Source organism: Balaenoptera borealis (genome assembly GCF_965194805.1).
Source record: "Balaenoptera borealis genome assembly, chromosome: 4".
Taxonomy (NCBI): Eukaryota; Metazoa; Chordata; class Mammalia; order Artiodactyla; family Balaenopteridae; genus Balaenoptera; species Balaenoptera borealis.
Genome location: NC_138861.1, coordinates 95,775,095 through 95,847,183, shown reverse-complemented (window position 1 = coordinate 95,847,183; position 72,089 = coordinate 95,775,095). Strand labels below are relative to the sequence as shown.

The window sequence follows — 72,089 nt, the reverse complement described above, 5'->3', positions numbered from 1 at the left end:
CCACTGAGATCCCAAACCTTAACGGTGTAAATAATCAGCTATCAAGTAGTGTCCTAAAAGCTCTTTTTTCTTAATCCCTACTTCCTTCCAGAAGGTTTTAAGGGTCACAAAACCACCCTTCTACCTTCTTTTTCAAGTCCTTGGCAGATGTCTTGCAACTTAATGTGGTGTCTATTCCCAATGGGCTTCAAGCAGCACTTGTATTTCAACTTCCTTTTGTATTCATAAAGCACTTTGAAATAGTTAAAACAATATCCTATTTACTTATTTATATGATCTTACAACAATATCTATAGAATAACTTAGATTCATCCTAAAGAAGCAACTATTGAAAATATGTTTGGGAAATTATTTGCCCCCAAGATTTCTTGAATATGCCAATTACACTTTCTCAAAAGCACTCTAAAATGACTTTCATGCATTTATATTATTTAAGGAGAAAAGAAGAGGCCCAAAGTCTTTAAAACAATGAGAGTAACATTTTTTTTTTCTGCTTTCAGCAAATGGCAAGTGTGCTAGAAAAGTGGTGAGGAATGAAATAGAGGAAAAAAAAGTGAGAGGAGAAAAGAACCCAATATCACATAACACAATGATATTTAAAAGGTACTCATTAAATTTCATAGCATGCTATCCAATATATTGTTTTTTAATTTATCCTGCATGTAGTGTCTTTTCATTTGTTGTTAGGAGGTGAAAGGAACTCTCCTTAATTTGTGCCCTGTAATTGATTTCTAAGTAGTGCAGGGTGAAGAGAGAGGTCAACAATAAAAACAAGGGGACAAAATGCCAGCACTGAGTGTGGGAATCCTGCCAGGAGAAGATAGAGACTTTCTTAATTATATTGAAGTTTAATCCTCAAGGCATCATCAACTAACCTGGCAAATCAAAATCCCCAGTATTAAGTTCAAGTACAAACAGCAATGAGTTACAGAATGCCAGGATCCTGGTAATCCAGGCAATGGTCTCTTCTAACCCCTCTGCATCCTCTCATTTAGTTTGGTTTCTAAATGAGGACACAAACACCTGTTCCAGCAGCAGATGGCATTTGTTTATTTTAGCTTTACCGGCTGGGTTTTAATCAGTCTGCAACTGTAGGAACCCACTTAACAGTTTATAGGACCATGTTTTTACAGAATGGTATTTTCCATGAAGAAGCGAAGTTTCATACAACACTTTCATCACACACAAAATACCATATAAACGGCTTTTATTTCTCCATTTCTCTTCCCCTAACATTTAGGACTACTAATTAGTGAATCATTTCCCATGCAGAGTTGGAAAGCTAAGCTCTTCTTCTGCACTCAGGGAGATTCTGTTATGTGCTCTCATTACAAAATTCCTGTTTCTTAGGAAGAGAACAACCAACCTCTCTCTGCTTGTGCTGGTTCTCTTTTGTAAGCCTCAGAAGGATTGTTAAGGCAACTTCCATCTTAGAGGGGAAGAAAATAATTTTAAAAATCAATAAGAAAAAAATCTCACTACATCTAGATAAGAATGAATCTCTGTACTCAAACTCCATAACAACTCTTTAAAAAGCACACAATAAGAATTTGAAAATGACTCAGATACTATGAGGTAAAATAGAAAACGTTATAAGAAGTGAATTCCTTCTTGGTGATATTGAGATTTTTAATAAATGCAGTTCTTTCTCGAATTTTTTGTAGAAATTATGTGCTTTTTTATACTCCTTTTGGAAGATGATTTTCATTCAATTAATACTGGTAGAACATTTATGTAATTGATGACTAAAACAATGAAAATATATTAGTTATTCTGAATCTCTTTGGGAGAGTAACACTTTCACTCATATTTTAAGCACTCATATTTCAGTGCTTAGCAGAGATGTGACAAAAATTAGAACTGTTTAAAATCTTTGATAGGTAAGTGAATGAGTGAGTGTATACTCAGGCCTCTCTCTCTTGTCCCATTAATGTCTTTACTCAGATGCCGTATTTCTAAAGAGAGATTGTATATTAACCCATTATCAGATATATGGTTTGTGAATATTTTTGTTCTATTTCATAGGTTGTCTTTTCACTTTGTTTATTGTTTCCTTTGCTGTCCAGAGCTTTTTATGTTGATGTAGTCCCACTTGTGTAGTTTTGATTTGTTGCTGTGCTTTAGGTGTCATATCCAAAATTACTTCTAGGACTCATACCAAGAAACATTTTTCCTATGCTTTCTTCTAGGAGTTTCATGGTTTCAGGTCTTACATTAAAGTCTAGTCTATTTAGTTTTAATTCTTTTGTGAGTGGATAAGATAGGGTCTAGTTTTATAATAATCTACCATTTCAAAGCAACTGAATAGGTCTTCCCTGGTGGCTCAGTGGTGGAGAATCTGCCTGCTAATGCAGAGGAGACGGGTTCGAGCCCTTGTCTGGGAAGATCCCACATGCTGCAGAGCAACTGGGCCCGTGAGCCACAACTACTGAGCCTGCGCGTCTGGAGCTTGTGCTCCGCAACGAGAGAGGCCGCGATAGTGAGAGGCCCGCGCACCATGATGAAGAGTGGCCCCCACTTGCCACAACTAGAGAAAGCCCTTGCACAGAAATGAAGACCCAACACAGCCAAAAATAAATAAATAAATTAATTAATTTAAAAAAATGTTCAAAGCAACTAAATTATATATTTTTAGAAAGTTGTACAAGATCTGAAAAACCACATAGATCAGAAATATTCAAAAATGAAATAAATAATGAAAAAATAAAAGAAAAATAATTTGTTATGAAGAGTAATATAAAAAAATCCAGTAATGAAAAATCATAAGAGATAATGCCTTGAAAGGAATAGAAAGTGATGGAGAATAAACTTTTAAAATTTAAAAAGAGTGAAGAAAGAGATAAAAGTCTTGAGAGAAAGTAGCAAATACTTAATAAAGGCAAGGAATAAATTACATATGGACAATAGGAGGCCTCAAAGAAGAAAACCAAAATAATACAACAATACAGAGCAAAGCTAAAATGCAATGTAACCATCAAGAAAATTTTAAAAGCTGCTTGAAACAATATATTGAAAGGGCACACACACAAAAGAAAGGGCACATTGTGTGTCTAAAAATATTTACTCAGAAAAAACTAAAATCAAGATATATTCTTTACAATTATTGATACATTTAGAAAAATAAAAACTTGCATTTAGGCAAAATGAGCAAGAATTTGCAAGAAAAAGAAAATTAGATTTTCCTCATATTTTTTAAAATTAATTTTTATTGAAGTATAGTTGATTTACAATGTTATGTTGGTTTCTGCTGTACAGCAAAGTGAATCAGTTATACATATACATATATCCACTCTTTTTTAGGTTCTTTTCCCACATAGGTCATTACAGAGTATTGAGTAGAGTTCCCTGTGCTATACACTAGGTTCTTATTAGCTATCTATTTTATATATAGTAGTATGTATATGTCAATCCCAATCTCCCAAGGTATCCTTCCCTCCCTCTTCCCCTCCTGGTAACCATAAGTTTGTTTTCTACATCTGTGACTCTACTTCTGCTTTGTAAATAGGTTCCACATATAACTGATATAATATTTGTCTTTCTCTGTCTGACTTACTTCACTCAGTATGATAATTTCTAGGTCTATCCATGTCACTGCAAATGGGATTATTTTGTTCTTTTTTATGGCTTATCCTCATATGTTTTTTAAGAACAATGCATTTGCTTCAAGAAAACAGAGAACAATATTTAAGATGTTTAAAGGTAGAAGGTGTCCAGGGAGCTTACACTGAGTAAAAGGTAAAAGTAACTCTCAATGATAAAGGGTGGAGACAAGTTATTATCAACATGCAAGCACTTGGGAAATATTTTTCTAGTGTACCATTCCTGAAGAATGTACTAGAGAAAGGGCATCAGACCACAAAATGAATAGACCCATTGACATAAGGACTGATAATGAGAATTAGATATATGGTTACTGCTAAAACTAAGACTATATAATAGCAAAAGAAAGAGAGTATAATGAATAATAGCTATATCCCATGACAATATATGTGTCACTGCATAAATGTGGAGGTGGAGATTAGGGAGAGCAAATGCAGAAAAAGTTACTATTTTATCAATTATATTGCTTATTTTAAGAATATTTGTACTATGGATGTTTGTATAATATTATTCTGAGACCACTGTGTTTATGATTTCTGATTAAAAATAAATAATTAAAAATAAATATATTTATCATCCCCTGTGTCTTGGAAAACGAGGATGATTCTCTGTGTGGAAGAAAGGAAAAGAAGAACAAAGGCTCTAAGACAGAAGGCTTTAAGTACAACTTCATAGTCCTGAATTTGAATTAAAAGTACTACAGCTGAGCATTTCTTTTTTTAAATTTTATTATATAAAACATTTCCAAAGGATTCAGGTATCAACTTGAAGAAGCTCACAATGGCCAAAGGTGAGAAATTTGAGCTTTGAAAAGTATAAGGTTTGCTGTGGATTGAAACTTATCAAATGTATTTAAATTCATGAATATGTCTATATACACACACACGCATGCATGTTCATATATACAATCATCTTGAAATATGGCAAATTAAGGAAAATAATCAAATGTTTATTCTCTGTTTCTTGTATTAATTAAAAACTGTGTAAGCAAATAGTTGATGATTTCTTTTTACAAAAGTATTCAGCAAAAAAATGAAAATGAAGTATATAGAATTTGAATATAAGCTCTTTCCTGCCTCTGATGGATCTCAGCATTGAATGACAAGCAGATACTAGTAAAGACAAAAGAGAAATTCCAGACATTATGTGCCTCCTGATAAAAACAAACCAACAAACCAAAAAGCAGCAGCAACAATGAAAATTTCTGGTCTTGTCAATTAATTATACTTTGAAAATGGGTCTGGACAAGCCTCTGGTCCCCCATTCCCTGTAAAAAGTGTCACAATCTACCCACTTGTTCAAACAAAAGTTCTAAGAATCACCCTGTATTTCCTTTTTTCCTTATTCCCTTCATCTTGCATTTAATCCATCAGCCAGCTTCATGAGGAAAAAGACATATCTATTTATCACTGATGGATCCCCAGGCTATACACTGCCTGTCACAGACTAGGTTCTGAGGGGAAAGTATGAATATATGATGAATGAATAAAAATATATCGGTCATAATAAGTAATAATTTTCTTCCAAAAATAATTCACATTTCTAGATTGGAATTATAATTTTATAGTTAAGAGTCTAGTCTCCACTGAATTCCAATCTATCCTCTACCACTTACAACTTCCTAGATCAAGTTCTTTGTGCATTATTATTCTTAACTGCAAATGGGTATAATATTGGCACTTATCTCATGGATAGTTTGGAAAATCAAATGGGCTAATATGTGTAAAGTACTCAAAATGGTGTTTTGACACATAGTGAGGGCAAACTAAATGTAGCTTAAAAATACGCTGCTTATACTCACATTGCAAATGTGAGTGTACTTATTCACATGATTTTTGTCTAAGTCTTTGTTAACACATGATCTTCGTATAGATATGATAGGCTCCTTCTTCTAGTTTTTTCTTCTATTAGAGTTTCACATTATTTGAAAATGCTTTCCTCTAAGAAACAACACGATCAATGTTGAATTTACTGAATGGTTTCTGTCTGACTGCTGATGATATTGAAGGTGCAGGATTATTCTGATTCTTTCATCCACAAATTTAAAAGAGAGAAGTGTCTGATGTCTGGATTATGGAGGTGATAATAGTATAAATAGAAAAAAAGAGACTTGAATGAGATAGGGAATGTAGTGTGGGTGAGAATCCACATCACATAGCAACTAATTACATATGGATAAGATAAAAAGGAAGAAGGGAGTTAGGGAGGGTAGAAAGGAGGGAGGGAGGGAAAGTGATTTAAAAAATCAAGGATTCGAAAAGTGATAGTTATACTATTCACTTATTCATTGATATAGGAGAGATGAAAAAAAGATACTTCATTGGGACTTGATCTGGAGATTTGCCTGAAACTTTGTCACAATTCTGTCTGGACATATCTATGGTTAGGATGAAAACCATACTCTTGAGAGGACAGACAGCAGAAGCAAGAAGAACTACAATCCTGCAGCCTGTGGAACAAAAACAACATCACAGAAAGATAGACAAGATGAAAAGGCAGAAGGGTATGAACCAGATGAAGGAACAAGATAAAACCCCAGAAAAACAACTAAATGAAGTGGAGTTAGGCAACCATCCAGAAAAAGAATTCAGAATAATGATAGTGAAGATGATCCAGGACCTCGGAAAAAGAATGGAGGCAAAGATCGAGAAGATGCAAGAAATGTTTAACAAAGACCTAGAAGAATTAAAGAACAAACAAACAGAGATGAACAATACAATAACTGAAATGAAAACTACACTAGAAGGAATCAATAGCAGAATAACTGAGGCAGAAGAACGGATAAGTGACCTGGAAGACAGAATGGTGGAATTCACTGCTGCGGAACAGACTAAAGAAAAAAGAATGAAAAGAAATGAAGACAGCCTAAGAGACCTCTGGGACAACATTAAATGCAACAACATTCGCATTATAGGGGTCCCAGAAGGAGAAGAGAGAGAGAAAGGACCAGAGAAAATATTTGAAGAGATTATAGTCGAAAACTTCCCTAACATGGGAAAGGAAATAACCACCCAAGTCCAGGAAGCACAGCGAGTCCCATACAGGATAAACCCAAGGAGAAACATGCCGAGACACATAGTAATCAAACTGGCAAAAATTAAAGGCAAAGAAAAATTATTGAAAGCAGCAAGGGAAAAATGACAAATAACATACAAGGGAACTCCCATAAGGTTAACAGCTGATTTCTCAGCAGAAACTCTACAAGCCAGAAGGGAGTGGCATGCTATACTTAAAGTCATGAAAGGGAAGAACATACAACCAAGATTACTCTACCCGGCAAGGATCTCATTCAGATTCGATGGAGAAATCAAAAGCTTTACAGACAAGCAAAAGCTAAGAGAATTCAGCACCACCAAACCAGCTCTACAACAAATGCTAAAGGAACTTCTCTAAGTGGGAAACACAAGAGAAGAAAAGGACCTACAAAAACAAACCCCAAATAATTAAGAAAATGGTCATAGGAACATACGTACAGATAATTACCTTAAACATGAATGGATTAAACGCTCCAACCAAAAGACACAGGCTTGATGAATGGATACAAAAACAAGACCCATATATATGCTGTCAACAAGAGACCCACTTCAGACCTAGGGACACATTCAGACTGAAAGTGAGGGGATGGAAAAAGATATTTCATGCAAATGGAAATCAAAAGAAAACTGGAGTAGCAATACTCATATCAGATAAAATAGACTTTAAAATAAAGACTGTTACAAGAGACAAGGAAGGACACTACATAATGATCAGGGGATCAATCCAAGAAGAAGATATAAAAATTATAAATATATATGCACCCAATATAGTAGCACATCAATACATAAAGCAACTGCTAACAGCTATAAAAGAGGAAATTGAGAGTAACACAATAATAGTGGGGGACTTTAACACCTCACTTACACCAATGGACAGATCATCCAAAATGAAAATAAATACGGAAACAGAAGCTTTAAATGACACAATAGACCAAATAGATTTAATTGATATTTATAGGACATTCCATCCACAAACAGCAGATTACACTTTCTTCTCAAGTGCACATGGAACAGTCTACAGGATAGATCACATCTTGGGTCACAGATCAAGCCTCAGTAAATTTAAGAAAATTGAAGACATATCAAGCATCTTTTCTGACTACAATGCTATGAGATTAGAAATGAATTACCGAGCAAAAAACGTAAAAAACACAAGCACATGGAAGCTAAACACTACGTTACTAAGTAACCAAGAGATCACTGAAGAAATCAAAGAGGAAATCGAAAAATACCTAGAGACAAATGACAATGAAAACACGACGATCCAAAACCTATGGGATGCAGCAAAAGCAGTTCTAAAAGGGAAGTTTTTAGCTATACAAGCCTACTTCAAGAAACAAGAAAAATCTCAAATAATCATTCTAACCTTACCCCTAAAGGAACTAGAGAAAGAAGAACAAACAAAACCCAAAATTAGCAGAAGGAAAGAAATCATAAAGATCAGAGCAGAAATAAATGAAATAGAAACAAAGAAAACAATAGCAAAGATCAATAAAACTAAAAGCTGGTTCTTTGAGAAGATAAACAAAATTGATAAACAATGGTTTAGCCAGACTCATCAAGAAAAAGAGGGAGAGGACTCAAATCAATAAAATTAGAAATGAAAAAGGAGAAGTTACAGTGGGCGCCACAGAAATACAAAGCATCCTAAGAGACTACTACAAGCAACTCTATGCCAATAAAATGGACAACCTGGAAGAAATGGACAAATTCTTAGAAAGGTATAACCTTCCAAGACTGAACCAGGAAGAAATAGAAAATATGAACAGAGAAATCAGAAGCAAGGAAATTGAAACTGTGATTAAAGATCTTCCAACAAACAAAAGTCCAGGACCAGATGGCTTCACAGGTGAATTCTATCAAGCATTTAGAGAAGAGCTAACACCCGTCCTTCTCAAACTCTTCCAAAAAATTGAGGAGGAAGGAACACTCCCAAACTCATTCTATGAGGCCACCATCACCCTGATACCAAAACCAGACAAAGATACTACAAAAAAAGAAAATTACAGACCAATATCACTGATGAATGTAGATGCAAAAATCCTCAACAAAATACTAGCAAACAGAATCCAACAACACATTAAAAGGATCATACACAATGATCAAGTGGGATTTATCCCAGGGATGCAAGGATTCTTCAATATATGCAAATCTATCAATGTGATACACCATACTAACAAATTGAAGAATAAAAACCATATGATCATCTCAATAGATGCAGAAAAAGCTTTTGACAAAATTCAACACCATTTATGATAAAAACTCTCCAGAAAGTGGACATAGAGGGAACCTATCTCAACATAATAAAGGCCATATACGACAAACCCACAGCAAACATCATTCTCAAAGGTGAAAAACTGAAAGCATTTCCTCTAAGATCAGGAAAAAGACAAGGATGTCCACTCTCACCACTATTATTCAACATAGTTTTGGAAGTCCTAGCCATGGCACTCAGAGAAGAAAAAGAAATAAAAGGAATACAAATTGGAAAAGAAGAAGTAAAGCTGTCACTGTTTGCAGATGACATGATGCTATACATAGAGAATCCTGAAGATGCCACCAGGAAACTACTAGAGCTAATCAATGAATTTGGTAAAGTTGCAGGATACAAAATTAATGCACAGAAATCTCTTGCATTCCTATACACTAATCATGAAAAATCTGAAAGAGAAATTAAGGAAACACTCCCATTTACCACTGCAACAAAAAGAATAAAATACCTAGGAATAAACCTACCTAGGGAGACAAAAGACGTGTATGCAGAAAACTATAAGACACTGATGAAAGAAATTAAAGATGACACCAACAGATGGAGAGATATACCATGTTCTTGGATTGGAAGAATCAATATTGTGAAAATGACTATACTACCCAAAGCAATCTACAGATTCAATGCAATCCTTATCAAATTACCAATGGCATTTTTTATGGAACTAGAACAAAAAATCTTAAAATTTGTATGGAGAAAAAAAAGACCCCAAATAGCCAAAGCAGTCTTGAGGGAAGAAAAACGGAGCTGGAGGAATCAGACTCCCTGACTTCAGACTATACTATAAAGCTACAGTAATCAAGACAATATGGTACTGGCACAAAAACAGAAACATAGATCAATGGAACAAGATAGAAAGCCCAGAGGTAAACCCATGCACCTATGGTCAACTAATCTATGACAAAGGAGGCAAGGATACACAATGGAGAAAAGACAGTGTCTTCAATAAGTGGTGCTGGGAAAACTGGACAGCTACATGTAAAAGAATGAAATTAGAACACTCCCTAACACCATACACAAAAATAAACTCAAAATGGATTAGAGACCTAAATGTAAGACCAGACACTATAAAACTCTTAGAGGAAAACATAGGAAGAACACTCTTTGACATAAATCACAGCAAGATCTTTTTTGACCCACCTCCTAGAGTAACGGAAATAAAAACAAAAATAAACAAATGGGACCTCATGTAACTTCAAAGCTTTTGCAGAGCAAAGGAAACCATAAACAAGATGAAAAGAAAACCCTCAGAATGGGAGAAAATATTTGCAAACGAATCAACGGACAAAGGATTAATCTCCAAAATATATAAACAGCTCATGCAGTTCAATATTAAAAAAACAAACAACCGAATCCAAAAATGCGCAGAAGACGTAAATAGACATTTCTCTGTAGAAGACATACAGATGGCCAAGAAGCACATGAAAAGCTGCTCAACATCACTAACTATTAGAGAAATGCCAATCAAAACTACAATGTGGTATCTCCTCGCACCAGTTAGAATGGGCATCATCAGAACATCTACAAACAACAAATGCTGGAAAGGGTGTGGAGAAAAGGGAACCCTCTTGCACTGTTGGTGGGAATGTAAATTGATACAGCCACTATGGAGAACAGTATGGAGGTTCCTTAAAAAACTAAAAATAGAATTACCATATGATGCAGCAATCCCACTACTGGGCATATACCCAGAGAAAACCATAATTCAAAAAGACACATGCACCACAATGTTCATTGCAGCACTATTTACAATAGCCAGGTCATGGAAGCAACCTAAATGCCCATAGACAGACGAATGGATAAAGAAGATGTGGTACATATATACAATGGAATATTACTCAGCCATAAAAAGGAACGAAATTGGGTCATTTGTTGAGACATGGATGGATCTAGAGACTGTCATACAGAGTGAAGTAAGTCAGAAAGAGAAAAACAAATATCGTATATTAGCGCACATATGTGGAGCCTAGAAAAATGGTACAGATGAACCGGTTTGCAGGGCAGAAATTGAGACACAGATGTAGAGAACAAACATTTGGACACCAAGGGGGGAAAGCAACGTGGGGTGGGGTGGTGGTGGGATGAATTGGGAGATTGGGATTGACATGTATACACTGATGCATATAAAATTGATGACTAATAAGAACCTGCAGTATAAAAAAATAAATAAAATAAAATTCAAAAATTAAAAAAAAAGAAAAGAAAAGCCATACTCTTGGATGTAATATAAATAAAGAGTTGTCTAAATCCTGAAAACAGGTAAAATTTGAGACACATGAAATAATAATAAAAAAGAAGAGATGGCAGAGAAGACAACATCAGAAAGTGGAAGAAGAGAGGTTGGAAAAACAGGAAGAGAGTCACAAGAAAACGTCTTCAGAGGGATAAGGTATGGTAAAAACATGAAAAAGAAGGGAGACTACAGGGAGACAGCTGCCATTGGGAAGAAGAGCTAGAAGAGAGCCACAAGGAGATAACAGGGTAGGTGGATTGCTAGGCGTTGGTGATAAAACAGAGAATCATGTCAGAAGGTGTGTGGCCATGGAAAATGCATAAGAGCATGAGCGGTAGAAGGAAAAAATAAAGAAGGAGCAATTTGTGTGCACGACTGTTTCCTAAATTATAATGGTGACATTCTAAACTTGGTGGGGAAATACAGTGGATGATTTTTTCTGTAGAAATGGCTTATTTAAGCTGGGGTTGAGGAGATAGAGATAGAAGCTGAAAATGCGAAAAAAGAAAGATAATATATTAATAGAAATATTGGGATTAGAACAGAGGTAGGCCAGATTGGAGTGGAGCGTGTTGTCTCTAAGGGATCAGTGAAGCCGGAGCCCAGACGCTGGATTCTCCTCTCAGCTCTGGCTGCTCAGCACTGAGGGCTAGTTCATGTCATCTCTCTGACCCTCTGCTTTTTCCTTCTAAAATGAATGTTTTGAACTAAATAATGAATAATTAATGTTGCTTTCAGCAGTAGAAGCGACACTTTTTCATCGAGATATTAGTTGCCGTTCGGGAGAGCAGTTATGAAGAAAGGGGGCGATTATAAATGGAAATCGAGGGAGGATTGTTAAGAGAGTATAAAAATGGTTGGCCTTAGTCAAGATGCTTTTACAATTTACTGAGCTTTTATATTTTCTAAGGGTACAGGTATTACTCATATTGTGGAAAAAGTCCAGCAAAGTGAACCAAAACATATATATTCCATTTCCATCTATATTACTGAGTGGGAAAAATCTTTGAAGGTGAATATATTCAATAAAACTAGTCTCAGAGCAAGTTGAATATACCAGTGCTAGGAATATGTATACATTTGGGAGTTTTCTTTTTGTTTTTTACAACCTTGGAAATTGTCTAGAATTTTTGCTAACCTCTCCTTCCTCTTTTTCAAGTTGTGTCCTCAGCTTTTTCTGTAAAGGTGGAAACAGTAAAGATTCTAGGCTTGGGGGCCATATGGTTTCCATGCAACTACACAGCTCTGCCACTGAAACATGAAAGCAGCCACAGAAAGTATAGAAATAAATGGGCATGCCTGCCTTCCAATTAATTTTGTGTACAAAATCATGTGAGGACTGAATTTGGTCTATAGGCTGGAGATGACCAATCTCTATATTGCTGGAATCTGTTAATTAAGAAGGCAGTAAGTGTGCCATTGTCTCTGGTTCATTTCAGAGCTTTTTATATGTCACAAATATTCGATGTTTTAATATGCAGTAAGGAAAAGCCCTAAAATGTGTTGCGTTCTATATTTATCCGGATATTTAAACTTTACAGCATCCTTCTGAAGTACAGATTTTATTTTATTTTTTGGAAGGTTTTTAATCTGCAAAGCATTCTTTTTTTAAATTCTTATTGGAGTACGTTTACAATGTTGTGTTAGTTTCTGCTGTACAGCAAAGTGACTTAGTTATCCATATACATATATCCACCCTATTTTAGATTCTTTTCCCATATAGGTCATTACAGAGTATTGAATAGAGTTCCCTGTGCTACACAGTAGGTCCTTATTAGTTATCTATTTTATATATAGTAGTGTGTATACGCCAATCCCAATCTCCCAGTTTATCCCTCCCTCCTCCCCTCCCCTCCACCACCTGTAACCGTAAGTTTGTTTTCTACATCTGAAGTACTGATTTTAAAAAACTTTATATCTGAAGAAATTACAGTTCAGTAAGGCTAAATAATCTGGGCAAGGCTACACAACCAACGATCACAATCAGAATTTGAAAAAAAAGCAAACAAAATAAAACACTTAATTTTTTCACTATATCATGCTTCATGCTGTAGACAATCCCTTTGTTGCTTCTTTTCTGGAATATTTAAAAGAATGAGTTAGACATTGGATACATGATTCTCTAAAATTCAGTTTTCTACCCAAGATTTTCCTTAAGTATATTACAAGGAAGTGGTGTTGAGTCTTGAAAGGGGAAATTGATTTACCTTCCAGCCAGGAAGATATGCTTAAAAGATCATGGTAGTCAGTCCAGAATTTCACTCCGTAAGCATTACTGACTTATAGGAAATGAAACTGTGGATCAGATTGAAATCCAAGACAGTCTTTAGTTGCTGTTGAAGGATGAAATTGGAGCTCCACAAACAGTTCTGTGTGAGACTTTAATGTTCTGTTGGTTTGGGTTATTTCTGCTTTCTCTCCTTACTTTTACCATTATTCATTTCCCAGAGACAGAGTAAAACAAGTTTCTTTGTTCTTCCCTCATTATACAACAGAAAGAAAAAAACGATTGGACTGTTTTGAACTTTTGTCTTTGGATTTTATATGTAGGGATAGCGCAAGATATAAAAGGAAAGATTCTTATTGTTCTTTCACTATTTAACAAAATGAAGCATCATAACCCACGTTGTCAAAGATGTGGCCATTTTTAGGCATCTTTCTCTCCTCTCTGTTGTCCTTTCTCCTGGGAGAACAAAGTCATCACACAGTTCACTACACACTTTCCTTTGTCAAAGCAAAAGAAGATTATTAAGGTCTCATCTGACCAGAGACCCTCTCATTTGGGCCATCTGTCTTTTTGTGTTTTCTTGAGGGAATACAAAAAAAGGACTTTTTCCCCCTCTTTTCTCTCATTTAGTGTTTTATGAGATTGTGCGTTAAGCTGTATTTTAAGAATTTGAACAAGCAGAGACCCTGCCACTTTGAACATTGTTTTTTTTTCCTTTTGCGCTTTCCATTTCACTTGGAGAAATCACACATATTTTTTTTTCCTCTAATAATATTAAGGGAAAGGCTGTCTTAAGATTACTGCTCTCAAAGCCAAATTTGTTCTCCGATTATCATTCTTACTTCAAGGATGTGATCTCGGGATTGATATACACAGAAGCCTAACCTGTCAGGTGGACACTCACAAAAAATTAAATGACATACACTCATTTCTCAAATGGCCAATTGCACCTACATGAAGGTGAGATATTTTGCCTCTTTGATAACAAATGGGAAGAAAAAAGGGAGTGGGGTTGGAAAAAGGGGTCCCACCTAACAAAAGAAAAATCTTAGTGTTTTAGCATATCTACGTTGTTTAAAGTTTCCTCTTCTGAATTTAGCTGAGAGAGGTAGAAGGACAAGTATTTGTGATTATTATTTTAATAAGAAACAAAAGTAAATTGACTATTTTGTAGGAAATCCATCAATATTTATTATATGTAATAAAACAATACTTAATGATTTCTAGTCCATATGAAGTTATCACTGAAATAAGAGAAACAGAAGTGTCAGACCATGAAGCCAGCTTAATTGCCATCTTTTCAATTTGGAAACTACACACCTCTGCCCCATTGTTTTACAGCACAGTTGTACTGGGTGATCATTATGATGACACTGACCTTAAATGATCTTTAAAAAAATTCTTACAATAAGAATAGTTGTTTTTTTCTTGTTTTTCCCTGACTAGGAATTGAACAGGGGCCCCAGCAGTGAAAGCGCCAAGTCCTAACCACTGGACCACCAGGGAATTCCCACAATAAGAATAGTTTTATGGACATTAATACTATGTTGGTATTAATGATAACTGTTTCACCTATATATTCAACAAGAAGTATAAGCCATCTACTATGTGCCAGGCACTGTTGTAGGCCCTGAGAATGTTGAGGTGTAAAGACAGACAGGTTTCTGCAACCAAGGAGTCTACTGTTTACACAAGAACACATCATTTTCTAATATTGCAAGATTATTCTCATTTGGTGTTTATTCAACCTATCTTTATTGAGCTATACTCCAAGCACTATACTGTAAGGATGCAACACAATGGTGAAAGAAACATAACTTGTAGAAAAATATCAAAAATATACACAAATAAATAGACATTTGGAATTTAAAGCTGGTGTTAATTTTAATAATTAAATATATAATTATTGAGTAAGTACTACATGCTAGTACTCTGGTAGGCTCTTGGAATATAACATAAAACAGGACAGATACGACTGCTATCCCAAGGAGATAGAATATAGACTTATAGTATGATGGGAGTAAGTACAAGTTTCTGTGGGAACTCAAATGAGCATTCTTTAGGAGTCATGAAGTCTTCTTATTAGAAATGATTACATAGCTAGGAGCTAAAAATAATAGAAATCAGGAAAGAAGAGGAACTCAAACCTTTTAGCATGTTTCAAGATGATAACAAAGGCAAAGCCCTGTAGGAAAGAAAGAGCATAGCCACATTCATGGGGCCTGGTAAGAATTACTCGGTATAGCTGGCACTTAGATTTCAAGATGTTGTCTTATGCAATAAGGCCAGAAAGATTAGCAGAAGCCGTGTAAGTTTGTAAAGGTCCTTGTCAGCTATAATACACTGCTTGAACTTTATACTGAGGGCATTGGGAATTAAGAGAACTAATAAGACTGTAATATAGCATAGTGGTATCTCTTTGGGTGACTACCAACTCATACCAAGCTTTTTCCTTGAGAAGCACCAAGTATATTGACTTAGGTCTTCACCAATCACTTCTAAGCTCCATTATCCTGCTTTTTTGGCTTTAACTGATTTATCCAGATATAGACACCTGACCCCAATCAGTCCTTTTGAAACTGGCAATGGAGTAACACACACAAAAACACAAACAAGCAAAAACAAACAATGAACTGGTATATCACCAGATTTGTCACGTTGTCAGTATCACAATAGAGACAAACCCCATAAATTCCTGCTTTTGAGATTGCTGGAGTGATCCTTATTGTTTTCCTTCCCAAATTTTCACTGTTTGTCTTTTTGTTTTAATGGATTACCTTAGTGTTTATACATTCTCCTGTTGATAAGCTATTTAGCAGCAGTTTCCATAGTTAGCAAATAATTCTAATTACTACTAGGCATGCTGAAATGTTATCTTTTCCAAGAAACCTTCCCCAACTCCTCATGTTTGAATTATCTTACTCATTTTTGGTCACATTGAACCCCATGCTTATCCCTACCATACACTCATTAGATAGTCTTGTAATTAATTTTAATTCAACTTTCTTATAACTAATCCACACTCTGTCCTAGCTATGACTTTAACTTCCTTGTGGCCAGGTACCATTTCTTATTTATCTCTATATTCCTAGCACTTAGTAAAGAATCTAACAGATAGTAGGAGCTTATTAAATGTTTGCCAAGTATTGGATAAATGAATATGGCTATTTGAAAGGGAATACCCAGTCAAGAAAACAATTTAGGTCATATCAGCAAATACTTAAAATTTTCTATTCTGTGAACAATATTCTTGGGGCAAGAGAGAAACTGATGACTTGGTTATGACCTTGTATGTTCTTGCTCTTGCAATAAGATATGAGCAAATGGAATAAAGTTGACCCTTGAACAATGAATGGATTAATACCTATATAACTCATAGGTGGCCCTCCACATCCATGGTTCCTCTTTATCTACAGATTCAACCAACCATGGACCATGTAGTACTATAGTATTTACTACTGAAAAATATCCACCTATAAGTGGACCAGTGCAGTTCAAACCCTTATTGTTTGAGGGTCAACTGTAATTTAAATTTACTTCAAGTGTATAATGCAAGCAAGATAAAATTGTCTTTCTTCCCATGGAAGTTCTTATCCTTCTCTTTTCAAATTTCCTGTTATAATCTAGTTTCCTAGGTACTTCTGCTAACTGGGAAGCAATTTAAATAAGATTATTTCAGATCTTTTAAAAGTTTATCTATGTCATTCTTAATTAATGAAATGGAAACCTGACCTTTGTATCAGTCTGATGAACTTGGTTAATATGACTCTGTCCCCAGGACATGATTCATTGTTAGTGTGCTATTTGATGCAGAAAGAAATAAAAAATTGAGATTGAAGAACTGAGAACCATATCTTGGGGGACACCTAAGTCACTAAGGTTTTCCTTCCCCCTGAAGCCCTAGAAAAGGTCTGGTGAAACTATCCCTAATTATAACCTTTCCGTATACTTATATGGAATATATTCCTTCAGAATGAATCACACTTGAAACATTAAGGGTACAAGATGTGTGAGCCAGGCCAGGAGTGCTAATGGAGGTCATGAAGGGGGATTTTGCCTTTGAAGTGTAAGCTGGAAATTAGTACCACTCATTCCAAACCAGATGACCAGTGAGTGGTTCCAGAAGGACTCCTGACCAATCATTTTTAAAGGTCCTATTTTTGTTTATTGTTCCTGGTGACATTTTGCCTTTAGTGCAAGATGGAGACTTCAAGAAGAAGCTGTTTTCATTACATTAAAAAAAAAATACCAAGAGGGTTAGAATACTTTTGTTCAATTACCAGTCCCCCTTGCCACCTGAGACAGAAGTCAGCAGGAGAAAGTGATAATGGAAAGATAATGCCTATCCACACCACACTACCCCTCAAAAGAACAAGATGCATATAAAACACATGTTCTTTCTGAGCTTGACTTTCATTTCCCTCTTATACTTGTCTTAGAATTTAGCAGACATTGGTAGCAACCATTTCAGAAGAGAAAGTAGTGACAAGTATAAGGATAACATTGAAAAAGGCCCCATGTTGGACTGAGAGTTTTTGTTCTAATATTTTATTAATTGCTCTTTCTCTGAATGATCATGGGCAATGACCTGCTTCATTCTGACAGTCAAATGCAGTCCACTGCATTGGATACTTGAAATGACTTAAAGAAAAGGAATGATTTGAAACTGTTATGAAAAGAAAATAAGGACATTTCACATTATTAGAATTCTAGGCAACAATGGAAATCAATGCAAAGGAAGTTAACAGGTCATTCTCACAGCCAGTATGCTGGGGTAAGTACTTTATGGACATTATAGAAAGAATTCTCACAAAAACACCAAAAAGTGGGTGTTATTAGTTCCATTTTACAATGTGAAAATGGAGGTCTAGAGAGTTTAATTAACTTGCCTAGGATAACTTAGCGACTAAGTGAAGGATCAGGGTTTGAAGCCATACATGCCTGCCCATGTACTTAATTATAATTCCAACATCAGCTTCTGAACACACAAACGGGAAAAGACTGAGGAAAGGGATAATTTTGAAAACATCACATGAACAAAAGAATGTACTAGGACGATTACTTATGCTAAAGGATCTTTATAAGTATTACGGAGTGAAAAAATTTTTTAATCAAGTTAAGTTTAAGAAATCCTGAATTAAAAAATAAATCAAGTTTCTTTGATATAGAACTTATTGTATCCTTTAATATGAACTATACATTTCTGTAACTTTATAGTGGATGTAACATTTTTCAAAATATGTGACTATGAAACAATTTTTTGAGAAGCATCTTACAAGATTAGTTATCTATGAAATATAATACATTGTGAGATACTTATATACAGGAAGGAAGAATGACATCAAAGATTCTTTAGTATTTGTACTGAATGAGGGTGATCCACGTTAATTTCAGAAATCTAGAAAAATTATTTTCCTAGGGATTGGGTGTGAGGGTAGAGAATAGAATAAATGTTGAATAACCTGTATTATTAACAGAACTCTTCTGAATTTACTTCTTTTTCAAGACACGAAATAGAAAGAGGTATGAATCAGATGCTGTCTTTAGGGACATCACAATTTAACTCAATGGTTTGCAGTGTGAGGAATCACCCAAAAAGCTCTTCCAAGGCCCACATTCCGTCACTTATGGAGTGTCAAATTGATTTCATACATTAGCTCATTTAATTCTACAGTAGCTCCATGAAGTGAGTACTCACATTGTCTCTTTTTCACAGATGAGTAAACTAAGTAGACATGAGATTAATTTGCTCAACATTCTATAAATCTAATGTGGTGGTACCAGATTGCAAACTCAGATCTACAACCTTGCTTTTGAGAATTAAGCCAGAAGAATACAAACTTTTATAGGCATGGGAATTCCTGGCAGTAAGTGAACCACGGAATTGTTTCCAACTTAAACAGTCTGACTCAGTATATATATGGAGACGTCTATACATTTTTACAAAGCATCCAAGGAGATTTTCATGCTGATGACTCATAGACTACATGTTGAGAAATAGTATCCTTCTTCATACTGTATTCCATAAGCAAAATCATAATTTAATTCTATAACTTATAACAACTTCTGTAACTTTTAAATAAGGAGCTACTTAAACTTTACTATGAAAAATACTTAGGCAGTTCTTCTGTTTCAAATATAATGTTTGTACTTTCTGGTTTGCTAGTGAATGTTAACCCACTGTCTGGCAGTCTCACTAATTAGTCTCACTAATTAGTCTCACTAATCTTTGTCATGCATATTGAAAATAAAACACAATGAAATCGAATATGGATGGACACAAAAATCTACCTCTCTTTTTTAATTGAAGTAAAAAATCTACCACTTCAACTGAAAATCTTCAACATGATATTGTCCTACTAGTTGCTCAGTAGAGACAATTTAAATACAAATAGTTGACCTGCATATTATTTGCAAAGGAAAAGATGAGAAAAATGCTCAAGAAACCCTCAAGCTACCCCAATATTGTTATTAGTCGTAAGGATCTATTCAATGTCACTGTGAATTATCAGTAAAGGACCCTGAAATGTGACTTACACAGTTAAAAGACCACTAGCATACAATGTGACCTTGAACAAGTCACCTACCTTCTCTAGGTTCCCTTTTCTGATCATTCAAATAAAAAGCCAATAATTCAATTATAAAATTATCTTCTATCAAGCATTTAATATGGATGCAATTGTGTGTTAAGTGCTTTATTTATATATGGTCTAATTTTTATTCCTTATTACAAAATCAGGTGATGCAGTTCCTTTCTTCACTTTACAGTAGATGTAAATGGGGCATAAGAGGGTAAATGTTTTGGCAAGTGACATGGGCAACAAATGGTTAAGTTGGGCTTTAAACTCAGGCATTTCAGCTAAAAAATTTATTTTCCGGAAAGGATATTACAGGCGTTACTTATATAAGAGGTTAGTTTCACCCCTCCCCCATTTAGCCATATAATTATTTGATATTAAAAGCGTTAAAATAAAAACGCTATCTTAATGCTATAGAAGAGTTCATGTAACTTCTGATAATTGACTCACATATTTATAAAACATTTTAGACTGAGAAAATCTGGCTCAGAGTTGCATAGAAAATCAGGAAGAAATTTTGCTTTGTGTTTCACACATTTTGACAATTATAATGGTAGCAATAATAATGAGAATAATGATATTCTTCAGTTTGATTTGTTAACTACCTATTTCCTGCTTCTAACCTTACCAAAGAGAAACAGAAAATCCTAGAGAAGGGCTTTTTTGTTCAAATATTAGAGTTCTCTAATTTCTGTTTGACCTCTTTGAATCAGGTTTCTTATCCGGGAATCTGACCAAAACTCTTCATCTTGATATTTTTGATATGCTCTAGGTTCAGGAAAAGAGTCAAATTTTCCAGTTTATTATTTTACTCATTTAAGTTGCTTCTGATACCAAGGCAGAAGCGATTATATTTCCAGAGGATAGAGCACCAGCCATGACATGATTGTGTAAATTCTCAGAGATGATGAGAGTTCCATATGCAGTCTTAGCTTACCATTGAGTCATTGAGCTAGAATAAACTTTAGAGCTCAGACAGTCCAATATTATTATTTTATAAATAGCAGCATAAATAAAGAAGGAAGGAAGTTACAGATGGAAGGAGGGAAGAAGGAGAAAAGAAGGAAGGAAGGAAAGCAAGGTGGAAGAGCAGGAAAAAGTATTAAAAAAAATTAAAATTGACTTAATTATTTGCCAAGTACTGTATTATATCTGTCATATATGTTATCACAGTTAATGAATTCATGATTAATACTCAATAATTTGTACATAAAAAAACAAGATTTCAAATACAACAGGAAACTTGCCATAGGCATGTTTTATGGGATAGTCTTGGATTAAAGTCTAAAATGTTTTTCATTATGCTCAACACCGTTAGCTTTCCTTCACATTACAAGTTAAATAGTAAAAGATCTGCAATTTGAATTAGTGTTTCTTCTTTCTTTCCTGCTGTCTTTTCCATTATATCTTGCCATTTCTTTTCCATGACATGTACACCTATGATTCATCACGTGATTTCCAAAGTCATTGGATTATATGTCAATCAAAAAAGAACAAGAACACTAAGGGGAGAGAAGAAGTTCCTTTGAAGCCAAATTCACCCCAATTTTAGGGAAAGGGAAATGGAGACAGGTGCATTTGTCAATATGATAGACCCAACCAGATTGAACATGTGACTGTCAATATAAAAATTATTATATTTTGGTGTGTGTAAGGGTTATAGAGCGACTCAGTTTATCTGAATTCAGAGAATTCATAAAAAGAGGTTTCATTTGTGTGATCCTTTATAGTTAACTGTTTTTAAAGTTGCAGCAATGTTCACAACTCTGAAGATTATGTAATCCTTAATAAAAAGAGGAGAAAATGAAACACTGAGAACTAGAAGGACTTCTCTGTAGACTTAGTAAATGTCAGATTTGTGCTTGAAGCCAAGCACTCTCAATCTAGTGTGCTTTTAATACACATTGACAACTGGAAATCATTGACATTTGTAGAACCTTCCACCTAAGAGCAGAACATTCATTTCAGGTGCACTTGAGTCCTTCATCAAAATATATCACATTTGATTTCAGAGAATTCAAGTCACCTTCAATCTCTTCAATAACTTTTTATCTGTTAATATTTATCTTTATGTAAATTAAAACTATTTATGTTCCACTATCAGTTTTTTCTCACACATTGAACTGCCTTTTTAGCATAGAAGGCTCCTTGTGTTGTTCAGTAGCTGGTTATCAAGTGTAGTAGTCAATGAATGTACTAATGTACCATGTGAACTTTTAATTACAAACAAAGGCAGTCTTACACAACATCATGCACACAGGGTTTGCTCACTGAGACTATGTTCCATAATTCATGTCCTCTTTCTTTTGCTACCTCCACCCCCCCCCCAAAAAAATTGAGAAGCATAATTGGCTTATATAGCATGATATAGTAATTCACTTTGAGTAAAAATGTTGACTTACAACTATGTAGAAAACCTTCCTCCCTCAACCAACCAATCTCAGCATGGTTAAATACTGTTTATCTTTCAAGTCTCTTCAGAACCCCAGTCCCAAAGAATTTCTCACTCTCTGCTGTGTGGTCCTAATGCCTGTTATGTATAAGTTGGATTACAGCATTTATCATACTAATTTTATTTACATTTCTATAGTAAAGAGAATTGTCTTCCTTGGGTTTTCCAGGAGAGACTATGAAATTAGAATCCATCCGGAATAGATTATTAATCTTACCATGAGAGACTGCAAAAGGACTAAGGAAAACAAAAACAGGACCGGGGGAAGATTAGCCAGAATGCAATTTCAAGTAAAATCCCAAGGATGGTAGATTATTAAGGCATTTGCTTAACAGGAAAAAATGGTATTGTGAAGTAGGTGGGGTTTCATGCTTGTTCCCAGCAGCCAAGGACTTCTTTGTCTATTCCTGTGCCACTGATGGAGACTTCCTCCATGCTCCTATTTTTCCCCCAGTTGTAAGCACCTCATCCAGGCCCATGGAAAAGGGATTGTGGTGAATGCAAACTACTCTTGTCTCTGAGCCCCACAGCTATTCCAAACTTACATACTATATCCACACTTTAAGAATTTACAAGTTTAGTTGATTTCTTATTATATGGTTGTAAGATGGTCATCTCTTTCTCCTATAAAAGAAAGTGTCAAACTGAACTGCCACAAATAAAAAAATGCAGCATCAGAGATGAAGAATGCCCTGTTGGGCTCTTCACTAGTCCAGCCACAATTGAAGAAAGAATCAGTAAATATGAAGATAATTCAATAGAAAACACACAAACTGAGACATAAAGAGGGAAAATAAAAAGTAAACAAAAAGCAAACAAATAAACACGAAAAATCCAAGAGTTTGAGGAAACATTAAAGGATTTAACATTTGTGCAATTGAGGTCTCTGAGGAGAAGAAGAGAGCAATACAGATAATGATTTAATGAGATCGTGGATGAGAATTTTCCAAAAATGAAGGAAACACCGCAAACCACAGATCCAAAAGTCTCAAAGAATCCCAAGAGTGAAAAAAAAGTGAAAGTGCACTACTTTACTTTTTCTATATAATTTGAAATCAGAATGTACCGCCTAAAGTTGAAGCATCAAAAAATAAAATTTAATTAAAAGAAGATGATATCAAATAACAGATACAAAAATAAAGTATGTATTAAAATTTTGATAAATATTCAATAAAAGAGTAAGAGAAATATATAAAGAAAAATTAGAGGACACATAGGTTAAAAGGTACTTAAGACACATCAACGTCTAGTGTATAGATCTTACATGAATCCTGATTTAACTATTCAAACTGTTAAATACAATAATTTGTGAAACAAATAAGCTCATGTATAATTAATGATATTAATGAATTATAATTTTTAATGTGATAATAACATTTTGATTATGTACAAAGCAAAAGAATTCTTATCTTTTAGATTGGTGTACTAAAATATTTAGGGAGAAACTAACACAATTTCTGAAATTCATCCCAAAATAATCTGAGGTGGGTAAGAATTGGTTGGGGGAATAAAAAAACCAAAACTGGCCATAGGCTGGTAATTTTTGAATCTAGGTGATGGAAATTATATATTTATGATTATTATATATACTATTATATATACTATTCTCTCAACTCTGTGGTGTATTAGGGATTTTCCATATTAAAGTGTTAAACTGTTGTCAAACAGAGACAAAGAAAATTAGAGTAGAGTAACTGAACTAAATGCTTCCTTTTTTTTCATAGTAGTTACTGATTAAAGTTCATAAATTACGTTATATGCATATGAAGTTATTAATTACAATAACAACTTGAAGAATGAAAAACAAATTATTATATAGGAGGTAAAAGAGAGCACTGTATATTACTTTTTACATTCCTCTGTTCTGATTGGATGTTTTTTTCCAATTTGCATATAATGCAGTTTTACTTTAAAAATAGTTGTATAAGACAAAACAGTTGTTTAGCTTTTAAACAGGATCCATTTTGAAAAATATGACAAAATAATGCCCCCTTTATATTTATTTTTTGAGTTGTTTCTAATTTTTTTAAAAATGAAAACATTGATTATTTAAAAGCTACTCATTGAAACTTACACATCTCCCAACACTCTGAGATTCTGATAACCCTTCCCCAGGGGAAAAGTGTGCTTTGACACTTCAGTGTCCACTTTGAAAATCATGAATGCAAATCATAATGCAATGCCACTGTGACATTTTCAAAATAAGGCCACAGTTTCTGAAAACTCTAGGAGAATAAAAAGGGATTAGGACTTTCAGTAAGGAGAAGTGGTAAGAAAGTTTATTAAACAAGCAATAGATTGAATATGTCCATGTAAATAATATCCATGAATTTAAAATAATTGCCCATCACCTGGTCATGAAACTATAAAATAGTATGCTTTCAGTATTAGGCTACTTTCGTATATAATAACTGACTAAAAAATCCTCAAGACGTTTGTAGTATCTACCCATTTATCCTAACAGAAGGCTTGTTTTATAAAAAGATTTTGTCTGATTTATACTGCCAGTGGTAATATACACCAAGTGGTCTGGAAGTACAACCACACATTGACAGAAACTTGCTCCATTATTACTTTGAGTAGAATTATTTCTAGAAAAAAATGCAATTAAGAAAACACTATTTCACTTGGAATCTGACAATGTATGTGTGGAAAAATGGCGAAAACGGGAAGAATCACCTCTGCTGGTCAGAAGTTCCACTACTGAGTGGATAATTACATTAATACACACACATTTTGCTTATAATTTTTGCCATAGGAAAGAGAGGTCCCATGACATCCTAAAGGGTTACTGATGTACATTTTCTTCTTTTATGAGTTAAGTGAGTCTAGACTGTGCTGAGTGAATCTCTCCCAGGGAAGCAGAACCTACCAAGTGATTGCATAACTCTGCTTTGGTTAACACTAGCAACTGCCTCCATGAAGAAAATCTACTAGATAATTCTAGTTCCTCATTTCACTTGATCTGTGACTGATGTCCAAGACAATGGATTGCTCATTTTTTTCTTGAAATGCATCTTCTACCTTATCATAGAACACTCTTCGAGGGCCTCTCCTCCCTCACTGGCTACTCCTTCACAGGCTCCATTCCTAAGGTCATGTTTTGACCTGACACCGAAATCCCGAAGTTCCTCTCCTTAAAAGATCTCATCAATCGCCATGATTTTAAACACCACCTATGTGCCAATAACTCTAAAATACACAGTTTTTAGACTAGATATCTCTTTTGAGCTACATTTACAACAGCTTGCTTGACAAATCTACTTGGATATAGCTTAAGTATTTCAAACTTTACATTTTTAAAACAGAAGTCATGATTTTCCCTTCAATATAGTTCTTGCCCAGGATTTTCATCTTAGAAAATGGCATCATCATTTAACCAGTTGCTGAAGACTGTTGACCTGAGACAAATAGACTGCCAGATATTTCTCCAGCAAAGAAGAGTTTATTCAGGATCAGAAGAGAATTGCAATCCCAGGTCTGTAACCATGGTGAGCCTCAGGCAAGCCCCACATGGCAAGGGAAGGAGAACATTTTATACAGAGGAAAAGGAAGTTGAGAGGGCTATAGTAGACAGAGTTCGTGGCTTTTCGTTGGCTGAGTCCTTGCCAGGAAAGAAGAGAAGTATTTCTTCTTCCTGTTGGGTTTTGCTATCTTCATAGGGCATGATAGATCCCCGTCCGGTGTCTCAAACCTATTTAATCGAGGTTTCTGTGTATTAATCTTTTACAAGAAAAATCCTAGGGTATCCCTTCGTCTCCATCTCAATTACCACTATCCTAATGAAAGGGAACATTTTTCACCAATTAATTGATTTCCCACTTTCCTCTTGTCCAGAACAAATCCATTCTTCACATAGCAGCCTATAACTTATTTTCAAAACGCCAGGCAATGCATATGATTCCCCTGCTTAAAGTTGTTGTTTTCTGCAGTATGTAGAATAAAATCCAAAATTCTTTTCATAGTGTTTTGCTCATCTATCTCCAGCCTGTCTTCTAACCTTACGGAACACTGTGTTTTTCTTAATAAACTGTAATCAGCACATTTTACCAGTTTCAACAGCGGAATAGGACATGGAGGCAGGGGATTCATTTCCTCTTCTCATAACCTTGATTTTTCTTTCCACCTCTTTGACTTGAGTGACTCTACAATATTCATGAAGCAAACACTCACCCTTATGGAGGTCTTTCCTGATCACTCTATCTAAAGTAGACACACCTAGATCCTTTCATGTAAACATTTGTTATTTCTTTGATAGAACATATCAAAATCTGACATTATTTCACATGTTTGATGATTATTTTTATATATTTCATGGTTGCTCCGTCAAAAAGCAAGCTTTCTGAGCCAGCGTGACCTTGCTCTCTATTTCATTTACACCATGATGCTTGTTTCACTAGGCATTCAGGAAAATGTTTGTGGAGTAAGTAAATGAATGAATATCCAAGTTACTCTTTGGTGGGCTGGCCATGTTTCTTTGTGAGGGAGAGAAGGAGCCAGAACAAATGAGTTAAGGTTCTGGTCATTTGTGAGCTTCATAGATGAACGTGTTACAGCCTCTGTGTTCAAGAAACATGAATAAAATGTTTTGTTGATATCAGTTAATGGGAAAAATGACAACTTGTTTTCACTGGCTTCTTTATAATGGAAAATTCACTTATGAGTGGTTATTCTTAAAAGAAAAAGAGAAAAGGGGGAAACAGAAGATAGTAGAGGTTTGAAGTGTGAAGTTGCTGTTGCTGTGCTTAGGTAAGTTGTTGAATTAATCTATTCAGTTACATATTCATTTTCTAATTAACTGATATGAACAGTTCAAGTACTGCCTAGTAGTTTATTGCTGCAGGTCAAAATGTCTCAGTGGATGTGCAATTCTAAAAATGGCTCTGCAGTTACAGTAGTTTTATTTATCCACAGGCACTGAAAGCATCAAGCAGCTTCTAATTGCTAACAGAGAAAGACTTAGCCTTTCCCAGCCTGTTCTCTTTCCTGACCTACATTAGAACAGATATTGTCATTTCTGACAAGAAGAATGAGACCAACCACAAATAATATGTGACAAAAGTAATTAATTTGTACATGTAAGAACCTATCAATCCTTTACAGCAAAGAGTTCTCCTAGGAAGAATTTTTACAAAATTGCATTTTCCAATCAGGTCCCTTGATAATTGGTAAATGTGAAATGCAGTGCCCAAACTTTATAGAATCTGGTTCCCTCTCACATATGGCCTGTGATGTCCTAAAATTAGAATAACTGGTACAGGCAACAGTGACCCGACATAGGGTAAATCTCACTTCCAGACAATTACTGTTAAAGGCATAACCTATTTAAACAAAGTAACAGGGAATTGCATATAACATAAGGAAATAGGGGCATAGATTAGGGTAGCATTTTAAAATTCTCTTGCAAATAGGTAATTAGCAGGTAAAAATAGTAAATAAGCTTGCTCCAACTGTCTCCAACTAGAGAGAAAGTTATTGGAATTTAGATGGATCTAATATTTGCCTGCGTAAAGCCAGGTAAGTGAAGCAGAGGTTGTGAAGTTCAGGTAGAAAGATCATGAAGAAAATATTTACTTTTTTGTTAACTTGAATAATATAAAGTTCCACTGATGCAAATGTCATTTTGTAGAGCAGTTCTGTGTAACAAAGAAGTCACAAAAAATATACATTTAACTCCTTTGTTAGCATATGGAAATTTTCTAAAATTTAGTTTTTTCCCTTTATTTGCTTATGTTTTAGGATCTCTGCTAAGAAGTCTTCTATTCCTATAGGAACATAAACATGTCCATAAGTTAATTTTAATCTTTTATTAAATATTGATTATATACAAATAATATTTTCATCATGTGTGTTCAAATAATAGAGTCTAAAGTTGATAACTTTATTCTCCTGCAGAATATTACAAGGACTGAAGAACATGTAATTCTTTAATGTAATTCAGTTTTCTCTCTCTTCTTTTCAATTCTTGTTTAGATTTTAGTATCTTATTTTAATCCATTGTGTGGATTGATTGTGTCCCCAAAAAGATATGTTTAAATTCTAAACCTCCTTATCTGAGACTGCGACTTCATTTGGAAATCGGGTCTTTGCTGATGTAATCAAGTTACAATGAGGTCATACTGCAGTAGGGTGGGACCTAAATCAAATATGACTGGTATCTTTACAAGAAGAGAAGAGATAACAGAGACGCACAATGAGAATGCCATGGGGCAATGGAGCAGTGACTAGAGTGATGTGTCTATAAGACAAGGAATGCCAAGATTTGCCAGCAACACCAGAAGCTAAGAGAAAGGCATGGAACAGATTATCTTCTAGAGCCTTCAGAGAGAGCTCTCAACTCCCTACCTCCTAAAGTGCGAAAGAATAAATTTCTGTTGTATACAGCAACCTGGTTTGTGGTACTTTGTTACAGCAGCTCAAGGAAACTAAGACACCTCTCAAATGTGATAATACTATTATTGCTTTGTTCAAGAAATGTTTGTTTATATGTACTCATATATTTCAAATATCTTGGCTCATGATTTTTTGTGCCAAACAATTTTCTGTCTGGGATTCATTCTCCTTTATCTGGAGTATAACCTAGACAATATGTATAAAGAGAGTTTTGGTGGTAAAAACAATAGTAACCAAAAAAAAAAAAAAAAAAAAGGAACAAACCTAAATTTGTATTCATCTAAGCAAGTCTTTATTTTGCCTTCATTCTTTTTTTTTTCTTTTGTAAAAAATATATTTAATTTCTTTACGCATATATACTCAGATAGTACATAATACTCCCTCAGTGTATCAAGTGATCAGATATATGCCTCTCCCCTGTTTTCACTTGGTTACTCCTTCTCTTCTTCCTCTTCCCCTCTGCCACATTAACTTTCCCTCTATCCTCAGCTCCACAAGGTAGCCCATGTAACTACTATATAACCTGCCATGTTTTTCTTCTCATATGTAATGGTTAGTTTGATGTGTCAGCCTGGGTAGGTTATAGTACCCAGTTATTTAATCAAACACTAGTCTATTTGCCTTCATTCTTGGAAGATAGCCACTGGGTATGCAGTCTCAGGCTCACAGTTATTCTCTCTTAGCACAACGCACAAAATGATGTTGTCTTCTAACTAGCATTTTAGCTATTGGAAAGTCAGCTCTCAGTCTCATCCTGGTGCCTCTGTAGGCAATTTATCTTATCTCACTATATAATTTTCAAAATTTTTTTAGCTTTTGTTTTGTGCAGATTGACTATGACATGTCGAAATTCAGATTTCTTTTCACTTAATGCTCTTAAGAATTGATTATATTTCCTAAATCTGAGGATTATTTCCTTTAAGTATAGGAAAATTATCAGCTATTATCTTTTTGAATAATGTCACTTCTCTTTCTTATGCATCTAAGCATGTTACATCTTCTCAGTCATTCACATTGCTTATCTTCTCTTTAACATATTTAACTTCTTTTTTTCCTTCTGTGATTCTATTTGCAAAATTTATATAATTCCGTTTATATGTTAATTGATCCTTTTTCTTGACTCCTTAGATATTTGCATTGTCTCTTAAGTGTTCATACTTTAATTATTTTATTTATTTATATAAAACTATATATAGTTAATTAAATTTTATTTTGGCTTATAACCCGGATATCTGTACTTTTTGGCAATCTGACATTTCTGTCTCTTCTGTAAGTTCTTGCTCATGATTGTTTCTTTTATTTGTGTGATTTTTTTTTTTTTAACTCTGATTTTATTTCTTCTGGAACATTATCTATGGGATTCCTGTAAGGCCTGACTGAAAGAAGCGTTTCTCTGGAGAGTACTTGCATTTGCTTCTGCCTGGTGCCTGAAGGTACTTATACAGGATCACTTAAAAATAAATTCTCAGCTTGAAAGGTTCAGCTCACTAGCTGCAAATCCAGACGAGGACCAGTTTGTGAGTATGAATTCTCAGGAGAGATTTCTTTTTCTTTCCATCCAATGCCAAAATCCCAACAGACAAGTTTCTTTGTTATTTTTTCCCTATAGTAAATGTATTTCTCTTTTACTTTATTCCACTAGTGGAAGTGCAATTGAGCACAATAGGCCTTGGAAACTGTTTTATTATTATTACTAAATTTGAATATACATATACCCTTTGGTCTAGCAATTTTTCTTCTCTGTATATATTCAACAAAAATGTGTACATAGGTAAACAAAAATGTTCATGGTTGCATTAGCTTTACAGAACAACCAGATGTAGCCTAAATACCCATCAATAATAGCATAAATAAATAAATACTGCTATAGTTAGAATACAGAATATTATACAGAAAATAGGTGGAGTATAGTACTGCTGCTGCAGGTGGAAACATAACAGAACAAAATAAGCCAGACACAGAATGTCTGCTATGTGATTCCATTTGTATGAAGTTTTAAAGAGGCTAAACTAATCTAAAATGTTGGGTGTCAATAGGATGATAGACTCCAGGAAAAGGATGGGATAAAGACAGGGAGAAGTTACTGAGAGTGGTCTCTGGCAACAGACCTAGGTTACAAAGGTGTATTCACTTCGTTATTATTCTTTGAATACTGTGATGGTTAATTTTATGTATCATGGCCATGGGGATTGGGGGGTGCAGATTCTGGGTGTATCTGTGAGGGTGTTTCCGTATAAGATTAGCACTTGTATCAATAAACTCAATAATGTTGGTGGGCATCATCCAACCCCTTGAGAGTCTGAATAAAACAATGGGTAGAGGAAGGAGGAATTTATCCTGTTTTGCTTTCTGCATACCTTCTTGGGCTCATCTCACATTCTCACATTCTCCATCCTTTTGATTGGTGAGCTGAGGTTTACACCTTATAGGCTCCCCTGGTTCTCAGGCCTTCAGACTTAGACTGATTATACTATTGGTTTTCCTAGATCTCCAGTTTGCAGACATCAGATCGTGAGACTTCTCAGTCTCCATAATCATGTCAGCCAATTCTTTGTGATAAATATATCATCTATCATCTATCTATCTATCTATCTATCTCCTACTATTGTTTCTCTGAAGAATCCTGACTAATACAGATATATATTTATGATTTATGCACTTTATGTCTGTAAAAGGCTTAACTAAAAAATAAGAAAGAGAAAGTATGTATTGAATTATACCTCCAACTTCCTTATATCCCCTCACTGACCCATTGGGCACTTAAGATATAAAGTATAATTCTCAGCAAGGCGTACTTAGCCACACAAGGTCAACTGCTTACCTTCCTCTCCAACTAATGGGACATCTCTATCCCTTGCTCAATCCAACTCAGCCACATCGATATTTTGTTTCCTTCATATAGCAATGTGTTTCCCAAGTTAAGGCATTTCCATGTGCTAGTCCTTCTTTCTGGCATTATCTTTCCCATACTTGCAATATTTTAGCTTCTTACTCAACCTTTAACTCTCTGATGAATGTCACTTTTAACAGGACACTTTAATGGATCCTTAAATAAATTGAACATGAAATTCGCTAAGAAATGAGAATTTTATATATCTTAAGTCTGAAAAGTTTATTTTCATCATGCAATCAATTTCACCTCAGATCTCAGGCCAAAAATATATAATTCCCAGACAGTATTACATAAAAAAGAAACAAATATATATATATAATCCTGTACAATGTTGTATCAGTTATCTATCGCTTAGTAGCAAACCTTCCCAAATCTCAGTTGCTTAAGTAATAACCATTTATTTTGTTCATGATTTTGTTGATCAATAATTTAGCCTGATATCATTCAAGTCGTTCTTCTGGTCTCAGTGGTCTTTCTTATGTGTCTGTTGAAAATTGTGAGTTTGCAGTCTGCTTCTCGGTGTAAGCTACCTATAGAATGGAACACTCTCACTTGTTGTCTCTCATACTCCAGCAGGCTAGTCCAGGCTTTTTCTCCTGGTGGAGGTGGAAAGGGAAAAGAGAGGACAGAGAGAGGGAGAGAGAAAGAGAAGAAAAAGAGGGAGGAGAAGGGGGAAAAGGAAGATAATTTACCTTTAAGGATCTTAAAGACAAAGATCAGAACTTGTTTAGCATGCATTGTATTCCATTTTTCAAAAAACTAACAAGTCCAGCACAGATTTCAGAAGTGAGAAAATAAATTTCACTTGTTGAAGGAAGAAGCTGCAAAATCATGTTGTATGTATACAAGAGGTCATTAACTGGGCCACCATTGCAACCAATCTACCACAAATATTAATCAACCAACAAGTATTTATTGAATATATATGTTATACGCTTTATTACCATAAGATATAAGGGATACAGAAGTATGAAATATTACCTCTTTACAATTTTTTAAAATTTAACCAATTTAGTTAATAATAATATAACATTATGATTTTCAATATCTTTTTGCCCAACTTAATTAAGAAATATGATGCCAATTCATTTGTTAAAAACAAAAAAGGGGGTATACTTATACTGCCAGAGACACTCAATGAGAGAAGAGAGGTGTTAAAGTAAGAACATGTCTTACTAAGCCATGTAGATATTTTAGAAGGTAAAGCTGGTGGTCTCATAAGCTGTAAAAATGTCATCTGGGTGAGAAGACAGCCCTTGAGGAAGCACTCACTGGCCAACTGTATCACAAACACAGGAAATCAAAAGAGTAATGAAAACCTTAGGGTGGAGTAATGAGGAGAGAATAGAGAAGAAAGATTGCACATATAATTGCCTCGGTAATACAGAGTTGATAATTCTGAGAAGTATCTCCCTCCCTCTATATTTTCACATGAAATTTTGATTCCATAAGACAAAATGATCATAAGACACCAGCATCAATTTATGGGTAAGAAAACAGATCCACATGGGTATTGGTAATCAAGACATATTGGCTATTCACCACTTTGAGCATCAATATATCAAAAGAAACAAAAATTTACATAGAAATTTTACACACATCAATTATCTACTTGTATGAGGCTGGATTTTTTTCACATATGCCAACCAAAACAACATATTGCAAACAATTGTATGCAGAAGCAGATATGAGGACCTGGATGCCTTCTATTAAGTAAGATACTAATGAAATTTGTAAAAGATAACTTAATGCCACTCTTTCCCCTTTTTTTCCAAAAAATCTAGTTAATTTTCACAAAAATTGTTTTATGGTAGCATGCAATTGCTCTATTATTATTTTACATGAATTAATGCATCATTACTTAAAAATAGTTGTATCTATAATACAATAAATATCAATCCATATAACCCACATAAACCCAACTTAATTGGCAACCTTAGGAATTTTCAAAATTGTAAACAAGTTATGAGACCACAGTACTACAAAAAGTACTTTAACAAAATGAGAAATAGGTTATTGCTGGGTATATTCACTGCAGAAATAAGGGACTTCAGGAAGACTGAAGGCTATAACATTGCCTTATCCTGAAGGAGAGCAAGAAATAAAACTTTAACAGTGTAGCTATCTATTTAAGCAATAGAGTATCAAAAAGTTATTTTATCACTGTTCTTTACTTTCATTTTCTATGATTTTCCAAACAGGCAATATGAGCAAACACACAAAACCATGAAAGGGACAGATGTTTTCTGAAGATAGTAAAAAGTCCAGTACACTTTTGGAGAAAAACAGAAAACAAAGAAACAGAAGAGCAAAACACAGCCAATGTTGAAGGGTCTGGTGTTTATGAGATTGGCCTTTCTTCTGCACTTGAGGTCTTCAGAGTATGGTATGAAGATAATAGAGTGGTCAGGTTTGAATTTATAATAAGAATTTGTTGGCAGTGTAGAAGAGTCAACTGGACCATCAGGTGGAAGGCTTCTATAATAATCTTGGTGGCATGAAGAGGGTCTTTACTAATCAGGGAGTGTGATAATAGAAAACATGTATTAAAGGTATATAAATACATGGATGTGATATGTGTGCTTACCTAACTGGGAAAGAAAGAAACATTTGGAACAAATGATGCTACCTTCCCGCAGAAGCTATGCAAAACTTATATTGCAGTTTTGAATAGGTAATTAACCCACCTGATAAACAACTAAAATGCATTACGTGGTAACAAAACTTAATTACAAACTCCAAGTGTTGTGGCTCAAAAGAGATTAAAGTTAGATTAGTCAGGACATGAATGAGGAAAGGCAGGTGGGAATAAGAATGGGTTTTTGTAGTTCACCAAATAGGGGCTGTTGGTTTGAGAGTAGAAGTGAAAGGTGGTTAAGTTGGAGGTGTTATGGCGAAGGACTGAAAACTAGGTGGGAGTTTAAAAACTTCCTGGAACCACTGAGGAGCTAGCTAGGAAATTACAGGACACAATACAGGTATGATGAATGAATGAATCAAGTCTGTAACATGAGTGAAGAATAGTTAGGAAAGTATTAATCTGGTTAGTGGTGTATATAGCAAACGAGAAACCATTAATCAAATGTCTATGTTTGGATACTTTAAAGCGAATGTAGAGGTAAACTCAACAATTTGAACCTTATAGAAAATTAATAAATTTACCTTATTGCTTATCATTATACAAGTCAGCTTGTCACTCCCTCTTGTGAGAGCACCAGAATCACAACTAAAAGCTGAAGAATCATCAACAGGAAGACACAGGAACTCACCAAAAAAGACACCCCACATCCAAAGAAAAAGGAGAAGCCACAATGAGATGGTAGGAGGGACAAAATCACAATAAAATCAAATCCCATAACCACTAGATGGGTGACACACAAACTGGAGAACAATTATACCACAGAAGTCCACCCACTGGAGTGAAGGTTCTGAGCCCCACATTAGGCTTCTCAACCTGGGGGTAAAGCAATGGGAGGAGGAATTTCCAGAGAATCAGACTTTGAAGGCTAGCAGGATTTGATTGCAGGACTTTGACAGGACTGGGGAAAACAGAGACTCCACTCTTGGAGGGCACACACAAAGTAGTGTGCACATAAGGACCCAGGGGGAAGGAGCAGTGACCCCATAGGAGACTGAACCAGACCTACCTGCTAGTGTGGGAGGGTCTCCAGCAGAGGTGGAGTGGCTGTGGCTCACCATGGGGACAAGGACACTGGCAGGAGCAGTTCTGGGAAGTACTCCTTGGCGCGAGCCCTCCCAGAATCAGCCATTAGCCCCACCAAAGAGCCTGTAGCATCCAGTGCTTGGTCGCTTCAGGCCAAACAACCAACAGGGAGGGAACTCAGCCCCACCCATCAGCAGACAAGCAGATTAATGTTTTACTGAGCTCTGCCCACCAGAGCAACAGTCAGCTCTACCTACCACCAGTTCCTCCCATCAGGAAGCTTGCACAACCCTCTTAAATGGCCTCATCCACCAGAGAGCAGACAGCAGAAGCAAGAAGAACTACAATCCTGAAGCCTGTGGAAAGAAAACCACATTCACAGAAAGATAGACAAAATGAAAAGGCAGAGGGCTAAGTACCAGATGAAGGAACAGGATAAAACCTCAGAAAAACAATTAAATGAAGTGGAGATAGGCAACCTTCCAGAAGAAGAATTCAGAATAATGATAGTGAAGATGATCCAGGATCTCAGAAAAGGAATGCAGGCAAAGATCGAGAAGTTGCAATAAATGTTTAACAAAGACATAGAAGAATTAAGGAACAAACACCTAGAAGAATTAAAGAACAGAGATGAACAATATAATAACTGAAATGAAAAATACACTAGAAGGAATCAATAGCAGAATAACTGAGGCAGAGGAATGGAAAAGTGACCTGGAAGACAGAATGCTGGAATTTACTGCCACAGAACACAATAAAGAAAAAAGAATGAAAAGAAATGAAAACAACCGAAGGGACCTCTGGGACAACAATAAGCAAACCAACATTTGCATTATAGGAGTCCCAGAAGGAGAAGAGAGAAATAAAGGACCCGAAAAAATACTTGAAGAGGTTATAGTCGAAAACTTCCCTAACATGGGAAAGGAAATAGCCACCCAAGTCCAGGAAGCGCAGAGAGTCCCAGGCAGGATAAACCCAAGAAGAAACATGCCAAGACACATAGTAATCAAACTGACAAAAATTAAAGACAAAGAAAAATTATTAAAAGCAGCAAGGGAAAAATGACAAATAACATACAAGGGAACTCCCATAAGGTTAACAGCTGATTTCTCAGCAGAAACTCTATAAGCCAGAAAGGAGTGGCAATGATATATTTAAAGTGATGAAAGGGAAGAACCTACAACCAAGATTACTCTACCCGGCAAATCAAAAGCTTTACAGACAAGCAAAAGCTAAGAGAATTCAGCAGCTCTATAACAAATGTTAAAGGAACTTCTCTAAGTGGGAAACACAAGAGCAGAAAAGGACCTACAGAAACAAACCCAAAACAAGAAAATGCTAACAGGAACATACATATTGATAATTACTTTAAATGTGAATGGATTAAATGCTCCAACCAAAAGACACAGGCTTGCTGAATGGGTACAAAAACAAGACCCATATATATGCTGTCTACAAGAGACCCACTTCAGACCTAGGGACACATACAGACTGAAAGTGAGGAGATGGAAAAAGCTATTCCATGCAAATGGAAATCAAAAGAAATCTGGAGTAGCAATACTCAGATAAAATAAACTTTAAAATAAAGAATGTTACAAGAGACAAGGAAGGACACTACATAATTATCAAGGGATCAGTCCAAGAAGAAGATATAACAATTATAAATATATATGCACCCAACATAGGAACACCTCAATATGTAAGGCAAATGCTAACCGCTATAAAAGAGGAAATCGACAGTAACACAATAATAGTGGGAGACTTTAACACCTCTCTTACAACAATGGACAGATCATCCAGAAAGAAAATTAATAAGGAAACATGAGCTTTAAATGACACAATAGATCAGATAGATTTCACTGATATTTGTAGGACACTGCATCTGAAAACAGCGGATTACACCTTCTTCTCAAGTGCACAAGGAACATTCTCCAGTACAGATAACATCTTGGGCCACAAATAAAGCCTTGGTAAATTTAAGAAAATTGAAATCATATCAGACATCTTTTCTGACCACAATGCTATGAGATTAAAAATCAATTACCAGGAAAAAAACGTAAAAAACACAAACACATTGAGGCTAAACAATACGTTACTAAATAACCAAGAGATCCCTGAAGGAATCAAAGAGGAAATCAAAAAATACCTAGAGACAAATGACAATCAAAACACAATGATCCAAAACCTATGGGATGAAGCAAAAGCAGTCTAAGAGGGAAGTATATAGCAATACAATCCTACCTCAAGAAACGAGAAAAATCTCAAATAAACAATCCAACCTTACACCTAAAGGAACTAGAGAAAGAACAACAAACTAAAGCCAAAGTTAGTAGAAGGAAAGAAAACCTAAAGATCAGAGCAAAAATAAATGAAATAGAAACAAAGAAAACAATAACAAAGATCAATAAAACTAAAAGCTGGTTCTTTTAGAGGATAAACAAAATTGATAAACGTTTAGCCAGACTTATCAAGAAAAAGAGGAAGACAACTCAAGTCAAAAAAATTATAAATGAAAAAGGAGAAGTTACAACTGACACTGCAGAAATACAAAGCATCCTAAGAGACTACTACAAGTAACTCTATGCCAATAAAATGGACAACCTGGAAGAAATGGACAAATTCTTAGAAAGGTATAACCTTCCAAGACTGAACCAGGAAGAAATAGAAAATATGAACACACCAAACACAAGTAATGAAATTGAAACTGTGATGAAAAATCTTCCAACAAACAGAAGTCCAGGACCAGATGACTTCATAGCTGAATTCTATCAAACATTTAGAGCAGAGCTAACACCCATCCTTCTCAAACTCTTCCAAAAAATTACAGAGAAAGGAACACTCCCAAACTCATTCTACAAAGCCATCATCACCCTGATACCAAAACCAGACAGAGATACTACAAAATGAGAAATTTACAGACCATTATCACTGATAAATATAGATGCAAAAATCCTCTACAAAATACTAGCAAAAAGAATCCAACAACACATTAAAAGGATCATACACAATGATCAAGTGGGATTTACCCCAGAGATGCAAGAATTCTTCAATATAGGCCAATCAATCAATGTGGTAAACCATTTTAACAAACTGAAGTATAAAAACCATATGATCATCTCAATAAATGCAGAAAAAGCTTTTGACAAAATTCAACACCGATTTATGATAAAAACTCTCCAGAAAGTGAGCATAGAGGGAACCTACCTCAACATAATAAAGGCCATATACGACAAACCCACAGCAAACATCATTCTCAATGGTGAAAAACTGAAAGCATTTCCTCCAAATCAGGAACAAGACAAGGGTGCCCACTCTTGCCACTATTATTAGACATAGTTTTGGAAGTCCTAGCCACGGCAGTCAGAGAAGAAAAAGAAATAAAAGGAATCTGAATCGGAAAAGAAGTAAAACTGTCACTGTTTGCAGATGACATGATACTATACAGAGAGAATCCTAAAGATGCCACCAGAAAACTACGAGAGCTAATCAATGAATTTGGTAAGTTTTCAGGATACAAAATTAATGCACAGAAATCTCTCTCCTATACACTAACAACGAAAGATCAGAAAGAGAAATTAAAGAAACAATCCCATTCACCATTGCAAGAAAAAGAATAAAATACCTAGGAATAAACCTACATAAGGAGGTAAAAGACCTGTATTCAGAAAACTATAAGACACTGATGAAAGAAATCAAAGATGACACAAACAGTTGGAGAGATATACCATGTTCTTGATTAGAAGAATCAATATTGTGAAAATGACTATGCTACACAAAGCAATCTACAGATTGAATGCAATCCCTATCAAATTACCAATGGCATTATTTACAGAATGGGAACAAAAAATCTTAAAATTTGTATGGAGACACAAAAGACCCCGAATAGCCAAAGCAATCTTGAGGGAAAAAAACAGAGCTGGAGGAATCAGACTCCCTGACTTTAGACTATACTACAAAACTACAGTAATCAAGACAATATGATACTGGCACAAAAACAAAAATATAGATCAATGGAACAGGATAGAAAGCCCACAGATAAATCCACGCACCTATGGTCAACTAATCTATGACAAAGGAGGCAAGGATACACAATGGAGAAAAGACAGTCTCTTTAATAAGTGTTGCTGGGAAAACTAGACAGCTACATGTAAAAGAATGAATTTAAAACACTCCCTAACACCATACAAAAAAATAAGCTCAAAATGTATTAAAGACCTAAATGTAAGACCGGACACTATAAAATTCTTAGAGGAAAACATAAGAGGAACACTCTTTTACATAAATCACAGCAAGATCTTTTTTGACCCACCTCCTAGAGTAATAGAAATAAAAACAAAAATAAACAAATGGGACCTAATGAAACTTAAAAGCTTTTGCAGAGCAACGGAAACTATAAACAAGATGAAAAGACACCCCTCAGAATGGGAGAAAATATTTGCAAATGAATCAATGGACAAAGGATTAATCTCCAAAATATATAAACAGCTCATGCAGCTCAAAATTATAAAAACAAACAACCCAATCCAAAAATGACCAGAAGATCTAAATAGACATTTCTCCAAAGAAGACATACAGATGGCCAAGAGGCACATGAAAAGCTGCTCAATGTTACTAATTATTAGAGAAATGAAAATCAAAACTACAATGAGGTATCACCTCACACCGGTTAAAATGGTCATCATCGAAAATCTACAAACAACAAATGCTGGAGAGGGTATGGAGAAAAGGAAACTCTCTTGCACTGCTGGTAGGAATGTAAATTGATACAGCCACTATGGAGAACAGTATGGAGGTTCTTTAAAAAAGTAAAAATAGGGGCTTCCCTGGTGGCGCAGTGGTTGAGAATCTGCCTGCCAACGCAGGGGACACGGGTTCGAGCCCTGGTCTGGGAAGATCCCACATGCCGCGGAACAACTAGGCCCGTGAGCCACAATTACTGAGCCTGCGCGTCTGGAGCCTGTGCTCCGCAACAAGAGAGGCCGCGATAATGAGAGGCCCACGCACCGCGATGAAGAGTGGCCCCCACTTGCCGCAAATAGAGAAAGCCCTCACACAGAAACGAAGACCCAATACAGCCATAAATAAATAAAATTAAAAAAAAAAAATGCTGACAACTACCACAAACACCACACAATCCAGAAAAATAAAATATTAAAAAAAAAAAAAGTAAAAATAGAATTACCGTATGACCCAGCAATCTTACTGCTGGACATATGCCCAGAGAAAACTATAATTCAAAAAGACATATGGGGTTCGAGTCCCCGTGTTGGCCGTCATGGCGGACGCGGAGCCGGAGGCTGAGGACTGCAGTGAGGATGGCGGCGGCCGGGCTCCCGCAGGCCAGAGCGGCAGCGCCGCGCTCGTGGCCCCGCTGGGCCTCAAGCAGCTGCGGCGGGTCCTGGAGCAGGTGACGAAGGCGCAGCCACCCGCGAAGCCGCCGCCGCCCTTCGTGCTGCAGGCCGCGGTGCGGCGGCTGCAGGACGCGGCTCAGCAGGTCGCCCTGCAGCGGGGCCCCGGGGCCGATCCCCCGCGCCCGCCGCGCCTGCTGCCGCCGCAGCAATTGGAAGCCATTTGTGTCAAGGTTACATCTGGAGAGACGAAAGCTCAGGAGAAGCCGATGCCTGCACTGGCCACCATCCAGCCCAAGATAGCCAGGCCGAGCCATCCGCTCGGGAGACACTGCAGCGCGCTGGGGCTCAGCGTCGCCAACTCTCGGCTGCTCGGGCCGCAGCCCCTCCTGAGCCCCGGGCCACAGCCGCGTTTCCCGAGTCACTCACCTCAGCCTCCCGTTCAGGTGTTCATCCAGAGGCCACTGCTCGCCCTCCGACCCATCCCTGCGCAGAGAGTCTTGGCCTCTGAGGCCCTGAGTGGACAAGGCACCACGCCGCCCCCTCTGCCAGCCTCTGACCCGCCGGCAGGAACATCTGTTTCATCCAGTCCAGTAAATTTATTTATTTCCAGCTCGCAAACATAATGCACCAAGAAACTAAAAAAATCTTTAAAAGTGAAAACACGTTCTGGACGGATATCTCGACCTCCCAAGTATAAAGCTAAAGATTATAAATTCATAAAAACAGAGGATTTGGCCGATGGTCACCCCTCAGACTCTGACGACTACTCAGAACTGAGCGTGGAGGAAGATGAAGACCACAGGGGAAGGCAGGCGCTCTTTGATTTATCGAGCTGCTCTCTGAGGCCCCAAACTTTTAAGTGTCAGACCTGTGAAAAGTCATATATAGGAAAGAGGGGGCTCGCCCGGCACTTTAAACTGAATCCGGGCCATGGCCACCTGGAGCCTGAGACGTTGCTGTCTAAGAAAGCCAATGGGAGCATGATCCCGGGCCCCACGGAGGGCAGGACCACCAGCCTGGCATCCCCGGAGCTGTCCACGCCAGCTCTTCTAAGTGAGGAAGGGGTCCGCTCAGCACGGGGTGGCCTGCAGGTAACGTTTCTGTCTGGTGATAGCGTCCTGATTCCTGCCCATCCTTTTTTTTTTTTTTTTTTAATCTTTTTTTGGCCACGCCACGCGGCATGTGGGATCTTAGTTCCCCGACCAGGGATCAAACCCGCACCCCCTGCATTGGCAGCACAGAGCCTTAACCATTGGACCGCCAGGGAAGTCCTCTGCCCATCATCCTTAAGTTAACTTTATGTTGTCTGCAGTGCTGCCAGATAATCGAGGAGAAGTGTGTCTTCCGTCTAGTGTAGACGGTTTACTGATGGGAACGCAGGCACCAGTCCTGTAGATCCGGTCAGTAAAACTAATCGCAAGCACTCTTGGCTGATGCTGACATGACTGTGGTCCTGGGAAAGGTCCAAGTGGGGGGCGCCAGTCCCCAGGGCTGCTTCCTGGGGCGTCCGCAGTAAGACGTCTGCTTGCCGTGTTCTCTCCTTGCTTTGCCCCTTCTGAAACTCAATCAGACAAAGCAGATACGAGTCATCGTGAGTTTGCATCACCACGTCAACGTTTATTTACTGAAATTTTAACTTACCCAACATGTGTGGTGAGCATTTGTGTGCCATGTACAATAGGTCAGTTATTTAAAAAACAGCAGGTGGATCACTTTAACAAATGGCGGGCCTCTGTGGTCGCCCTCATCCCACTTTGTCTTAAACTTCCTTCCTTTTCCTTTGACTTGTGTTAGCTGTTGTTCGTTATTTGTAGTTTTCAGACGTTAAATAGAGAAACCGGCGTTGGAATTGATGTGACTACTTGATGGGAGTTTGTGACTTTAGGGACCTGGAAGCTGTTGAAAATGCGTGTTTGCCTGCTTCTGGAGACCTCATTCCCAGCAGCGGACGGGGTTCCTGCAGGAGGGCCAAGGCCGGCGGCTGCTTCCGCTTTCACATCCGCTCCTTGGGACCTGAACAGACACCTCCTGGGCCCAGGAGATCTGTACTGAGTGAGGCCTAGTGGTAGAACCATGGGACAGCCCTGTGTTAGGATTCAAAAATATTGTCTCACCTTGCAGCCTCAGTAATAATAGTAATAACAGTGATACCGTTTGTTGCACGCCTGCTTTGGGAGGGGGCATCACGTACATTCTCTCAATCCTGTGAGAGCCCTAAAGGCAGGTGCAGGGGTCCCTACTGGAGACCAGACGCGTGGGGCTCAGCGGGGACGACGGGCTCCCTGTCGAGGCACGCCTAGGACTCTGCCCAGGCTGGGGTTCGACCCAGGTCTTTTGATCTCAAAGCCTGCACTCTAGGCCCGGCTGCCTCTGCTAGGAGGTTCTACGCCTCTCACAGCTGGCAAGAGCCCGACTTTCGAGAGACCTCTAACTTTTCTTAAGTTGTAGTAGGACCGGGATGACCATGTAGTTTGTCACCCAAACCCAGACATTCTGAGAATGAAAGGGGCACTATTAGAATCATTCCAAGAGACAGCAGGCGCAGCCAGGACTGCCTCAGACAAACTGGACGACCAGGCCGGCTGGCACCTTCCATTTCCTTCAAAAATGAAATCTTACACCACAGCAAAAGCAGCTTCTGGATATCTGACTTCTGGAATTTAGGCACCTAGCCTTGCTCCAGACGGCTTTGAGGCCGTGGGGTCCCAGAGCGGCTCCCTCCAACCAGAACTATGTCTCCTCTCCTCTCCTGAGTCGGCCGTGGATGGCCACGTGGTGCTTAAAGCCACAGGCAGACCTGGCGTTCCCCCTGAGGCTCCATTTTAATGATGATTTGGAGGGAAAATTCTTTAAGAGGACACACTTTGTGCTAGCTTTCCTTGTATTTAACCTTCCACCAGTCCTGGGAGACGTAGGTGTATTATTCTTCTTTTCAGAGGAGGAGGGAATTGGCACAGAATGAGGAAATAGCTAGATAGTGTTAGATCCTGATTCTCTTCCCAAAGCTGTGCAAATCCATGGAGACAGAAAGTAGATTAGTGGCTGCTGGGTCTGGGGGGAGGGAGGAATGTGTGATAATGTGTAGGGTTTCTTTGGGGGATGATGAAACTGTTCTGGGATTAGATAGTGGTGATGGTTACACAAGCTTGTGAATATCCTAAAATCCACCTAATTGTATGTTTCCAAAGGATGAATTTTATGGTATTTGAAATACATCCAATAAAAAATAATTTTAAAAATCTAAAAAAAAAAAAAAAGACATATGCACCCCCATGTTCACTGCAGCACTATTTACAATAGCCAGGTCATGGAAGCAACCTAAATGCCCATTGATAGACGAATGGATAAAGAAGTTGTGGTACATATATACAATGGAATATTACTCAGCCATAAAAAGGAATGAAATTGGGTCATTTTTAGAGACATGGATGGACCTAGAGACTGTCATACAGAGTGAAGTAAGTCAGAAAGAGAAAAACAAATATCGTATATTAACGCATACATGTGGAATGTAGAAAAATGATACAGATGAACCGGTTTGCAAGGCAGAAATAGAGACACACATGTAGAGAACAAACGTATGGACACCAAGAGGGGAAAGCGGGGTGGGGGGTGGTGGTGGTAGGATGAATTGGGAGACTGAGATTGACATATATACACTAATATGCATAAAATAGATAACTAATAAGTACCTGCTGTATAAAATAATAAAAATAAAACTAAAAAAAAAAGTCAGCTTATCTCATTAACTTGCATGTTATTACAATATCTTTTATAACTTAATGCAAAGCATAAGCCAAGTGGGGCTGTCATTAATTTTTTAATTTCAAAAAAAAAAAGAGGAAGAAAACAGTTTACCTAACTTTGTTAAAGCACCATTTTTATTGAAGCAAATACCTAAATTGTGTCATAAATTTCATTTTTTTCTTGCATTTTCAGAAATAAATACCTATAAAGACTATGTATGTGTAAAATCTAACAAATCAATAAAAATGTAGTAATCTAAATGTTCCTATTACAAGAAGAACAAATTTAAACACCTGAAGGTGAGGAACTGAAAAGTTGCATTTCTTTCTACTCTTTAAAATATTCAAAATATAATTTATGCTTTGTTTGCTCATGGAAAGCATTCATTAAACAGGATTCTTACTAATGTAAAGCACCAGAAAGTTCATGTCATCCTTATTTCATGTAACATAGATAGCACATAGGTGCTGATAAATTACAGCTTATAATATTTTAATAAAATTTCAATAAAATATTAATAGTATTGTGCATTTAATATATGTATTATGTATTGATTTGAAAGTGCATATAATGTACATTTGTGCATTGTATTAAGTTATGTAATACATTACATTGCAATGTACATTTAATAAAATATACATGTTTAGCACAGATCATTCAGATACTTAAAGTTGAGAGTATTGTAACAACATTGCTTAAAACTTCCATATTAGTTCTTGAATTGGAGTGATAAAGGCAATTTTGACTCCTATTTTTAAAAAAATAATTAGAAAATTAAGGAACTTCTAAAAGTCTATATTTTCCACTGAAATTTAACAAAAAATGGCTATTTTCAAACTGAAGATGGTATCCTATATAGCATGGGAGACTGTTTTATAACGTTGCTAGTGTAAAAAATATATGAAAAGCTTAACATTGAATGATTTGCAAACTCCAGAACACGCTAATCTTTATTAGTCTATATATATTTTATGGCAACATAGATCTAACTTTCTAACTGTGAAGTATATTGAACACAACAAAATACATTTTTGGTTAAATTTAGATTAGAGATATTGATAATATTAAAATTGTGAAATATCTGGATTACTTTACCAACCTCTCTAGGAGATGTCATGACAATAAATTATTACATTTGCAACGCACTTGTAAATGAGCAGTTTGTAGCTGAGTGCTGAGCTTTTGCAGGGCATAATATAATGCTTAATACTATGATGGAAAATATTCTACTATTTGCCAGTTTCACCTCATGTGCAAAACAGTTTTCCTTTTTGGGGAACAATATCTAATTTTACACATAAGCAAAATCCATGTTTTATGGTAATATTTGAGCCACAGCAGACGTAATACTAAAAGTGGAGTATGTCTTGCAGTGCAATATAAATGTTATGCACACATTATCTGAGCTAATTGTCACAACTGGGATTTAAGCTGAGGAGGAGATTAGTCGACGAGAGGAAACTAAAATGATCCTGTGTGATTTGTTAACTTAGGACAATCATACAGCATTTCTGAGTGTTAGACATTTTAATTGATCTCTTATATTTCCAAACTGCACTTTAAGTCTAGAGGCAATTTACTATTTTGGGAAAGGTATCAAATGGCAGATTGATACACACTCACCCAAAAGGAAAAATGAAAGAAGAAATGTAAAGAGAGGAGGAGAAGAACACATTTTATCCGGGTATAAATATAGATAGATAGATAGGTAGATAGGTAAATAGATAGATAGATAGGTAGATAGATAATGATAAACAGCATGTTATCAGGTAAGAATAACTGGTCTGGGGATCAAGAAGTCCCATTTTAGGGACCTTCTGCTACTAACCCTGTGACCTTCGCCAACATGGGTAGACATTATGTAGAAGTTTAAGGTATACCCATTAAAATATTAATAATCATAATCATAATAATGATGTCAATAGCTACAGCCACTGCCACAATAACAATAAACAAATATTCCTGCCCTATGGAATTTGTAAATAACTAAATGATTGGAGGACGAGAAAATGATAAAATTTTCAAAGTAAACCTAATTTATAAAAAACAAGTAATTAAGTGATTATCAAATAATTTAAAAAGTAATTTGAAAAATGCAAGAAAAGATATCTTAGGATAAGACAGTTTTAGACTGTTGGGAAAGAGGGTTGGACTACAAAATAGGGTGGTCAAAATATTTCGATAAATAGTAACTCAGTCCCCCATTGTAACTGTTTGAGATGACAATAATATTTGGGTGCTTAAATTCTGTTGGACTTTATTAAAGAGAAAAAAAAGACAACAATCCAAAAATAAAAAAAGTCACTATCTTGAGCAACAGGGAATAAATATAATTCCTCTGCCAAGTGTCAGCTCATCCAAAAATCAAACAGCTATAATATCTCTCAGCAACCTCTTCACTCTTAAGCAGCTTGCAATTTAAAAGACTGCACTTCACTTTCTATGCTCAAAATACTTTACATGTATAAGAGAATAATTACGGAGATACTCAATTGATCTAGGTGTTAAGTATTATTATCCCGATTTTATGGAAATGGAATTAAAGTTGACAAGGCTCAAGGGGTCAATCCAACTGGGAAAATAAAAACTATTAATCTAAATCAATAGCATACGGCTGGCTGGCCTAGTGCCCTTGAATGAGTCATTTAGCTCCAATTTCTTTGTCTGAAGACAATGACAGAAGGTGAAAAAAAATTATCAAAGAGTTCAAGTCAAATACAGAATGGATATGAGCTTTTATGATAATATAATATCCTGACCCTGGTGCGATATGGCAAAAAGGAGTAAAAGGAGGTTGCACTGATTGCGAAATGGGACACTAAGTGTTTAAAATAGTAGCACAAAGCAAGCAAGTGATACAGTTTTATAAAGTACTTTGAACTCTGACTTCCAGTCAAGTATTTCAACCAGAACTCTCCAAAGAGCATTCATATATATATATATATATATATATATATATATATATATACTTAAAATTTATTTTTGATTTAAATTCCAGGGCATCTTTAATTTCTTTTTCTTTTACTTAGCAAGTATGCATTTATTTGACTTGGTGTCAGGAAGCTTAAAATACATTTGTATTGGCATATTTATTGAGTTTTAAGTGTCCACGCTATAAATTTCTGAATATGGAATTTCAGATTTTAAATAAAAATTCATATTTGTATTCTGCTTATGCTGTCTTTGACCCATTTTTTTAAAGCTAAGATCTGTATATTCCATCAAATATTCTGTCATCTGCAAACCTCACAATAGGATCATGTGAGTACATTCCAAAATGTGAGTACACGGCAATAGGGTCATTTTACTTCCTTCACTTTTTTTCTTTTTCAAAACTAGTGTTCCAAATACCCAGGCTTGTTTCAAAAACAAAAATAAACAAAAGAAGGAGAAGGAGAAGGAGAAGGAGAAGGAGAAGGAGAAGGAGAAGGAGAAGGAGAGGGAGAGGGAGGGGGAGGAGGATGGGGAGGGGGAGGAGCTATTTTTTTTTAATTTATTTTTTTGGTTTTAAAATGGGAAATGGGGCATCTTAATAGAATTTAATTCAGTTATTGATCTTTCCATGTTTGATTTATTGACCAGAACTGCTTTATTGGAGTCATCAGTAAATGTTATTTTAACTAAGACAAATAAATTAGGTAAAATTACTTTTCTAGGAAATTATTTCCATTTGATGAATTGTGTGGAATATTTGACTGTACTTTGCAATTCTTTGCTAGAAAATTTTGCATTTTCTAAATACTTTGTCATGTATTAGTTATTTTAAAGTAAAATTGTTTGCTTACAAAGCATATTTTAGCCTATCATGAAAGAAGCTACCTCTATTTTACTCATTTGTACTCATTTGGTTTTACATAGGCATAGGTTTGTAATCCTATGGCGTATGATTACATATTGGACTAGGGTCTACCCTAATAACTCTACTTAACTCTATATTTAAAGGAACTATCTGCAAATAGAGTGACATTCTAAAGTACTGGAGTTTAAAACTTTAACATATGAATTTTGGAGGGACACAATTCAGCTCCTAACAGATATATTATTTTGTCTTTAAGTTATTTACCTTTCTAATATTTGTTTTACTTTATACATAGTTGTACCACTGCATCTCCAACTCCTGTTTGTTGATCGTATTTTTTCTAATTTATTTATTTTTTTTATATTGGAGTATAGTTAATTTACAATGTTGTGTTATTTTCAGGTGTAAGGCAAAGTGATTCAGTTATACATATACGTATATCCTTTCTTTTTCAGATTCTTTTCCCATGTAAGCTATTACAGAATATTGAATAGAGTTCCCTGTGCTATACAGTAAGTCCTTGTTGATTATCTATTTTCTATATCGTAGTGTATACATGTTGTTAATCCCAAACTCCTAATTTATCCCTCCCCACCACATTTCCCCTTTGGTGACCATAAGTTTTTTTTTAAAGTCTTTGAGTCTGTTTTGTAAATAAGTTCATTTGTATCCTTTTTTTTTTTTTTAGATTCCACATATAAGTGATATCATATGATATGTGTCTATCTCTGTCTAATTTACTTCACTTAGTAGGATAATCTCTAGGTCCATCAATATTACTGCAAATGGCATTATTTCATTCTTTTTTATGGCTGAGTAATATTCCATTGTATGTACATACCACATCTTCCTTATCTATTCCTCTGTGGATGGACATTTAGGTCGCTTCCATGTCTTGGCTATTGTAAATAGTGCTGCAATGAACATTGGAGTACATGCATCATTTCAAATTATGGTTTTCTCTGAGTATATGCTCAGGAGTGGGATTAATAGATTATATGGTAGCTCTATTCTTGGTTTTATAAGGAACCTCCATACTGTTCTCTATAGTAGCTGTACCAAATTACATACCCACCAACAGTGTAGGAGGATTCCATTTTCTCCACATCACCTCCAGCATTTATTCTTTGTAGACTTTTTGATGATGGCCATTCTGACCGGTGTGAGGTGGTGATGTATTTTTAAAAATACCATATATGTGATAATTTCTTTTCATAGTACTCTGTTGTCTGAAGAACAAGACATGCCTTTTTTTGTTGTTGAGGCATGCATTATTGACCAACTTTCTTACTCGTAAGCCATTAATAGTCAAATGAAAAGCTTGAAAAATAGAATTTTCCTTTTCATAAGCAATTCAATTTGCACCAAAACCTTGATTTTAATAAAGCACTGTTAGCCCATGCTACATCCATTAAATTTGATATTCTGTATTTCTCTAACTCAGGCAGATTATTTTTTCTGCTTCTCTAGATTTACTGGTATTTATATTTCTAGCTTTTTCTAATCAATGTTCAAAGTATGATCATTCTTTTTGAAAGTGTCAAATCTAACCTATTTTAAGGATAATTGCAACACTTGCATTTTTGTTCTCCAGGTCTTTTGGACATTACTTCCAGATACATTTATTCAACTTCTTTCACATTGACTCCTCATAAATTCGTAGTTGAAATTTTTGAATTCTATTTCAGATTGATCATTTTATGTGGGTCTAGTAAGATGGTTGCTCTGCATGAATGTATATTGAATGAGCAGTTGAATGTATTATGTTTTATGTAATTTCAGAAGACTATTTTCTTAGATAAGTTTAATCATTTCTAATGCAATTACAGATGCTGACAACATGTAGATTCTTGACACATGTTTTATCAATTGACTAATAATGTCTCCTTTTCAAAAACTGTTGAAAATATTGGATTTGATAATCTTCATCTTCCTTTTCTTTGTTACTATTGAAAATAGACATTTGCTAAATATCATATGTAAAACACAACTCTTTCTGTCTTGATTGCATTGAATTATTTTTGAAATCACTCTGTATTTTGGTATTTGAAGTGCTTTTTCTGATTTCTCATCTTTTTCCTGTTGTCAAAATGCATGTGTAGTTTCCTTATCAGATACTCTCATTTAATGCAGCCTCTACTATAGTCTGAGGATAATGTCTCACCTCTCTTAGCTTAACATTTTCACTATAAAACCATTATAACAACAAATTTCAACTAAATCTTTTTATTCTATATGAAAGAGCTGATTAACATCTAAAACTTATACTCTACATTAAATTAAATTGACCTTCATAAATAGATACAGTATTCTTAAACCTTTGAGGTATACATGCTTTCAGAGGAGGTGGTCAAGAGGACATGACAGCCTGTTGACCCAAGGGCTGGACCTCCCCTGTCCTTAGTAATTACATTCTGCCCATCGTTCCAACAGTAGCAGCTGCTTTCAAGGACCCAGACTTGAGGGAGTAATGTGTTGTTGAGACCATCTTGATGGTACATGTGACTGAACCCAGTTAAGATCTGTATATAAACTTTTAGATTCTGGCAGGTGGGTGTGGAACTCTACTCATCTTGTGGTCACCCGAGACAAACCTTGTATGTAAGTTCCCTTGCTTATTAAACCTGTCATCTACCAATCTTGGGTGGTTAGCCTCTTTCTTCGGGTCTTTCCCTGCCCTTTGTGAATGGGGGCCAGTTTGTGAACCAACAATTGGTAAGCCAGCCAGGAGACTGAAGAAATGGGCCTTGGGAAAGAGACATCCACAGGGGAAATCCTCAGTTGGCCATCTACCTCTATGTGATTGTGAGGACACCCCTGAAAAGCTGGCTGGTCTGATGTGCTTGTTTGAGGAACTGCATCTAAGAAACTGTGGCAAAGAAGGCAGAAGGATGGCTGCTGCATTGGGCAGCCTCTACTGTGGGCAGGCTGGCTGGACACCAATGCCAAACCAGAGCTGAAGCTCCAGTTAGAAAGTTGGAAGAAGAGCTGAAGATAGAGAAGGATGTGCTGGTGTCCACTGCTCTGCTGGCTTCAGGGTTGGCAGACAAGCTGTGAGAACAGGATAATAAATTGGAGAACTTAGGGCTTCCCTGGTGGTGCAGTGGTTGAGAATCTGCCTGCCAATGCAGGGGACACGGGTTCAAGCCCTGGTCTGGGAAGATCCCACATGCCGTGGAGCAACTAGGCCCGTGAGCCACAACTACTGAGCCTGCGCTCTAGAGCCTGTGCTCCGCAACAAGAGAGGCCGCGACAGTGAAAGGCCTGCGCACCGCGATGAAGAGTGGCCCCCGCTCGCCGCAACTAGAGAAAGTCCTCGCACAGAAACGAAGACCCAACACAATCAAAAATAAATAAAATAAATAAATTAATTTAAAAAATAATAATAAAATAAATTGGAGACCTTAGGTGCCATTTTGCAAAGCTCAAGGGGAGCAAGCTGCCATGGATTAAGATCTGAGCTCTTGTGACAAAGACTGATTAGGATGCTAAGAGGTGGAATCCCTGGGAAAATGGGGAGAACAAAGGAGAGGATGTTGGGATGATTGACAATGCAAGGGATGGACAAGCTCCCCATGCAGTTCGTTTTCTGATACAAAGGAACATTTTACATATCAATAGTAATTTACTTAGACTTATGGTAACAGAAAAATATAACACAAACCTCCTGGGAGTAAACTTGCATTTTTTTCTCTGTTCCTGGGAGGTGTAAATCTCATCATATCTTTGAAATGTAAACATCCCAGGAGATACTAACCCCCTGACCAGGATTGCTTGAGAATTAACAAAACAAAAAAAAAAGAAAAAAGAGGCTTTTTAAAAATACAGATTGCTATGGAAGCTCTCTTGCTCAAAATCTACACCATGACCTCCATAAGATTATTTTTCAAGGGTAAATACAAATCTTAAAAATCTTCCTCCTAAGTTGGGTGGGCTGAAGCCTGGGCTATATGATTAAGAGGGCTGCTGATTGTGCTTCCCTGTGGACAAGGGTGCTAGCTGGGCTGTTTGGTTGGAGAGGCCTCCAGCTGCATCCACCTCTTGGGTGGGGCCAGGGACTGTGCTCTGTGTTTGGTCAGGGTCAATGTCTTGGGCTCCCTTATCAGGTGGGGCTGTAGGCTATGTGCTATGACTGGACCGGGTCACTGGCTGGGCTCCTTGCCTGAGCAAGACCGAAGGCTGGGATCTGCAGCTGGGTGGTACTGTAGGCTGGGTTCCAAGGCTGTCCAGGGTCACTGTTAAGTGCCCCTTGTTATATGGGGCCTGAGGCTACATGTCACATTTGGGCAGGACTGTTGGCTTGGTTCCCTGCTTTAGGGTGAGCTCTAATGCTGTGGAGATTCTCTGATTAGACTTCCTGGTCGGGCGGCACTGGAAACTATATTCAGCAGTAGATGGGGCTTTGAATTTGCTTCCATCCCTGGGTGATGCCATAGGATGGGCTCCAAAGCCTGTACAGCTCTCTGGTTGGTAAACTAAACCAAGCAGAATTGCCCCCTAGCTTCCCCAGCAGGTCGAGTCACAGGCTTGGTTCTGCAGATTGACAGTCACTGGCTGGGATCTCAGCTGGGGCACAGCTTTCCAGAGGAATGTGCTTTGCCAAGATCTGAGTGCTGGTGGCTATAATCCCTGCACCCCCTTCTCTGTTTCTATCTGATCCTCAGTGGTCAAGCCTAGCAGATTTCCCCAATGATCCTTGTGAGGGGAGACCCAAGTGGGGTACCTGGGAACTGGAGAGTGCTGGCTGTCCACCGTGGGCTCTTTTTCCCACTAGAGAAACCCTAGGCCTAGCTTTGGGGGTGGCAATGCCGTCAGTGTAGTTACTCCTTTACCTTTCTAATGCTGTCCTTCTAGGTCTCTGTGGCCATGAGGTTGCTTCAACCTCATCCTCAGGTTCTGAGATTTTCACAATGGTGTCTTATTTATATATAGTTGATTGCTGGTCTTCTTTGAGGGGGACTGAAGTCTGGGACATCCTGTGTCACCATCTTGAAGACTTCACTCTTTCCCATTTTTTCCTTTTATTTTCCACAGAGCATTCTAATTCTCTATTCATAGAAATTTTAACTCTTCAACATCCAGCACAGCTCATTTTTCTATTTCTTTATTTAATCTCCTCTATTGACTCTATCTACATTAGGCTCCTTCCAGTTGCATGTGGTCCAGGAATGTATTCTTTTTTTGTGCAGCATTATATTCTCATTGTCAAATACAGTGGCTAATATATATTGGATATTCAATGAATATTATTCAATTGAGGCTTTCAGTAGATTAAAAGTGAAGTGTTCTATAAAAATAGTTTTATTAAACCTTTCAAGAAATAAAATCTCATGTTTTATCCTATGTTAAAGAAAACATAATGGGGAATAAATTAGCAAATATATTTTTCACTTGAATGAAATAAATTTACTAGTTAAAACTGATGATCTCAGTAATGACTGGTCAGGAAATCTGTAGCAAAAGAAAAATCAGCTCTGAAATTCCTTAAGGCCAAAAAACTTTATGTGTATCATTACAAATATTCTTAGTTATTACATTTTGAAATTCCTTTTGAACATATATCACTATAAAGAAAATATACATCTGGGTTTTTTTTTTTCCTTGAACACTATAATTCTCCTGTCTGTTATACATCCATTTTTCTAGAGATACATCCCCATTAGTTAATTCAGGCAATAGCAATGCTTAGGTAAAAAAATAATGAAAGGAAAAAGAGAAAAATGATGAAAGAAAGAGAAAGAAAAACTTCATGCATCATACACTATTTACTTTTCTTCAAAAGTTTACTGTGTCTTGCTTGCAGTTTCAGATTGTCATTTCTTTACTAATTTAAAACATTCCTTTTATGACTATCTTTCCAGAGAACAAATGCCAATGATGTAAAATCAACAATAACCTAAGGGTTAAATTCTTTAAAAAAAAAAAGAGCCTCTAATACTAAGTACTGTCATATTTTTGTATGATCTTGTGATATCATTATGAATCTATTGATAAGAAACCCTTAATTTCTAAATTCAAGAGAAATGATTTAAATTACTACCTGACATACTAGATCACACTCATCTGGAAGCACATGGAACAATTTTTGGTAATAATAGTCAATCAAATTTTGTGTTACAAAAGGATCACAAAGTGATTAATGCCTAAATGTCTAAGCAGATTCTCAAAAACTACGACTTTTTTGAGACATTTTCACGTACAAGTATATAATCAATACTCAAATTATTTTCCTAAGAAAAGGAAAATATGAAGGCCTGGTTTGTCACTTACAGTTCTTAAAAGTCTATATTTCAAATCTGATATTTAATCTAATAGGTGACTATAGTTAAAAGGATTGTCCTTATGGTAGCCAACTATTTTTATGCTCATTTATTTTTTAATCCTAATTAATAACTAAAACTTAAAAGTAATCTCTGAAAACTGTGTCTGTAAAATTTTTATAATAAAGGGGAAGATATTTTTTATATCCTTGTATTCTTAGTAATAATGTTCAAGTTCAGTTTTACTACAATGATCTTTATGAACTAAATCAGAAGTAGTATCCAAAAATATTTAATGATTATTTTTTGGCTTAGGCATGCTAAAATAATGTATACATGCACCTTCTACCATCTAACACCTAAGATTCTCAACCAAACAACATAGAAGATCATCAGTAAAACATCATCATGCCAAAATCATGAAAATATACAACCTCAGATATAATCTCAAATGAGCCATATTTTTTTCCATGAGAAAGGACTGTAAACAATTTGACTCTCTTCTAAATAGATTCAGTAACTACTCATTTATAATATCTTAACCATGATCATTTTAATTATTGTCTGCTTTTTGAGGGAACAAAAGCCTGGATCATCTCATCTGTCCAACTGTTATGACGTTTAAAAAGGTAGAACTTTAAGGATCTAATGATAGAAATAAAAGTGTGTGACAAGACCAAGTTAAAAAAAAAGAAAAATGGAGGTGCCTAGAAGTGGGGCTGTCTCTTATCTCCATGGTAGCTGTGAGATGTTTATATTTTAGTTTTCTTTTCACCAGTATTGTCTTCATGTCATCCACCCTGAGGAAAATAATCAATCCTGCTAGAGCAGAAATAAATTGTACCCATGAGATCTCTGAATTTTTATTTTTAAAAAAATTTTATTTATTTATTTATTTTTGGCTGCATTGGGTCTTCATTGCTGCATGTGGGCTTTCTCTAGTTGCTGCGATCTGGGGCTACTCTTCGTTGCGGTGCGTGGGCTTCTCATTGTGGTGGCTTCTCTTGTTGCGGAGCACGGGCTCTAGATGCGCGGGCTTCAGTAGTTGTGGCATGTGGACTTCAGTAGTTTTGGCTGGCTGGCTATAGAGCACAGGATCAGTAGTTGTGGCGCATGGGCTTAGTTGCTCTGCGGCATGTGGGATCTTCACAGACCAGGGCTCGAACCCAGCTCCCTGCATTGGCAGGCGGATTCTTAACCACTGCGCCACCAGGGAAACCCCTGAATTTTGATTTTACTGTCATGATTGCCTCTGAAAATACCCTCCACTTCTACAATCGAAAATACTATTGCTCTTTCCATGGCAAAATCAACCATATCCTAAGAAATAATAGGAAAACATACTTAATCAACTACCAACTCAATGATGATATAATTACAATATACATTCTTGCTCAAAATTTATTTTCCTCTAAATTTTCTATTATGATTTTATGAACATTTGCACAATTTTCTATTAATGAGAGACAGTACATAATATAAGGTATCCCCAAATCTTAGTATCATATTCATCAACATTTTACCTTTTCTCCAAGAACTTCAGTCTTAGTTAGTATCTTGAACATAACCATAAAATATTTGTTAATAAAAAAAACAAAGACATTATTTTAAAAAACAGTATTCAGAATAGCATTTCTCTTTCACAGGACATACAAGTTTTGTTGACAGTTTGAATACTCAGGCTGTCAATGAATTCTGCTTAATCTGTAAATTGACAAGCATTCAATTATCTGTGCTTCATCAGATGTCACAGGTTGTATTTTTTTAAAGTTGATTCATTAGTGTTTATGAACAATTTTGCATTATGACACACTGTCATGTTAACAGATGGCAAATGTAGCTGGCAAGTAAGTCTTCTTGATTCCACTCATCTCTTCCTCTTCTGAGTACCTCCTTGTTATATCTTGCACCATTAGTGCATAAATCTGGTGTTCCCTCTCTGCCAAGTACTCAGCCAAGTTCATACATTCCCTGTCCTATTACCATTGCTTCATTGCACTGGCCTTCTGTTTCAGAATCTCTTTCCACCTGTTTTATTGAGAAAGCTCTGCTAAATAATTATTTTTCTGTGTACAAAACTCTATTTCTTCTCCCTCCCCCTCTTTCAAATTTAAAAATTTCCTTACCCAAAGATCTTATGGAGTTATAATTCCCATTAACTTTGTTCCTAGGTTATACCAATGTCTATACCTTAATATCTAAGTAAAACTGTTTAATATATATCATCAGCACTGCTAATTAAACCACATTTTACCCTTTTCTGTAGTGTCTTCTTTACCCTTTCCTTTTTTCTTTTGTTGTGTACTGCTCCTTCAGAATTACAATTTGTTTAGTTTTCAACCCAGAATGCTCTTGTTTTTAATTGGTTAACTCTTTCCACTAAGACCTCTCTTCTGTCTCACTTTCCCTCATGATGAGTCATCTTCATCTTACGGTGGCCATGAGCATTTTTAAAATCTGCTAAGGAGGCTCTGCTAAGGAGGGATATATTTTATTTGGATTTAGATGAATATTTCCATGGGGTTGCAATCACTTCCATGACTAATTTTCTAGCTATAACCACGTAGAAAGGCCTAGAAAGTTTTTACATGATTTTGCAAAACTAGAAATCACCTGAAAATGTTCTACAGAACTAGGATCTGAATTATGTAAGTAATGGAAGAGGAAAAATAATGTTAAAATTATTGAAGCAGAAGCTAGCCTGTATGAAAGTCATATAATCATCAGATATATAAATGTTAAGAAAATTTGTTTCCCTTCAACAAGTCAAAACAGAAGCTCTCTCCTATCAGTAAATTATTTAGTCTTTTCTTAGGGAGCCCACCATTATGTTTCATCAGCATTAGTCCCTTAAAACACTTGGATTCAACTCTTCCTACACAGGTTTTTTTTTTTTTTTTTTTTTCATGAATGAATTGCCAAGTTTTAAAGTAAGGCATGCTTTTTAATATATCCATAGTATATCTGAATGATTTTAAAATATATAATTCGGTGGCATTAGGTATTTGCAAAGCTTGCAAACTAAAACTCTGTACTCATTAAATAATAACTCTCCCTTCCTTCCTCCCTCCAGTCCCTAGTAATCATCATTCCATTTACTGTTTCAGTGAATTTAACTACTCTAAGAACCTCATATGAGTGAAATCATATAGTATTCATCCTTTTGTGATTGGCTTATTTCATTTAGCTTAATGTCTTCAAGATTCATTCATTTTGTAGCATGTGTCAGAATTTCCTTCCTTTTTAAAGCTGAATACTATTCTATTGTATGTATCTGTCCATCCGTCTGTCAATGGATACTTGTGTTGTGTTCACCTTTTTGACTATTGTGAATAATGCTGCTATGAATATTGGTGTATAACTGTTTGAGTCTATGTTTTCAAATTTTTAAGTATATACTCAGAACTGGAATTGCTGGATCATATGATAATTCTGTTTTTAATTGTTTGAGGAACTGCCATACAAGGCAATTTTTATAAAAGAAAATTTTCTGCTTTCTATTGGAAAAAATTCCAAATATCTGGGAGGATTGAGTTCTCTTTCTGGCATAACCAGAGATTCAAGAATCTCTGAGATTTTTCTGGAGCCAGTAGATACTCAGTCCATCACAAGGAGAATGAGTCCTTCAGTTAACCATAAGTCCCTTTTCTGCAATACTCAACTGTGTTCCTTGCTTGCCCCTTGGGGATATATATTTTAGGGACTCCTGCCCTAGAGCTTAAGAGAATCTACATAAAAGAAGAGTAAGAAGAAGGAGGAAAGCAACAAATATAAATGTGCTGACGATGGACTATTCCCTGCCTTAATCCTTAGGTAAAAATCAAGAAGGGCGGGCTTCCCTGGTGGCGCAGTGGTTAAGAATCCGCCTGCCAATGCAGGGTACATGGGTTCGAGCCCTGGTCCAGGAAGATCCCACATGCCGCGGAGCAACTAAGCCCGTGCGCCACAACTACTGAGCCTGCTGAGCCTGCGCTCTAGAGCTCGCAAGCCACAACTACTGAGCCTGCGTGCTGCAACTACTGAAGCCTGCATGCCTAGAGCCTGTGCTTTGCAACGAGAAGCCACTGCAATGAGAAGCGCGTGCACCGCAGCGAAGAGTAGCCCCTGCTCGCCTCCACTAGAGAAAAGCCCGTGCACAGCAACAAAGACACAACACAGCCAAAAATAAAATAATAAAATAAATAAATTTAAAAATAAATAAATAAAATAAAAAATATTTATTAAAAAAAAAAATCAAGAAGGGAAGGGGGCCACAAGAACAGGTAAAGATTTAAAGAAATTATATATAAGAGAAAAAATAATTTCCATAAATATTGGAATTGACTGTTTGAGAATAATTTATGAATATGTATGAATTTGAGTTGTCATGGTTTAGTTAACTAACACTAGTCCCCCAACAACATGTCTCAAATTTCAGCTTCTATATTAACTGTAAATAATTGTGTAAAGTACAAACTTTGTTACTTGGTCTTGAGTCCACAAATCGCTACATAATTAACAGATATATAGCATGATTAGTGACCAATTATGCCACTTCTTTTAAATGCTGTCCGTGATTGGTCACTGCACACCTGTTAGTCAGGTCAGGCACAGACAGGTAAACATGCAGTTGCCTCCCTGTCTTCCAGTTGTAAACCCACAAGGCATTTTGCAAAACTGGAAAATTGAAAGAGAGATTGGCCAGCAAAAATGAAAATACAACAGAGAAACAAAATAAAGTGGAATTCAAATAGAAAGTAAGTGGAGTTATAGAAAAAAGAGTTGACTATATACATGTTGACGTTGCCACCACTCAAGAGACTGACTCTAGAGGAAGAACTTAATAAAGGCAAATTTTATCTACATAAATGAGGAAATTTGTTGTGAGGATATGAATCAAAATGTCCCAGAGGAAGTGTTGGCAAAAAAATCTTTACATTTAAGAAATTCTTGTAAATTTTTATGATATTGAAAGTACAAAGGATAACATGTTAGAAATTGATCCATGTTAAGAAAGACTAGAAAAGATGCTCACTCCATTTTGTATGTTATAGGGAAAGAAGAAGACAAGCACTATTCAAACTACTCTTGGTAGGTTTTTTATAAAAAAATAGAAAACTTTAATTTTCAATGTTTCTAATATTTTAATTTGTACACTAAATAAATATTAGTGTTCTTTGTTTTTATTTTTCTATACCTCTATTACCATCAGTAAGAAAGCTTGCAGTATTTGAAAATTTTTTAAAGTTCATGAAATAATCATAATTCTTTCCTATTGGTTACTAAGATAGTTTTGAATGGTTTCAGTTTACATGACCATTTATATATCTTCACTCATCCTTTTTAAGATAAACATGATGTAAGGCAAAAGTACTAGCAGAATATAGGCAAACTTTAAAATAAAAATGGCTTGAATTATAGTTTTCACACTGGCACTTTCTAGCAATCCAATCTGGGGCAGGATAGTCAATCATTATAAAGTGTATTATCTTCATCATTGAAGTAGGAAGTACAAATTACTTGTTAGTATGATACATGACTAACATAGGGTTTAATATAGTGGGTGCTCAATTAGTATTGGAGTTGGTCATTTGGACATTTTAGGTAGTTTAGAGAAGATAGCAAAAGTTTAAATAAAAGGCTAAAATTCTTGAACTTTATTTTGTCATAAAGAGGACGTCATTGTGGGTGCATGGACAATGGTGCCTTATGAAGATTAACCAGGAAACACTGGGCAGAATGGATTAGAGACTAGAAGAATTAATAGCAATTAATGGTAAATTGGGAATGTAGATTAGTTGAACAGGTGTATGATGATAAGACAATTCAGTAAGGCCTTGATATACATTATTCAATGAATAAAATCTAAAGAAAAATTGCAATTAATGTATATTTGTTAGATACATTTAATAATGATTTAAACTATCAGTGAAGTATGCTTGGAGAAAATATTGGAAGGCCTTATGTGCTCTGACAAGTATGTAGTTATTTCACCAGTGTATCCCACGATTTTAGACAGGCTTTTCTGTGGAGTTTTCATTAATTTGTTTTCAACGGCACCTGTATCAGTCAAGAAAGATTAACTGCTATAGTAAAATGACCCGAACTCACTGTGGCTTTCCATAATATAAGTTTGTTTCTTAGACAAGAGAGAGTCTGCAAGGCAGGGCCAAGGTTAGTTTAATTATATCCTTCTGCCAATTTCTATGGCAACAGAATCCTCCACTGGTGTCTTTGAATCCATCTAAGAGAGGTGAAAAGAAGCTGTTTCTTGGGAGATATCAAACTTTAGACCTGCAGGTGATATACATTGCATTACACAGAATACCTCAGCTAATCATAACATGAGCACATAGAATTGTCTCTACCAAGGGAAATACATTTTGGGGTGACTTGGAGTATGTGTGTTGAGGTTGTCCCAACACTTGCTTCCCTAAAAGAAGTTTTCAGATGAAATTGAGAAAATGTGACATCTTAACAAGGCTGTTAGGGATAATATGTAACCAAACAACTATTATTTTGCAATCCTAATGTCTGCAGCAATCTACTGAAATCAGAAAGATGTGAGAAAAAAAAGGAATGGATAACAGTATGCAATGAGTCTAAAGCAACCGTATAGAGGAAAGAACAATAGTCATTAAGAAGTCAAGAATGACAAAAAATTAATTCCAGAATTTTGAAGTGAAAAGAGGAAACAAATAAATTCCACAGATGAGATTAATGATCTGAAAAAGTATAGACTACCTAGAAGTAGGGTAATATTATACACCAGTTTGTTTGACAAAATCCTGTTACAGTTGTAGTCTCAACAAAATAGGATTCAAATATGGGTCTCAGTTTGGACGATAAACATTATGACTATCCTGTTCAGTAGGGTGTAGCTAAGGAAACTTCATCAAGTAAACTTGAACTAATTTTTAAAAGAGTATTGCCCAATTAACTTTTTAAGCTAAAATTACTTAAGAAGATTACCCAAATTAATTGACTAAGACTCTGTCCTCAGAAAGACATTGGGCAAAAGAGGAAGACTTGTCATAATATCTTAGAACAGGTATTCCATCCAGCAAGGATATGTCAGTGTACCTAAGATGTTAAGAGGAGATATTTCATGTAAGTTGAAACAGTCATGCATTCTGCTGAGTAGAAATACTCCTACAGAAAAAACAGATGAATTATAAATGACTTGATGACACTGGTCATTAACATCTTTAAGGGTTGCTCTTTTCTATGATAGTGTACTTATGACATAATGTATTGATTAGAAGTTTCTTTTCAATAGAGCTTTCTCACTGGAAGTTCTTGCACTGATCACCAACGTGTACATTTGTTAGTTTTCCAGTTGTATTATTTTAATGGTATGAGAAATTGAACCTCTGGATTTTACATCAGCCATTTCTGTTTGGTTAGTGTGAGCTAGGTCCTCTTAAAAACAATCACATCTATGAAGAGTAGAAAATCTTTCTGGGCCTGAAAAGTTGAGGCCTACACCTTAGTCCTATTCCATCCAAATAATTGTCCTCTTGAGGTACTTTTTAAGGAGCCAGAAGTTCTCTCTGGATGAATAATCAATTTAATTTTGTTCTTAGTTTAATTTGGACAATGCTACTATTCAAAGGAATAAAAGAAACCTATTAAACTAATTTATTAAAAAAACTATTCTTATGAAATATATGTATTTGTGGATTTAAGGGTTTTCTGGTCAGCTCTGGTGTCAGATTTCTAAATCTAAATGGAAGTAGCGAGATGATTGAACATATAAAAAGTAAGTTTAGGTCTGCTCTATAGTCTAATCATAAGGAAAGCACACATTCTAGTCAGAAATTTGAAAGCACCTGGGAACCAGTGCAGTGAGAATTTTCAATGAAACAGAAATGTCTTTATTGACAGTCAGAGTGAGATTTCACAAACCACAGTTAGTTTGAAGGAGAAAGCATTAATGTTTATGTGACAAAGCTAATAAAGTCGTCAGAGCCCTGTAAATGTTAGAGACAATTTAATGACTCCCAATCATTTTCTTCCAATTGGATTGCTCTGTAGACTTCAGAACATATTCAAAAACAGCTTCCTTCCTGATGAAGACTTTGGGTACTGTAAGTCAAGACAACAGACATTTCAATGACAAAGGAGACAGCAACCAGAGGTGACAATGCCCAGCCAAGCAGACACAAAACACAAACGTGCCCAGTTTTCATAACATAAATTTGTCCCTTCACTGGCATCCCCAACATGGGGGATATGACAAGAACTGACACAAACAAGGGTAGTGATTCAGAATTGATGTTTGTCAAATAAGAACAGAAAAGAGACACACTAGATAACACTTAGAATTTGATGAGGAAGCATTGTGCTGGGAGGTGGAGAAAAAGGAATGAATATATTGAGTAAGAAAGAAAGTGAATATGAATGGATGTGCCATCAGTGCTGTACTGTAATTGCTAGTTTGGAGATAAACAACTTCTCTGTGTATATTAGGGATGATCTGATTGATAGCAATAGCATAAAAGAAGGCATTAAATATTGAACCCATATGTGGATTATCTCTCTCTCTCTCTCTCACACACACACACACACACACACACACACACGAAAGTATATGCATAAAATTATACTTAAATGAAGACAAAAACTGTTCATAATAGTTGCATTTATGCACCTTTGTGTATAAAAATTCTTATTTATATTATATCAACTGTGGATGGCATTATTTGAAAGGACTACACATATTTCATAACAGCAAGAGATGAATTTTTATTATCCAAACCTAAAAATGAATGTAAGGGACTTTAAAAAGTGCTGCCAGGATTGGTGAAATGATTGTCTGGGACAAATGAGATATTATTAATGAAATATCATTAGTTTTATTCTCAAATATTAATCTTGAAATCAGGAAAAGTTTAATAAAGTGCTTTTCTAAGTCCATTTGATCTTGTTGACATAACACTGATATATAAATTAACTTCTTCTGTGTTAAATTAAAATATAAAGTTAATATTAAGGTATTATTTTATAGTTCCATGCCATGTATAGATTACATTTACATGTACAGATGTATTTGAGAAATAGCTAATTTAGGGAACTAACAGAATGCATGGTTCAATCATTTTTTAAAGAAGAAGTGTAACTATAAACAATAACAAAAGAAGATCAGTTGATATGTCAGGGGACAAAAACCCTAAGGGAAAGAATATTAGATTAGTACTTTATAAGTTAAATATTGAAATCATTTTAAATAAACAAACAAAATTCCTGTTTGGTTGAATATGAATTATATTGGACCTAGAAGTTTATTCTTAATTCCATATCATTGAAATAGTTTTAGGCCATTGAAGTTCAGAAAATTGCCACAGTCTTATTCATTGTCTGACTTTGTATCACAATGACATGGATTTAGGCTGCCTTAACTTAGATGAAATTTGAGATAATTATCATGAGTTATGTAAATCATCTGACATCATATTATGCCTCATCTGCTTCACCAGTATTTCTCCTTTTAACATCTTTGCTTAAATTATCTCAAAGACTTTGGGATCTTATTTAACAAAAAGTCCTGCCTGCAAAATGACAAACCTTATTATCTAAGGCCTTATTTCAGGGATTCTCCGGATGCCCTGAATCAAAAACGTTACATATGGCTCAGTCTCAGAACATGTTCAGGTCAAAAGAACACAAACTAGCCACCAAAAGTAATTTCAAAATAAGTTATTTTCTTGCATACCTTCAAATCTGTGAAAATTCTATAACAATGTTTTTTAAATTCCCATGGTTTTATCCTATTCATACCTCTCCTAGGTCAGAGTAGCCTATACCTTCATCTACCCCAGCCCAAACTCTTTTAGAGGAGTACTAATAGATTATCTTATGTTTACTACCATCTTATATCACATTCACTGCCTACAGCCATAGTCCAGAATTTTCTTTATTCCATCACAGTCTATGTCTTATTTCCATATGACCCCTCCTTTTTATTTTAATGTGTCAAGTAACACAAATAAAACATTAATTCATTAATGGGCATTGATTGGATGTCAAGTGAGACATCGCCCAGATAAGACAATGCCTTATCCAATAAAAATGAGTTTTTGGGTGAAATTTTTGTGGTGTATGGTTTCAAACTGTTTTATCACAAGTTCTATGACACAGGCCAAAAGATATTTCATCTATTCAGAGCACTGTCCTTGGTTCTCTTGGAATACCAAACACGTAAGACAGCAATAGAGTCCCAGGAGACATTTTCTCTGTAGAAAGTATGTTCTGAGTATATAGGGCTAGAGGGAAGAGGACAGGATGCTTTTAGAAATAGGAATAAGTTATATATAGGATTAGAGAGGAAAAATGATGGGAGCAAGAACAAGAATGAGAGAAGTAGGTCAATGTATATATTGATATTTGTGTTCAGTGTGTTGTTTCATGACTATTCAATTCAAATCATCTATTCCATTTTATGAGGAGACAAAATTCAAAACATTTAAGAGACTCAATCAAAGGTATAAAGTTAATGAGGGAGAACAGTATTCACAGAGGTTGCTATCCCTTGTATATAAGAGTAAATCCTCAATGCTTTATTTAATTATCCTGGAAAATTATTTGACATTTAATCTGAAGATTTGGTGAATACAAAGTAGCCCTATTCCTCCCAAAGCCTTCCTTTTACTACTAAAAAACCCTGGAAATAACACAACAAACCAGTGTACAGAAACTTTAAAAGCTTGAAAGAAGAGAGCAGACTGCCTAAGGACCTTAGAATGCGAGGAATGAAATGGTGATGAGTCCAATAGCTCCTTGCCTCATATTTCCCTTCTGTAAAAGGGAGTTCCAGAAGCCTCCAATCTGGACCTGCCAATAGGCACAGATGAAAATAGCTCTAGGAAAAGCCTCATTTCTCTAGCCAAATGGAGGAAAACAGTCGACTACCAACAGGAAGCTTTTTGGAAATACCTGCTCTATTCCAGCCAAACATCAACAGAAAATGTGCACTTTTACCTTTGAGGTTTTAGCAGGACTGAGCAGCTGGTCTTCCAGCCCATTCCCTCACCTTACAGAAGCAGGGGATCATGCTCCAAACTCTCACCTTGTGGTGGTGCTCATCTAGCAAGCAGGAAGCTAATCTTCCATCCTTTGCTTAGTGGAAACAGGCAGTGCTTTGATTCCCCTGCCAGAGTGTTTCAGCAGATCCAGAGTCTGAACAAGGCAGTATGAGTTGGGGCTTTTCAGCACTCCAAATTCCCCTGGCACCTAGTTTCAGTGGGACTTAGTGGGAAACTGAACATTCACACTCCTTCATCAGCATCAAGACTGAATAAGGTAGTGTGAACAAGGACTAGTCATCACTCTGGTTTACCCTCCCATTCTGGTAGTGCCCAGCTGGGAGCTGCTTGTATGCCCACCTGACTGTAACAGGGTAGTGTGAGACAGAGCTCCACTTTTGCTGGGGTAGTATCAACAGAACCCAATAGAAAGCTGAGCATCTACCTTCACCAGGACCTGTGCACTACAATTAAACAGAGTAACTGCCTGCTAAATAAAGTACCAGAATTTCACAGTGTGATACCCCAAATATCCAGGATACAATTATCAATCACTCCTCATAACAAGAACCAGCTCAATCACACTCTGACTGAGAGAATAAGTCAAGAGAAACTAATACTGAGATGACTTAGATGTTGAAATTATCTGACAAAGATTTTGAAGTAAAATGCTTCCCTAGCAATTATAGACACTCTTGCAACAGGTAAAATATATCTTGCTAGATGGGCTCCATAATAGAGTTGAGTTGACAGAGATAAAATCAGTGAACTTGAAGATAGGCCAGTAGAATTTACTCCATCTGGAAAGCAGAGAGAAATAGATTACAAAAAAGAACAACAGAGTCCCAGGGACCTGTGTGACAATAACAAAAATAACGTTCGTATAATTAGAGTCCTAGATGTAGAGAAGAGAGAGTGTGGCTAAAAATGTATTTGAATAAATAGTAAACTAGAAAACTTCTGGAATTTTATAAAAGACATAAACCTACAGATTCTAGAAGTTCAGTGAATTTGAAGAAGGATAAACCTAACAAAATCTACACGAAAACACATCATAATTAAGCACATCACAATACATCAGAATACTATCTGTTGTATTCAATGCATGCAGTAGAAACATCAAAGACAATTTTATTTAAAAACTGAGGAGGATAAAAAGCCCTCAGTGGAAGTACATTTCCTATGCTTCTTTTCAAAGAGTTACTTGTGTATGTATATTGTAATAACTAGAGTAAACAAAAAAAAATTATAATAAGCAATATACTCAAATACACTATAAATAAATGAAGATAGAATCCTATAAAAATGTTTGAGTAAACCACAAGAAAGTAAGAAAAAAGGAGGATTTTGAATCAGAGAAAGCAAATGAAAGAATATAAAATGTCACAATTAATAAAATAATTATCTAAATGTTTATGAATAATTATCTAATGGAACAATAATTATCTAAAATGCAAATGGTTTACACCTATGAAAACACAAAGATTGACAATTGGCAGTGTGGAAAAAAATAACCCAACAGTATGCTCTCTGTGAGAAACTCTCTTAAAATATAATGAAACAGGTAGGTTGAAAGTAAAAGAATGAAAAGAGATATGCCATGTAAATATTACCCTAAAAAAAAGCATTTATTATTAGATAAAGTAGGCTTCAGGGTAAAGAAAATCACTAAAGACAAAAAGAGACATTACATAGTAATAAAAGGATCAGTCTACCAAGAAGGCGTGACCATTTTAAATGTTTAGACACTAAACAACAGAGCCACAACATGTATAAATCAAAATCTGATAGAGATGGGAAGAGAAATTGACATATCTACATTTCTACTTTTGCATGTCAACATTTCATTTTCATTAATTTGTAGAAATAATAGGTGGAAAGTTATCAAGGATATAGAACTGAATTAACTAACCATCCAAAAAATCTAATTGACATACATAGAACACTCCATTCAACAATAGAAGAGTGCACCTTTTTTTTCAAACACTTCTGGAGCATTTACCAAGATAGATGACACCTTGGGTATAAAGCAAAACTCAACAAGTTTAAAAGAATTGCAATCATACAGATTATGCTCACTGAGCATAAAATAATTAAACTAGAAATCGGTAATAGAAATACATCAGGCAATTCTACAAACAGTTGGGCATTTGACAACACAGTTCTAATATATCCATAAATCGAAAAGGAAGTCTCAAAAAAATAAAAAATACAGAGAACTTAATAAGAATGAAAATAAATTAACTTATGTAGAATGAAGCTGAGAGTGATATTTATAGCACTAAATGCTTGCATTATAAAAGAGAAAAGGTCTTAATCTAAGTTTCTATCCCAAGAAACTAGAAAATGAGCAAAATAAATGTAAAGCAAACAGAGAAAAGGAAATAGTAAGAATAGATATCAATGACAATAACTGGCCTAATTCCTTTGGCTACTCACCACCCATACACATCCTCTTCACATAGTTGAACTTCCTAACGTAATGCAATAAAAATAATTCTATATATCTGGGGGAAAAAAAAGAGCTAACAAGATTTGAAATAACAGCTCATTCTCTAAGCACTCACTTTTCCTCTGTATTCTTATAAGTCCTGCAAATATTCATCTCATAAAACTTATTATGCAAATTAGAATTTACCAGTTGTTGTCTAACACTTCCAGGAGACTGAAAGTTGCATCAGAATGGACAATGAATAATCCATTTATTTCTTCAGAAATTGGAATGCCAACTCATAGAAGGGACACAGTAAATGTTGTTGTAAGGCTATAGAAATCTCACAGCCTACTTAGGCATAATTATGGCACCTAAAATTTACTAAACGTTCACTCATTTTCAGATATTTTTCAAAGAGCTGTACATACATTGATTAATCATTAAAACCACTCGTAGAGGTCTCATGCACAAAGAGCTGTGTGACGCTGAGCCTGGATGGTGTTTTTAAACCTCAACAATAAACAAAGCCTGGTCAAGCCACTTAAGGTAGGCAGGTGACAGTATTTTCCTGGTAGGAAGGAGAGAGGGAAAAATATAATATAGTAAGACAACACAGGCAGGGCAGTGGTAATCACATCAAGATAAATACTTGGAATATGACATCAGGTCACTTGATTTTGAAACTTATTTTTTTTCATCTGGAAAATGAAAGGATGGTACCACATAATGTCTCTTATCCATTTTATCTCAGACATTTTGCGATTACGGATCTTAAGGACAAGCAATCACACTGCTGACAATTATTCTAAAATTGGGTATTGTACAGTATCTCTAGGCCTACTTCATTTCAATTATAAAGACTAAGTGAGTAATTATGATTTATGCAGGGGGCATGATTTTGTGTTTACACTTGTGTGTGTGTTTATTTATTCAGTTTCTCTTAGCTTTGGGTGACCTAAGGTTTTCACTGTGAACTGAGGCTCTCTGAGAACCTGGGTAGAAGATAAATATCAAGTCTTTGGGGAAATAACTTCTAAATTTCACAAAACATAGACATGCTGCAAGTAAAGAATGTAGCCTGAAGTTAGGACTGCTGATGCCTGGAAAGGGTAATGGCTATTTTCAATGAGGAGTTTACATGTGTATCATGGAAAAACAATATGATATAGTACATATTAAAAGGCAGCTCCATGAAGATGCAATTGCAGTTGTTCAACTTCATTTCCCACAGTCTACACAAAGATTTTATCCTTGGAGATGGAGAAATGTATCTGAGAAAATTATATGTGAATGTGAATCATGATGTAGGTTGTGTTTTAGGTTCTTTCAGCAAGAGAGACACACTCTTTTCATTCTTTTTTCAATATTTAGTGATCACTCTTACACAATCTCTTCTCAGTACTGGAGATGTACCAGTGATTATTCAGGCTGCCCACGGTAATGGAAGTCCAGAGTGAGGAGACACAGAAAAGAATGCAGAGCAGAAAACTCAGTAGGCATCATAAAGAACATTGGACCATTCAAGAGACTTCCCTGGCAGTCCAGTGGTTAAGACTCCATGCTTCCACCACAGGGGGCGTGGGTTCTATCCCTGGAGGGGGAACTAAGATCCAGATGCCACTAGGTGCAGCCAAAAAAAAAAAAAGAACATTGGACCATTCAAGAGACTTCCCTGGCAGTCCAGTGGTTAAGACTCCATGCTTCCACCACAGGGGGCGTGGGTTCTATCCCTGGAGGGGGAACTAAGATCCCAGATGCCGCTTGGTGCAGCCAAAAAAAAAAAAAAGAACATTGGACCATTCAAGATATAATGTATCTCTAGAGCCCTATTATCTTGTTTATCACTCAGATTAAGATATCATTGCTTCCTTATATTGCTCTTGTGCTCTGCCATTATTGTGATTCAGCTATATATTTTATACTCATTTTTGTGTCTTTGCCGTTAACTAATTCTCTTTTTTTATTGTTATTAAATTATTTTTTTCTATATACATAGTTTCTACAATTCTGTAACTAAAAAGTCCCAGCTGCATTTTGTGACATGTTTTCATTGCCTGGGTTTGGTTGTGTAAGTCCCTGGATTCAGAATCAATTACAAAGAACGATGACCACTTTGTTTTTGGCAATTGTTTGTGTTACAGTTGGTCCATGTATCCTGTCCAGAATCTTGTATGTTATTCTGCAGCCATTTACACAACAGGTAACTCAAATATTCAGTCTGCAACAAAAAGATCAAAGAGGGCTAAATTGTGTCCAACTGTACACCATATTCTCTCAATACCTTCCTGAACAATGTTGGCAATGGTAAAGATCTAGATATCATGAATTAATGTCCTGAAACATGACCTCATCTGCCTTGATTAAAAAATAAAGTGAAAAAAAAAAAAAAAGAAAAGAAACCTTTGAGCTGTTTGTCCTGGCATTAAAAACTAGGCTACGGTTTTCTCCTATTAAACACAAAACATTTTACTACCAAGTTCAGATAATGTCACTCTGTGACTGTGATGGCATGAGACAAAAGACCATTTCATAGACAAAACCAATAACACACTGCAAACCACAAATATAACCAAGCATCTTGTCGCTTGACTAACATGAGTGTCTGCTCATTCATTTTGGTAAAGAATTTGATATAGCTTTAACTTTTCTAGATTTCTTCTGCCAACTAGATACAAATTATTGAGACAATGAATGATAAAAATTGTCCCATTTTTGTCAGTACCCAGTCCAAAGCAAAGTCTTGCTTCCATGAGCCTTACCTAAAATCACTCAACACAAGTCCAAATTTTATAACCAGTCCCTTCTAATATCTTCCTATGGAGATGCCCAATATTTCTCCCATGGTGTTTGATCTCTTTTGCGACAACATATACTGATCAACTCAATTGTTTGACTGAAGTAGTCTAATAGGAAATTCTATCAGCTATTTTAAACAAGGAAGGGAAGGGGAACTGACAGGATTCAAGTTTCAAAGAACTCACTATGATTGCTGGGTGAAGAAAGGACCACAGGGGTGAAAGAGTGAAAGCATGAAACAGGAAAGTGTTTCAGTGGTCCATTTAAGACGCAAGCGAGGCTTGGACTATGGCAGTAGCTATAGTAAGATATATTTAAGAAACAAATATTTTGGAGAGATTAGATATTTTTTTCTTTTGTTGGACCTCAGGTTTGGAGTAATGAATTAATCATATACCTTCAGTGCATGAAATATTATCATTTATTCTTTCAAAGTTTGTCTCTCATTTCCTTTGTTTTTCTCCCCCACCCCAATCCACCTTCCACAGACAGCCATTCTAATGTGTTTAATGCATTATTTGTTAGTCTGTGTTCTTGAAAATGGGCATCACTCTTTTCTTTGTATGCATTTGCACTTTTTATTTTGGTAATTATATATTTTACTCTCCACGTCATTTTTCCCTTTAGTAGTATATATTTACTTTAGTCGTGGTTTGAAGAATTCAGTTAGTTAATTGCTTTTAACTGTTGTGAATACCTTCATGGTTTATATTCACAATTACCTGCCCATTGCTCCAAAGATGGGGAGAAGCAGATGGCGTCCACTGCCCTACTACCACTCATAACAGTGGGTTTAGTATCTATGTACATGATCCTTTATACTGATTTACTTTTCATTTCATTGACAATAGAATTACTGAGTTGTATTTCAGCATACTTAATTTGACTGCTATACATACAACTTGATAAAATACCATACAACAATGGAAAAAAAGAAACCATTGCTGTATTCCAAAAGCATGAATGTATCTCATGAGAAAAGTTTGAGCATAAGAAGCCAGACACTGAAGAATATGCACTGCATGAATCCATTTATTTGAAGTTGAAGAAGAAGAAATACTAATTGATAGAGCTGTATGTCAGGATGAATCAAGATAGGTGTAAGTGTGAGTATAGTTTTGATGGCCAAAGGGAACCAATACATACAAATAAAAAACAGCAAGAGACAATGAGCAGGCAATTGTCAAACCTACACAAAATGGATAGAGGTCTTATGGGAGAATAATGATGGAGCTCAAGAACCCAGGCTTATAGCCAAAGCTGGGATCAGGAGGCATAAGCCAGCAGTGAGGCCAAATACCCTTGCAATCAGGAGGCTTCTAATATTAATCCCATCAGGACAAAAACCAATTTTG

General features: G+C 35.9%; 1 protein-coding gene across 1 annotated transcript; it reads left to right on the top strand.

The window, feature by feature from the left end:
* The first annotated feature begins 31,839 nt into the window (after positions 1 to 31,839).
* LOC309627382 (uncharacterized protein) lies at positions 31,840 to 42,270 on the top strand. The gene has a single exon (XM_082389292.1). The coding sequence runs from the start codon at positions 40,620 to 40,622 to the stop codon at positions 41,316 to 41,318; it is 699 nt and encodes a 232-aa protein (XP_082245418.1). The 5' UTR covers positions 31,840 to 40,619; the 3' UTR covers positions 41,319 to 42,270.
* Positions 42,271 to 72,089: the final 29,819 nt, after the last annotated feature.

What these genes read in the sequence shown, in the direction of transcription:
- LOC309627382 (XM_082389292.1), top strand. Translation starts at nt 40,620, where the DNA reads ATGGCGGACGCGGAGCCGGAGGCTGAGGACTGCAGTGAGGATGGCGGC.